The sequence below is a fragment of the Echiichthys vipera genome (assembly GCF_963691815.1).
Source record: "Echiichthys vipera genome assembly, chromosome: 10".
NCBI classification, from domain to species: Eukaryota; Metazoa; Chordata; class Actinopteri; order Perciformes; family Trachinidae; genus Echiichthys; species Echiichthys vipera.
In genome coordinates this window covers 16759607-16831695 of record NC_139835.1, presented here as the reverse complement: position 1 = coordinate 16831695, position 72089 = coordinate 16759607, and the positions used below count along the sequence as shown (strand labels likewise).

The 72089-nt window shown below is 39.6% G+C and overlaps 2 protein-coding genes across 4 annotated transcripts in view; both read right to left on the bottom strand.

Moving 5' to 3' along the window:
* Positions 1-23784: 23784 nt before the first annotated feature.
* Positions 23785-48175, bottom strand: kcnj3a (potassium inwardly rectifying channel subfamily J member 3a; the record flags this gene model as incomplete). The annotated part of the gene is made up of 3 exons (XM_083921158.1): positions 23785-24380; positions 46248-46464; positions 47498-48175. The coding sequence occupies 3 exons, from the start codon at positions 48173-48175 to the stop codon at positions 23785-23787; spliced, it is 1491 nt and encodes a 496-aa protein (XP_083777284.1).
* Positions 48176-64272: 16097 nt separating this feature from the next.
* The window catches only part of galnt13 (polypeptide N-acetylgalactosaminyltransferase 13), a gene marked incomplete at both ends in the record, with an annotated part of 36712 nt that continues 28895 nt past the window's right edge, over positions 64273-72089 (bottom strand). For 2 of the 3 annotated variants that reach the window (XM_083922030.1, XM_083922031.1), the window contains one exon: positions 69388-69573. In XM_083922030.1, the coding sequence (XP_083778156.1) occupies positions 69388-69573 (186 nt within the window). Of the gene's footprint in view, positions 64414-69387; positions 69574-72089 lie in introns of those variants that run through there. The other variant, XM_083922032.1, reaches the window with a different exon arrangement.

Sequence of the window (72089 nt, the reverse complement as noted above, 5' to 3'; positions counted from 1 at the left end):
TTCATAGTCATGAAAATAAAGAAAACTCTTTGAATGAGAAGGTGTGTCCAAACTTCTGGTCTGTACTGTATAAACCATAAGTTAATATAAGCCTAGGATGTATATATGATAGGCTAATGTAGACATCATGAATTTGATATGAATAAATGCATATTTATCAAGAGATAATAGAACAAAAAAAAGCCTGCTAAGACTGGAATGTTAAAATATTGATTAATGTGTATTGCAAAAAATAAATAAATATTGATCTGATGAAGATTGTGTGACATGGTCGGAAGCTCCACCCCCTACACCCCATTCAAATACTGTTTTCAAGCTTAAGAAGGAATTTTTATTCTCAGTTTTTAATAGGTTTTAAACATGAAGTGTCTCTTTACAGATAACAATACAATAAATAAGCAGTTATTTCATCGTTTGTGATTTGCTTCTTAACTTAACATTATCTTTTAAGTTTTACCAGTATAGCATAGCCTTTCTCTTTGGTGGTTTACCATTATGTCAATTTGTTAACCAAAGCGCCACAAAGGATCTTAAGCCTTTTCCCTTTTCTTTGCCCCTTGTGTAAGTTTTATATAGAAAAATGCAAAACAACAATACTATTGGCTGAGATTAATGTGACTAACACTTAGCTGTCGTTTCAGAACCATGGACAGCGCTTTGTTTTATGTGTATGGGGGTGAGTTTTTAGGTGTGGTACTGTCCGTGGTACTGAAACAAAGCTGGATGAGAGCAATATACAGATCGAACTACTCACCTTGTCCGGTGCCTTCTTTTCCTGTTCGGCCCTGATTCCATTCCCACCATTGTGGAAAGCCACAGGCAGAAGGCAAACAGCTCTTTTTACACTTCTCCATGCTGATTATGACAGAAAATGGTTTAATTAGTTTAAAAAATATTGTGTGCACTGCTAGTGCTAGGTTCTTATGTGAGTAATGGTTAATAAATGTATTCTCTGTAAGGTTGTCACAATAACAATTTTAGACTTTGATACAATACTGGTAGGAAAAAAACGTACTCTATACCTCTTTTGGATTTTCAATTTTTTCAATCATGTGATCAGATAAGGACATCTGCAGTGATATTCCGAAGAAAACAATGATAATTAGCCACCAAAGCTTGACATATAACACCCCAACCAGCGCAAATATGGTGCAAGATAGGCTATGCCTTTGCAGTTGTCCTAACATTTAATTCATCGAAAATAGAATTAACACAAATCGATAATTAAAATAATGTTAGCTGCAGCCGTATACAGTCTAAGCACTCAACACACTTTGACAGACATTTAAACGTATGTGTAATCTCTTTCTACAAAACGTTTTTCTAATGAACCAGGAGTCAAACCAATAATTGAAGCAGTCCTTTAAATAGGTTAGACGTTAATTCTGCAAGATATTGCATTGTCACCCCAACATAAGACAGTATTAAAGAAGGCTCATGACTGAGGCAAAACATCCAAAAGCTCCTAACTGGCCCCAAAGGACTTCAATTCCATTCAAAAAAAAGAAAAATATCACAGCATTAAAACCACTTCAATCCTATTCACATTCAGAGGTAAATCCCAAATGGCCTAGAATATAATTCTTTTTAACATTCAACATCATCCTTATGTGTTTTGTAAAAAACAAAACCGCCCTTGGGTTGAATAACACTTATGAATATTCGTATAATCGCATAGATGCCAGATCAGCCCACATCTCAATTATCCACATCCAAACCAGGCACCCACTCAATTTTGACCTCTAGTATGTAGTTATCCAAAGAAAAGGGAATAAATAAAAAAGAAAAAATAGCCAAAAATGAAATAGTTGAAGAGTGTGAATAGATAATAGTCCAAGTCCGTGAAAAAAATATTAAAAATCAATTAAATCAATTCTAATTTAGTAAAACGAGTACAATGATGTGGATTGAGAAATCTTGGAACTACACCCAAAATCATTTTGAATTGCTAAATAATTTGTCCACCTAGCAGATCCTATCCATCAGATCATTGGCGGTGGTAAGGGCTTTCCTCATAAATTTGAGTTTTATTAACTCTAAGCATAAATGTTGTCCAGGAGGGTTAGTACTGGTTCTGCAGAGACGGTTATTCCTATGATGTAATTAAGCGCATTGAGGTCCAATATTAATTTAGACATGGGCATATTGTGTAGGCCTACCTATAACATCTTGGCCAGAACTGGGAGAAGGATCACATAGAATAGCCTAATTGTATGTAATGTGGTTAAAGAGATGGTTCAGCGATACAGTAGCTTTGGTGATTTTGATTGTTTATCCCACTTTCACAGAGTAATTGTAAAGTGTGTAATTGTATGGCTTGTGTTAAAAGAGCAGCCTAGGCCTAGCGTTCCCCAACCAAAGTCCCTTTAAATTGATATCCAAAAAAGTGTAGTAGTTCATAAAGATATCTAAGTTACCTTTCAACTTTGCACAAAGGTGGTCTCAACATGTAAGTCAATAGGCTATCTCAGTCGGCCATGGCGACGGATTAAGCTAACATTCACATATACGATAACTAACGTTACCGTGAGTGCTTCTTAGGACATAAGCGTCGGTGGTCAAACAGAAGTTCTTAACCGTGACTACAGAGCAGACACTTGCCGGTGCTCACAACATTTCCAGGGCCCTCAATGACTCATCTGCCGGGGTTTTATCCAGGTGGAAACAAAAACCTTCCGAATAAAAATCTTGACCCGTTGAGCCGAGACCCTGCCATTAAACTATGACAACCGGAAGTGACACAACCTGGCTATTCTTTTAAAATTGATTATCAGGTTAACTTATTATTAGGTTAGAAAAGGTGAGCGCACATTGACATATTTTGATGAATATTTTTTATTATTAACTTAATTAATTTGTATATGCTGCTTAGCTATGCAGTATTTTTGCTAGCATTATTTGCTCACTTGTTTAATTTGTATTAATATATATTTTTGCTGATTGTCTGCTCAGACTTAATCTTAAATAACATCTAAATAAAAAACGATTATTAGGTTAATTTACATATTGCATTGGGGAAAGTAATAAAAATGCCTTTTCCTGCTCCCATCTATTTTTTCTTTATAAAACATGTTGCTTTTTTGTAGGCCTCCTTATAGCTAAACTTAGTAGCCAATATACTGTAGCCTGTATAATTAGTATGCGAGCTAAAGTTGTAGGTTATGGATTTGAGACTAACTGTAGCCTATTTGCAACTAATCCTAAATGTGCTCCCAACTGATCTTTTTTTCAGATGTAAAACACTTTGAGACTTTGTGCAGGTTTTCAAAAATAATAATACATAAATATATATGACATTTTTTGAGTTTTAATTTGCTTTTTATTTAATTATTTAATCTCCATCATCTTGGTTTGTTTGCGTGTGATCTTTGCTGCACCTCAACCTTTTCGTAACTTTGTGGTGAAATGTAAAATTTGGAGTTTACTTCTGTTTTCAGAGCTATTCAGACCTTCTTAGTCCCGCAATGTCCACTGTTCCTACTGTGTTCATTCAATAAAACTCTGACAAGCCTGTCCTTGCTCACACAATGTCCCCATTTTAAATGATAGTAGTTCCACTCATCGGAGCATCAGTGGCTGGATCCCTGGCTCCACTGGTCCACATGTTGAAATGTCCTTGGGGAAGATAGTGAAGACTGTGCCGTGTTCGTATTAATGACAATTAGATTAGGTCTGATGAGCAAAGTGACTCTTTGCATGACAACCTGTGCCATCTTTTTTTTTTTTTTATGTATGTATGTTTGGTCTGAATGGTTCTGAATACAGACTATGATTATCCTTAGAGAAACTGACTGGAAATCATGCATTTACTTTTCACATCCTGATTTGACCACATGGTGGCACAAGAGGAAAAGCCAGGGATTTGAGCTTATGGAACAGGCCAGCATGATGCAATCCCCTGAGGCTTTGGCACTAGCATCTTAATTATAAAGTAAATTAATTTGTTATGTTTTGATACTGAGAGCTAGTCACAGGGTAAACAACACACTTCTGGTCCTGACAGATTTTTTTTTTTGCCTTACTCTTACAGTAATAGCAATTTTGTCCTACAAAAATAACACATTTACATAAATACTGAAGTAAATTTCCTCTCTGAATTAAAAAAAAAAATTTGCAGCAAATGTCTGTATAGTGAATGTGGCAGTAAACATCAATAGCGTCTTATATCCCTCCCTTCTGGACATTTACAACACCTGCCTAGCCTCTACCCATCTCTCACATAGCCTCTTCAGTCGCCTGCCATCTAGGAGAAGATACCTCAGAGCCTGTTCCTCCCGACTGGGTAACAGCATCATTCATCAGGTTGTCAGGATGCTGAAGTCTCCCTGCTACCCCCAAAAAGTCTGGACAGTAACTGTAACTTACTCATCCCACACAGCCGCGCACCAGCCAAAGAACCTTGTTATTTTTCTATACAAAACTATATGCGTATGTACATGCACATGCATGCACAAGCACAGACACCCACTTTTAGCACCAGCCATTTTGCACAGATCATTACAAACTGCTGCCAATTACTCACCCTTTGAATGGTATATTACCTGCACATATTTTCATTTGCACTATAGTTTTTATAACTATTTTTGCATTATACTTGTTATCATTACAGTTTGTTGTTGGTGGTGGCGGTGGCGGTGGTGGTGGTAATCTGTTTTATTGCAGTATTTTCAAACCCTTGTTTTGTTTTTTTGTAAAACCATGGTCTGAAAGAAACAGCATTTTAAACCTCTATATATCCGGAAATATGGCAGAATTGACAATAGAGTTGACTATGACCTTCACTTATTATATCTCAGAAAAGTTCTGAGGTTCTGCACTCCTGTATGCGGAGATAATTGCAACCTTAATGTGGACAGGAAAGCACTGTCTAATACTACCAGTCAGAACTGATGGAGGCTAATAATGAACATTGACATATGGAGTGAATCCAGTAAACTACTCTACTGGTGGTTGGGAAGAGTGAGATTTGAAGAAAGACTCTGGAGGACTGCATGGGCCATCAGGCTGAGGTCACCAGGTGAGCATCTTCAACTGAAGTGGTAATTCTGCAGAGAGCACACAGACTCCCCCTGCTTATTTTCATCATTAGACTGCACTAGGCTTTTCTTGATGGAGAAAGACTACGACTAAGACTAAGATGGAGTGCTGCTGCTAGTTATGTTTCTATCATTATTTATTCCAAGAAGAAACAGAAAGGTATAATACTTTAACACAGTTCTTAAGTTTGATATTTACTTTTCCCATGCCAACTGTAGGTGTTGTACATACAATTGTTTTGATATCATTGTAAATGATGCTCCATAATATAAAATTTTTTTAAGAGTTCTTATGTTTGAACTCTGCAAAATGTTGATTATTTTCCTTCTGTGCTCTAGATGGCACTAATGTCCTTTTAATGTGGGAGTTAAACCCACGATCAAATCAGATTGTCCTTAAGTCAGCATTACTGAGACAAGCACTCAGCATATCTGGTATTAACAAGTTAAAGATGCTTTCTATTTTCATCTAAAATATATTGCATGCTGTGTACTGTGTAATAATAGTTACAGGTTTGATGTCATTAATGCAAGTTTCTGTAGTGATGAATGATCATATAATGATTCAGCTGCAGAGCAAGTGAGAAATACTGTCAATGCCATAAAGAACTCTTTGTTACAAACATGTTTGTTGTAGATTGTTGCATCTAATTAGTGTATACATATATCAATAATAAAACGGTAAAACCTCCTGTGGCGATTAAGAAACCAATATCAGTATATTTTGTTTTATTATTTTCATAATTTATTCATTTGCAAACCCCACGACAAGAGGTACCTGTAGAATTATTTTGTTGTTGTAATTTAACATCTTATATAGCCTCTTTTCTTGTGATACCTCCTGACTCTATAAAAGCTGGTTCATGTACCTGGAATTAATATCGCACAAACCCGGTGTTGTCATTTTAAATGAAGATGCATGGTGCTAACAGGCTTACATCCTGCAGCCACCTTGCTCCATGTGTTCTTGTCATACTGAATGATTACCTTGCATTCTCTTGCTTATCATACATACCATAGGTTCCCAGTTTTATGAAGAGCAACAATTGTAAACACACAGAGTGCTTGATTTTGCTCATGAATTATTTGTTATTATTTGATCACAGAGGAATATGCTTTGAAAAGACAGATTGTGGTAATCCCATTTTCTCGGAAATATCTGTGCAGGTGAATGAAAGTGTCAAGATGGCCTCATTATAAATGATTCAGGAAGCAGGAGAAGTGAAGCTTTTTTTTATACAGAGAGCCATTGGAGTATGGTGTACAACAAAGGAATATATATATATATATATTATATAAGAAGCATGGGAATATATACAAATCTCTTTGATGTCCCTAAAGATTACAACCAACCGTTCTAATATTTCAAGTTACATGTCACATTATGTAAGAACAACTGGTTACATGTAGCACTGCAATGCAATTGTGCAGATCATTTAACTTCTTCGCAAAATTATTAATCACTTTGAAACAATGACTTCAATATTGAGAATGTGCTTGGCTGTTGCGTGGGTGCTTTATAACCTAGACGTTTCTATTTCACTTGCAATTGGGGAAAAAGTGACTACCTTTTATCCAGTAAGCCAAAATGACTAAAACATGTGTTGTTAATACAGCTGTATAATTGCAGCCTGCTGCTGTTAAGTCTACTGCTGTTAAGTCTACCGTATAAAGGTTCCTACTACAAGATGGATGTCCCTTATGGGGGAAATTTATTTATCTGAATTATTCCTCCACGAATATTAGATCACTTCCAGGTGTACAGTATGAACAGTATGGGGTATTATGCAGGAGAGAGAGAGAGAGGAACACTTTTTGACAGAGCTCGTCTGACAGAAGAGCTGTATCTCATTATAGGTGACTTATTATCTCCTGTGTGTGTGTGTGTGTGTGTGTGTGTGTGTGTGTGTGTGTGTGTGTGTGTGTGTGTGTGTGTGTGTGTGTGTGTGTGTGTGTGTGTGTGTGTGTGTGTGTGTGTGTGTGTGTGTGTGTGTGTGTGTGTGTGTGTGTGTGTTTGCCTGTGCTTTAGCATGTGTGTGATATGACATTTTCCCTTTGAGCATACGTGACAAGACATTACGAAGGCATCATGTTTTATCCAAACACGCTGTGACCATCAAAGTGACAACAGGAAGAATGGGCGTCAGCATTTTACTAAATGTGACAATTCTCTGACCTTCACTGCATGTCCATAGTTGTAACTCACACATTTTCTCTAGAAAGTGGAACAATCTCTTGCTGTCTCTTACCCTGATCCTTCCTTAACTCCATCAGCTCTTGCTGTGGCTCTGAAACCTACTATAATGAAACCTTACCCCCAGTTTTCCAATTTAAATAGGTGGCGTGGGTATCCGAGCAAAATACCACATTTTCCATTGGAGTGGCTGTGAGAATGATATTAATTAGCATAATTGCAATGACCATGTGGACTGAGATTATTGTGTGGCTGCTAGTCTGTCTGTTCTATTGTAACTCCTCTTAGAGCCTGTGGATTGCTCATTGACTCACCCAGCAGTAGCGTTTCCTAGCAACGCCTCTTGAATGTACTGTACAGTACTTTCCCATCTCATGGGCGCCTTTAATAATCTGCTTTGCTGTTTCCATGTAAGCTTTGTTAAAAGATTTATGGTGCATTTTAAACTGTGTGTTTTTTTGCCACATTTCTTGTAGTGTGTGATAGTTTTACAGTGTATATTCAAAGGATAGCATGTCATTTACAGCAGGGCTTTTCCATGCATGCCTCTATATGACAAAATAATTAACATGATACACGAATGTAAGGACTCCAGTTTCAACAAAGAGAAGAAAAAAAATGCTGACCAGCGTTCAAAGCTCTAAATGAATTGCCCCAGAATGGTAGCAGTGTTCTGCTGAAGAATGGCTTTGACCTGGGCAATTTCATTAACTGTACCACGCTCCTGATAGACAGTTTTAATAAGTGAGGATAATTTCACTGGGTGACCTCGTTGTCATTATGAAGCTGGCGGCATACATCATGGTGTTACACAATATAATTTCTTTGGCCGCAGTCAGGTATATTCTGATAGAGAAATGCTACACATTTAATATAATATAACATAATAGCAGTCTATATAAATCACAAGTGCCTGTGAAAGCTGTGAACTAAGGGCAGTAGGAATTGAGCAAGGTTATCTGGAAGTGATGAATTCTGACATTACATGTATTGTTGTTGCCAGAGTCTGGCCGTGAAATTTATGGCCCATATAAAGGCTCCTCATCATGTGGCTGACAGACAGTATATATTCTCCAGGACAGGAGATCATGACTTCTGAAATTACGGCTTTTTCTGAATCGCCATGCAGGGAATCTGTCTCCATGTGGGTTGGTATGTAGACTTCAAAGCTTAGCTTTCACCATGGAATTGCAATATGTTTACCCGTGTGGTTTTTTCGTTGTTGTTTTTTTTAATCCAAACTCTAACCTTTGTCACCTTACCTTTCTCCTGGATATGTTTGGAAATCCCACCACGGTTATTCAAAATGTCCGAACACATCTCTCTGTTCACAAATATATTCTTCAGGGTTTTGCCATATCAGCTGCTACACTCTGTTACTAACTCGACATGTATAAATATTAGGGTCTACAGCTTCTCAGCATGCAACAGGAAGCCTCCCGGGAGTGCAACATGTTTCCCTGCATCATGTCCCCCTTCGTGCTCGTCCACCTCCTCACATTTGTTTTGTTTTATTCATGCCTCATATTGAACTTCCTCTCCCATCATCCAGATCTAACCTAGCCTAGACCTGTGACTGCAGTGTCCAACATCTCTCTCTCTCTCTCTCTCTCTCTCTCTCTCTCTCTCTCTCTCTCTCTCTCTCTCCCTCCCTCTTTCTTTCTCTTTCTCTCTCTTTTCTTCACCTGTTTCTTTCCAGTGCTTTCCCCTGAGGTGAAGGAGATGATGTCTCCCATCTGGCTGACTTCACAGCAGACTGACAGTCTGTTGCAGTCCTCTTGTGACTCCCTAGTGCATAGTGTTCAGCCCACCGCCAGAATCCCACTGAATTAATCCAGGCATATTTCTTGTAATGCAACCACTGACACACACACCTAAGCTTTGGAGAGAAAAATAAACAGACTTTGTTGTGAAAAAAAGGTCCTTCTTTATCCTGGTATTGGTAACACAGCATATAATTTGCTGACTGAATCAGAATGGACCATTTTATTAAGTGTCTGGGATAATAAAGGATGTTAACTGAGTGTGCAGTGCAGTTTTTCCCCTTTGAATCAGTCATCGTGCATGCTTAATCGCTCCTTAGCGTCAATGACTGTGGGGAAGAAATGTGACACTGATATTATCCCACTGAGATAAGATTCTCTCCAAATCTGTGCCCATATTTACCCCCCCCCCCCCCCCCCCCATATTTGAAACCACAGTTGTATTGGGGTTTCTGAAATTCTGTGACTAATGCCTGAGCATATGGCTTCCAGCATTAGTAAATGTTTTCCTTCAAATATTATCAAAACACATTTTGTTTTAATACATGTTATAGTGCAAGAACTGAGTGTTGTTATATTGTTGTCATGATCTGATTAAGATTATATTTTGTTTGTGTGTAGAATATTGTATACATAAACAATTTCAGGTCAATGTATTACAGTAGAGGTGTAGGATCATACTAAGCAATACAATTCTGCAGAATGTCTTAATCAAGCTATTAGGAGGCTCATTTCCTGGACCTGGACATGTCTGGTGTTAATGAGCCACCTCAGCTGTCCACTGTGGTTACTTTCAAGGCCATGTGGTTTTCTTTGGGTGAGGATAAAATCAAATGAGGAAACATGAGTCAGCAGTGAGCATTCGCAGCGAGGTGATTAAAGGTAGTAGTGAAGGCCCTTTCTGGGAGCAAAAGATTAAGACGATGCTACTCTCTCATCTTCCTCAAAGCCTGAGCCATTTGATGTGGCCCCTACAGACCTGCTCGTCCAGAGCCAGCATTTCTCGGCAGCAGATCAGAAAATGAAAATACACAAATTCAAATATGTTTTGATGAGAGTGGCTATCATTAGACGATAAATGGAAAGATTGGCTTGAAACATCACAGAGTGCATTTGAAATTCCTCCTGCTGGGGATCTGGCAACTGAGAAGATGTTATGTGTCCAGAGCCAAACATTTACTAGCCAAATATATACTATAGTTCTTGTGACACTGGTGTAACACACATTTGTATAATATACATTTACTACTCCAATAACAGTGAAAGGAGTTACTGAAGTGATTAGTCGATGCATTCATTTGTAGACAGCAAATTAATTGGCAAGAATTTCGGTATTAAATCATTTAAGTCATTAAGCAAGCAAAAGTACCAAATATTCTCTGGTTCCAGCCTCTTATATGAGAAGGATTTTCACCTTTTTTTTCCCTGTTTTAAATATTTGTATGCATATTATTTTTTTGTTATGCACTTCCAATAGTTGTATTTAATAGTTGTATTTATTAATATGGCTCAGACTGTCCTATCAACATGATTCCTATATACCCCTGGAGCATTGCCCATCTACATCTGCACATTAAGTTTGTTCTATAGAAAGTTTACAACGAACATGCAACTTTATGGCATTTCAGTGTATTCCAACTCCTTTTGAAAATGAATCGAATCCAGTTTGAATGAAACATGTAGTGACCCTGCTAAAAGTCTGTAAATGAAGTAAGTAAATAAAAAAATCCAAAGGTAAGGTCAAAGGAACAGACAGGAAGTCGGAAGAGAGAAGGAGATGGCATATAAAAAAGATTCAAGGCCGGATTAAAACTACAGTCATTGCAATAACACAATATGCCTCTTAAGCACTTGGCCAATGGGACAAGTTTTCTGTTTGATGTCATTGTTATGTGAATATCTTTGGGTTTTGAAATTGTTGAACAAAACAACGGCTTTTTTAAGATGTTTCAGCTCTGGGAAGTTCTCTGGAATTTTAAAGTCTAAACAAATAATGTAATAAGTGGAAAAGTTAGAATGTTAAGTAAAAATATTTGAATGAGCTGACAGGGAAAGCCAAAAACATCCTGATCCCACAAACTTTGTTCAAGCCTTTTGTTTGGCTCTTGATTTTGCTTGGTTTATCTTTAATAAACACAGTCCCTAGGGTGACAGGCCTTAAGGACTTAAATTTTTAATCCCTCTGTTGAAAGCCTTTTCGCTATATGGTGATAATCTGTACCTTATCAGAGGGAGGTCAGAGCCTGTCCAGAAACGAGCAGCTTCTTGAGACGGTCTGTTTGGGAAATTCTGCTCCATCTTGAATTTGTGATCATTAAATGTGTATGTGAACATGTACTTTGGGTGTACGGTACAGTAAAGTGTGTGGGTGTGTGTTCATGTGCATGTTTTATATTGAATGAGTGTATGAGCAAATGTGCCTGAAAGGCCTATTACGTATTCCACTTCCATATGTTCTTCATATTTCTCAGGGGGATAATCATATTAGAGTGAGTCACACTTGACCTCCCTTGCAGAGGATTTAAATAGATCATAAATACTGCTGCAGTGTGGTCAAATTACTGATGTGTTACAAACACATCACATGTATGTTTGATAATGTGCCATTTGGATGGCAAAGTGTTGAAATCGTAATGCCCTTTAATTTATGTAATTTATTTTAGAAGGATGATTATTCATGGTCATTGTCAGTGTTATAGGCGATGGAGCAAATGATTCAGATAAAAGGTTGTTTTGAAGGCATTCATTCAGCCAAGGTCTCCCTACTTCATTGCTTTCACTGATTTCCTGATGTAGAGATGGCCATTGTACTGTACGTAGATGATGCCATTAGCACAGATAAATTAAACATGAGCCATGAGCCGGTGCTGGAATAAAGTGGAGCAGATGGTAAGCGTATTTTGAGCTGAGCCAGAATGAATAATTCCCCCAACTGATGACACAGCAATGCCAGCAACAGCTTTGAAAGCCCCAACTTGTTGTGAGCAAAGTTTTAGTTTTGTATATTCAAGTCATCTTTTTTTAGTCTCAATGTCACAAACCTTGGAATGAAACATCCTCAGAGATTTTTGACAAATTTAAAATGAAGAAATGTGTCAAAAGTGTGAAATAATAAAAAGAAACCACTAAAAGAAATCACATCGCCCACAAGCTCGTCCTTAAATGTAATCCCTTTGGTTTGCACTTCCCTCGCTGTGATGATCTTTGGTTTACCTTTGTAAACAAGCTGTTGCTGTGTGGGACATTCTGCTTTTACAGCAGCTTAGCTTTCTAGGTTCAGAAGCTGGATGTTTGTCCTTGAGGGGACAGCTGCCCTCAGACCTACCTGTCAGTTTAAATAAGAGGTGGCAGAGCATTTTTCAGTACATTTGCTGGAAGCACTGAGGGTATGATCCATTTCAAAAAGGTAATGTGCTTTAATATAATCTCTTCTGCAAACTGAGGTTAATGTTTTCATGAAATTTTCATGTCGAGCCTTTCTTTTTTTCAACTAATGCTTTGCCGAATAACATCTTCATGGACTAAGCAAAAAGTCAGTGACATGGTCAAGCATATTATGTGTTGAGTCAGGAATCAGCTCACATGTTCAGGAAAGGCCCTTATTTCACATCAGCGGTCACTGACAAATAAGGTTGTGACGTACTGTCAAACACTGGCTGTTCAAAAATGATGCTTTAGTTCATGACACTGGCGAGCATCAAAATTAAAGGTCCCATATTGTAAAAAGGGGTATTTCCATGTCTGTTTGGATTATAAAGCAGGTTGAGGTGCTATATAAATACTGTGATAACATCAAAATACTCCACAGAGAAATGCACTCGGCCTATATTCAGAAACTGTGTCTTTAAATGAGCCGTCAAGACTTGTACGGTTGTGATGTCACAACTATTCTATATATATATATATAGAAAGGGTTTGTACAGTGCCGCTACTTCATTTCCAGGGTATAACACAGAGCTGCAGGGATGATTTATTTTTGGTAGGCTGACCTGAAAGTTTGCATCACCCTAGTTCTCTAGCCATTGAGATTTTTCCATTGGATTTGGGATTATAGCAGAAAATAAACTCTGGGGGGAACGGAAGTTCTGTTATTTGTAAGTAACAGCACTTCTGTTCCCCCCATAACGTTGTTCAGCTCAAGATCATATTTACAACATCACTTTTTGAAGTGTTAACGCAATTGCCAGGAGTAAAAAGCTAACGATAAACCAGGCCCCCAGGAAAAGCACCAGACTTTGAAGCCAATTTGACATAGTGGCCAATAAGTGAATTACACCTTCTGTGTTGGTCATGTGCTGACATTGGGAAAATGGAGCATTTCAGACAGAGGGTGAATACAGGTAGCCTACATTTAACTTTTTTTTTTAACATTAAATCATATAAAATGTTTTAGTAGAAACCCAAAGTGTACTATGAACCTAAATTACACAGTTTGTCCCCTTTAACTCAACAGCTCATTGTTCAAGCCTTATTTTTTTGGTGTAGCTCACCGTTCACTGTTTTTTTCCCGCTTTCTCAGTAATGATAGGCTTTGACATTTGAAGTAAAGACAACCACACCAAACCACCGGGGTCATTATTTCTCCGGCGTGGGAATATTTTTTGCAGTAAAGTTTTGTTTGACTGCATTATGCATTACAGTTGCTGAATGATTTATGCCGTCTGACAAGTAGCCCATAATTGAATGTAGCCTTCAAACGCAATGCTGTGAAAGCTATCACAATCACCCACGTTCGACTTCATTGCCTCCAGGAAGCATACTCCCTATTCTGCCCCAATTAAGATGGCTTCTCTGTGTTATTACTTTCACTATAACTTTCTAATAAGGGCATAAAGGGAAGAAGACGGAGGGTCACATGCAAGTTTTAGCAGAGCAGTTAGGTGATGTTTTCATACAGCCATAACTTCTCATATGAGTTGTTGTTTTTAATAGATGTGCAGGCCAGTTGTCTGGACTAAACTGAAGTGTTTGTTTCAATTATCCTGTTGAATCAGGCAAGGATTGATGTGTTTAAGTGATAGAACAGTGTTCAAGAAGCGTTAAATTAAAACTATTTGGGGAATTATCTGGGGCAAGTTTCCTTTTGATGCACCTCACACGTACAGGAACCTCACAAGTGACCTGCCACCGTTTATCTCTATCTCCATTGTCTTGCCCCTGTCACCTATTGATCTCCCCAGCCCTTCAAAAATAACAACAGGGGAAGTAAATGAATCATTTGTGCTTACGTGACCCCGACAAAAGAGTAAGACAGAGATGGAAAGAAAACAGCGCTCCATTCTGCAACATTTAGTCCAATCAGCTCCCTGAGGCTGAACACCGACAGGAGGCTCGGCTCCTGTGGTGAAGGAAAGTGGAGGCTGTAAGCATGCTCTATTTTTCTATAGCATCAAAAATGCATGTGGTGGAAGTGCATTATGAATTACACACAGGGCTACGTCTCCATATAGCTTATAAGCACACATGGCTGTTCAGTATCACAGTTACTGACTAACTGCATCTTCATCATGGAGCATCCAGTATGGATTATTAATGGTGTGAAGAGTTTATTGTTTTTTTTAGAGCTACAAAAATCTGACTTTTATTGTTTTATACATGTCTGGGTTGCTTGACAACAGAACAGATTCTATAGTGATTTAACATTGTAATCCCTTTATCTGAGATTCACATATGTTAGCATATTAAATACTAATTGCGTGAAATACCTTTATTGTTTACTGCAGCCAAAGAAATAGATAGAGATGCTTAAACATCCTTGTTGTAATTGCATTTTAGCTAACAGCCAGGTATTTGTGAACCGTGCTTAGTTTTTTGGCAGCATGTAAACACCTGACTACCTGGGGAAGAGAGTTCAACACTGTTTACAACCAAGGTAACAAATGGAACACAATGTAAAACTTGTGAAATATCCACCCCACTGCCACAGCAGGCAGTGTAATGACAGCGAAAAGACAATGATGAAGAGAGTGACCGACAGCGGGACAGAGGCTTTGCCCAGCCAAGTGAAATCACCTATAAATCTACTCTGGGTTTTACTTCGGCTGCTCAAAATACAGACAGTAGTCTTGGATCAGAAACCTCTCTCCTATAGCAAACATACGGCACAAAAAAATAATAAATCTACATTCAAATTAAATCATGTTCAGTCCCTGGCAACATGCAGATGCAATGTATTCTGGTTGCAGTTGCTAGGTAACAATTGCTTCGGGGGAAACCCTCATTATGAAGTATTTAAAACGTATCATTAATTGCCAATTTGGAGATAGAAGTATTTGAATATTTATCTTAAATACTAGTAGTGACATCAATAACAGCTTGTGTGCATTTAATTTGATTTCTTCACATGCCGTATCTTTTTCTAAAGCACAAAGCATTGCCTCTGTGAACATTAGATTTGTTTTTACATGTGGGATGTGTACAGACGGCTGAATGGGACACTGCATTGTGGATCAAAAGCCTGCATGTACTGTATGTCACGCTTGCAGAAGAACAGAGGCACACAGCTACGTGCAATCTCCTTTTCATAGCTCCACACTTATCAAACAGTTGCCTCCACAGCCAGAGCTGGGGATGCATCCGAGAATCCGCCACCCTCGTCTGAACAGGCTTATTTTTAGCAGGCATGGATTGTGAGAGAGCACTTGTTTTATTTCAGTCCTACTGGCTCTGCCTGAAGCACCACAATTATTTGGTGCCCTTCGAGTATGCAGAGTCATTTTCCTTAAGCGTACATCCACCACATGGATGAACAAAAGGTGGTAGGATTTATGAAGGTTCACTGCAGCTCACAGAAACATTCCTCATGGCCACGGATGAGCCTGGTTTTTGCTCTCCTGTTAAATGACATCAGTGAGTTAATGATGGGGTAATATGTCATAACTTCAATTTAACTATTCCACAAATAAACACACATCGTTTCTTTTTAATCATGTTTTTGTTCAAATGCACAAAGAAGCAAAAGGTACAAAATCCTTACCCCCCCCCCCCCCCCCCCCCCCCACACACACACACACACACAAAATGAAACAATCACTCATTTTTCAGTGCCAAATTCCTACGCTAATGAGCTTCAAATCATTTTCTGCTGAGGATCACATTCTCAACTGAATGCCATGTAGTGGCTTCCCATGACTGGAACAGATAGATATTGCACTGCCCTCGTTCTCAAACAAATATTTATGGCAAAGGAGGGCGACAGTTGCACTGATCTTAAAGCAAACATGAGATGGAAGGGAGCCGATAAAGCGAGCAGGCTCAGTATTCTACAGAGAGAGTGGGCTCGGTGTGATGTGTCCTCCTCAGCTCCTTTTTCCCTGTGCTTTTGGCGACTAAAGCAGAGATAGATTTTGACTCAGGTGCAAACTGAGTTGTTTTGCAGACGCCCACACCAGCCCGTTATCTTACAAACACAATACACCAGAGACAAGGCATCTGTTGTGGCAGTGTGTGTGTGTGTGTGTATGTGTGTGTGTGTGTGTGTGTGTGTGTGTGTGTGTGTGTGTGTGTGTGTGTGTGTGTGTGTGTGTGTGTGTGTGTGTGTGTTTGTGTGTTTGTGTGTGTGAGAGAGAGAGAGAGAGAGAGTGTGTGAGAATGTAAAAAAGTCTGCGTGATTATGAGAGTGATGTGGGTTTTTTTGTTTGTAGATATTGAAAACAATGGAAGCATCCCTTCCTGCAACCATAAATAAAAGAGTGATCCTCATATGAACGTCAAAAACACGACAGTGTGCTGTCTTGATGGCGGACACATTCGGCTGTGCATGGCAGCTGTTTCCATTCAGAATTACCCAACCTATTTGTATTGCCAGGATAGGAGCTAAGGGATAAAGAGGGAAAAGTGTAAATGTAAAACAAGTCATGACAGAATCCGACACACCCCTCCCCCCACAGGCGTTCTCTTTTACTCTCTCAACCATTTTAATCTCCCTGTTAATACCATCCCTTCCAGACTCAACTTTGATCACTGTCATTTCAGAAATTTACAGGATTGGAAGGAATGAGACAAATGCATTATTCATCCCACACACCAATTTGGGTCTTCTCTGCTGTCTGTAATGCACTTCTCTCATCTCCCTGTCACTTTTGTCTTTTGTTCAGTTTGCTCTGTCGGAGGATGGCACTGATCTTTGGGGAACTGTAATGGACTGCAAATTTTGAAGGAAAATATCACAAAATCAAATAATACAATTATAATTTCTAATGGCCTATTATATTGAAATGTGTTTATCTTAAAGAACAGTGGTTAGGCTACACATTACTGGTACATCTTTGATATGGCAGCTATATGTATACACAGTACACTGGGAATGTCTTCATTTAATTCCCACAAGTTGTGCCCGTATCTAGTAATGTAACTTCAATTTATGTTCAGTGTCAAAAGGCATGTTGAACAACAAACAATAATACCACCTTCATATCCATTTCATGGTGCAGATATTGTCTAACCACCATCATGATTGCCTTGAGCTGGAGTGAGCACTAAGCGACCCAGCCTGTACCTCAGTAAATCACACCCAGAGCTCATGAGTCAGGAGTCATCGCAATAAAAAATCACTACAGAGGCCTTGAAAAGTTGATTCACTCTCCAGTCAGATGGACTAAAGACAGATCTTGACAATCCAAACGATGTGGCAGTGACAAAGTCTGACTGTCAGTCCAACAAGGTTACATTTGTACTCAAACAGCAGAGCTCCCACAGAATAACTTTCAATTTGTGATAAAATGAAAGAAAGATGGGCTAACTGTGTTTCTGAAGTCTCCTACTAGCTCCAGTGAAAGAACCATTTGTAAAAGGAAAAAACAGATATTCATCCATGGGTATGGTGTAGCATGAAAACAAATCATATTTCCGCCCCTTTAGTTGGTGTTTCTACACCTCACACAGCATGTAGATACTTAATGATAATAATGGATGATCATTTTTCAAACAATGGGACCTTGGCTTCAGGCAGAGGTAGAAAAATGACAATTCTCATTTCTAGCCAGCAACTATCGATTCTTTCAGCTGAAATGTTGCCAGCAGATAGTATCAGCTGTAGCTAACTAGCTAAATAAGCTAACATTAGCTTCCTGAGTTGGTTGTAAAATTTACTTCTGCTAATCATGTGTAAAACTAAGTGAGAAACTCCATGAATGTCTTCAAGGACAGTGTTATCCTCATATTAAAATAAGTATAGCATCCCGTCAGTGGTCTGCTTTTCACCCTATCTTTGAGTGAGACAGACATGTTGTACAAGCAACATACTTACCCTAAACCAACCTGAGCTGCATGTCTCAGGCAAAAAGTCCATGGAAGTAAGAAACAGAATTGTTCTTGTTCCAGTGTTGACTACCTAAAGGTAACAAGGTACAGTAGCGCCCGCGTACACACACACACACACACACACACACACACACACACACACACACACATAGATCTTCAGGACAAAGTGGACTTATACCAATTTAACCAATTTATTTTGGCCATGTCAAGCAAACATGCTAATGTTTCAGCCTAGTGGCCTTCATCAGAGCATGAAGGAAAATTTAAATGCAATTTTGTCCTGAAGATCTGTGTGTGTGTGTGTGTGTGTGTGTGTGTGTGTGTGTGTGTGTGTGTGTGTGTGTGTGTGTGTGTGAGAGAGAGAGAGAGAGAGAGAGAGAGAGAGAGAGAGAGAGAGAGAGAGAGAGAGAGAGAGAGAGAGAGAATTCTTTTAAATTTTAATTTCCATTGGAATTTACATTTGCTGTCTTTAACAATTGTATCATGTGAAGCACTTTGTGACTTTGGCTGTAAAAGATGCAATTTCAAAAGAACGTATTATTATTATTAGTAGTTTAAATGTATGAACTTGTTTAGCACCACAAATTGAACTTACAGTACTGTATATGATACGATAGGGAAAATGTTAGATTGAACTGGCATGGCAACACAGGTACATTTAAGCTTTATCATTCATATTTCCAGTATGTTTCAGTTTTAACATTACAGGCGAAAAGCCTTTCAGGATAAGGAAAAACCAATGTGTTGAAGCCTGTAGTACCTCATTAGGGTTGCTAAGCTGATCAATAGCAATTACAGCTGACAATCACTGTTTAGGGGGAGGGGTTTAGCACACTCTCAATTAGATGGTTCAAAATAAAGAAATAAAATAAAGAAAAATACATTATGAATTGGGTTTCATGCCACGCCCTACCCATGGAAATGAGTGATTCATGATTTATATCTATCGTGTCTGAAATGTTAGACCAGGCTCCAAGAGTAACACAGCAAACCATTGATATAGTGGGAGGACATTTGTCTTTTTTTCGAAAGTCACCAACAGCTCAGTCTTATTTTGCATCGTTCTTTATGTGCAGTGAGTCACACATCAAGCCATATTGACGCTGACACATAGTGATGTGGTGCGAGAAGTGAGAGAAGTGTTCAAACAGCCAGTCAGCATTCCATATTTAATTTTTAATGTTCAGTGAAGTTTCAATTTCATTGTCTTTTTAAACCACAGAGTTGTATTTGCAAATGTCTACCTTGGAAAGCTGTTTCTCTGCAGTAAAACATCTGATTGTAGGAATCATTTGGATTCAGGTTGTGAAGGGAAATAGAAAATGCTGATATTTCAGTGCAATATTGTGTTTCATTTGTCCTGTAATCTGCAAAAACCTGATTATGTAAATTATCAAAACATCTCTCAAATAATTACATTTTTTTATGGAATACTAACAATATTTTAAACTCTGAAAAAAAACATTTTTTGCCTCCTACTACAGTCCTCCCACATCTTCCAAATTCACTCGTGTCAATAATTTTAGTATTGAAATACTATTTCTGTGGAGAGGCATTATTGGCCCTGCTAGAGAGGCCTCACATAACAAAAGACAACAACAACAAAAAAAAGTAACACCTAAAGCAAAGATCTCCTTGGTGATAAAAGGTGATTTTTTTCTGAGAGAGCAAGTGCTGCTTTAAGGTGGCCTTAAGGGATTTGCACCCGTTCTCGAAAGAGTCGGAGGATAATGCTAACTGCAGTTTTAATATTCTGATCCACCCCATGGTTTATTTAAGATATTCAGAAGAAAGGTTTTTCTCAAGATAAATTCAGAATTAACCCAAATGCCTGTGATACCTACAGTCATGGCACTGACTTTATCTCCTAAGTCCTTTAAGGTATTTCTTGAAACACAGTTATTATTTACACAACGTATTTGACAGCAACAAAGGGTGTACTGTGAAATATGAACAGCAGCAGTGATTACACAGGGTATGATCAAAACAGTGAAAGCACAAGAAAAAAAGACTTCTCGCAGTGACACTGGCTCTATGTCGATGTGGGATCCTTTATCTGGCACAGTCTCTGTCCAGATTTAGAAACAGATCACATCAATTGGCAGTCCTGCGTGTGTTGTCAATAAGGCAAGATAAACGTACAAAAATAGCACGAGCAATCCATTGTGAATGTTGTATCTTTTTTGTTTTTGGAAAATAAAAGTCTGCAGACTGTACCACTGACTCTTAAAAGATACAATTGTCTGCATCTTTGCCCCTGAGATTTTTGACAGGGGTTTTGGTCCAGTTATCTACTAGAGCACAGTATCAGTTGGCATAGATATTTTGAGTTATCATCAAAGTATATCAGTTTTATTGTTTGTCTTTTGTCTCAGCTCACTAAATGTATTCAAGCACATGTGCTTGGAGACATTTACGAATAAATAATTCTTATTATAAATAACAGTTCTTATTGAAATTATGGCATGAATCGTCCGTTCTGTAGAGGCTTCGAAGCTTTCCAAGAAAGAATTGTATACTTTAGGGACTTAAGGCAGTGACTTTAAAGGGGCGGTTACAGCATCTAGAATATAATATATTAGCTGTACTAAATATTCCAATGGGTTGCCATAATGGTGGAAATCAAATATGACGAAGAAGCATTCTAACTCTTACAATGGCTACTTGCATAGGCGTCAGACTGGGGGGACTGAGTGTGCAGGGCCCACATGTGAGGAGGCCCCACAAAGATATAAAGTAAATAGCTGTGGATGAAGGAGGGCCCCAGAGATAATGCCTGTGTACAGGATCCAGGATTTTGTGCTGTGCCCATGGGTAAAAGTGGGCCAGAATGATCCAGAACTGTATTCTGATACCTTCAATTAATGTGTAAATGAATTTCATATATCAGTGTTTCCTTCTGCAGAAGTGCACCACTGTGAACCGCAGCAATGAACTACCATGAAACACAGACACAGAAAGTATCTGTGGTTAGTTCCCGTCTGTAATAACTGTAGGACAGTTAAGTGTCTGTTACAAACAGAGTCATTAGGGAAAGGCTACCGTGCTGATAGATTCCGTGTTTTTGTGTTTTGAGCTGAGCTAGAATATTCAGTTAAAACAGAACTATGATGCTGTTTTGCCCTCATGTTCTCCGCGAAGTCTGCTAGAAGTGATGCAATGTACCCACAGTGCGTTTTAAGGAAAGTGACTGCATTGGGCAATGGGAAACCATTTTAGAAAATGGCCTTATAAATGCTGCATTGCTTGTCAGCAAACGGTAATATTGTAAGTTAGGAGAAAACATGGGCTTGTGTGCTCTCAATTTGGCAGGTAAATACCACACCAGTCGGGACTTTGTTTTAATGAAAACGCAACCCCTGGCATTTGCTGTTCTTCACCACTAATTACATATTTTCTTTTGAAATAACTGCTGTACGGTGGAGTGTGAAGGGGTTTATGTAATTTCCCAAATCTTTTTTTTTTTCTAGAACGCCCCCTTCAACGATTGATGCTAAAAGTCCCTATTTTGACATTAGGAGATTGATACCATTCTCATATCTGTACAGTAAACATAAAGCTACTACCAGCAGCTGTAAAGCTCACTGATTAGCTTCCTATATCTAAAAAGAAAGCAAAAAGAACAACCCAAATTGCCATTTTACACTTTGTTTTTTGTGTGTGACTGAAGATATAACATGTTAATAAGAGAGTTTAAGAGGTCTTCCTAAATGGACTTATGCACCTTTCGACAGTCTTTATGCAAGGTTAAGTTAAGCTGCTAGCTGTTGCTACATATTTATATCTAACTTTGGGCAAGCAAACAAATAAGTGTTTTTCCAACAGGTCAAACTATTCCTTTAAGCTGATCAGTCAAAATTGTTATGTGCGCTGTGGTTTGAATATGCTTAGCTGTGGGCAGTCACACTTATTATACGGTGGTAGATGTACGTGCACAGGTCCATGGCATCTCTTTACTGTAAGGGTAAAATCTCAGAGGGTTTTTGGTCTTCCATTATTTTGACCACCCCCTGTAATGAGTCATATTTACCAGTCCCTCCACGCACACTTTATGGCGCGATATCTGTGCAAGACACACTCACAAAACTTTACAGATGTGTAGTTGAGATCTAATTGAAGGCCAAGTTCAAAGATGGATGTGGTCCAAGCAAGTACCACTTTACGCCCCCTGGTCCAATTTGGCATTGCAGCTAGTGTGATCCCATCGCAGGATGGTCTTTAGTAATAACATTTTATTAATATGAACGGGTAAAGCATGCATTACATCTAGTCAAAGTAGCAAGATGCTAAACAGTTATGTTAGATCTTTATTCCTGAAGAGATTGGATATCATACAATGTCTTTGATGCATTTAGAGAAAACCAGATTTCATGGCATGGATTCAGTAAACAGAATGAGAATGGGGCTGTGGTAGACCCTGTGGCTATATAAAGATTATAGTCATTATAATATTATTGCTTTCATCACAGAGGAGGGAGATTATGGGCCCCTAAGACAAAGGTTATGATTTCCTTATGGGCCCTACTCTAAATCTAACCAGTAACACCTAAGTTGAAATTCTAATCGAGTGTCTTGTATGACCACACAGCACTACTGTAGGTTAAGTCGATGTGTTATATAACAAAGTTAATGCAAAGTACTGAACTACTCTCCTAAATTATGACGAAATGCCCATAACTGCTTTCTTATATATCACAGGGTAATGGTTGCTTTGTGCTTATTAAGTAAAAGTATTGACTCTTTCAACTTAAGTGTTACTTTAATAAGCAACGGAAAATTGCGTAGCATTGTGCCCATTTCAGAGAGGTCATATGATGCCTGTAATGCTTTTTCAAAACAAAATGCATCATTTGGCAACATATTCTGTATTTGATCAACTAATAAAGTCATAAAATCGCACATGGTAAAATAGTCTATATATGAAATACCAAAAATCCAGCTGTGAACAAACATGAAAATGGAAACAAGGTAATATAGTTAAGGCTAAACATCGTTGTCTATTACCTTTGTATAGCTAAGTCAATAAGAGGAGCATGCAATCAACATAACATTGCCACAATTTTACATTAAACAACAAAAGCAATCAACTCAAAACAAATGTATGTGCCTTTCGTCACCACAAATTAGAACCATGTAATGTAGGTTTTCCACGTCGTAAATTATATGGCTTTGTGCAATTTTTCACTGTCAGTAAGTTCACCAATGAAATTGTTTTTGTAAAATAATATATCAATAAATGTCATGCCGGAAATTATTGAGATTCTGTTCTACATGCGCTGTTTCTTACATGCCAGATTGTGCTAATTGTACATCATCCTAAAAAAAATATCAGAGGTCTTTCGTCATGTACACTTACATCCAGGAACAAATGTGCTCAATTCCATCACCCTACTTCATATAAGGTATTTGTGCACATATTCTACATTTCTTTTTATATAAGAATATTGTCCAATAATAAATAAGGGATAGTACAAGGACTTCAGGTAGGGAAATAAAGGAGGATGGCATAAGTTAAAATATGTTGCCTGCTCTATGTAAAGCGATCTGAATTCATCTTTCGGAGTTTGGGCGGCAGGTGTCCGTCCATCCTGCCCCCTCCTCCCCCAGCCAGTCGCTGCAGCTTGGGAGGTAAGTCCGCCACTGACTTACTCATGGGCTCTGTGCTCATCTTGGACGCCTTACCGCTCAGCTTATCATCAGAGACACCAGGAACAGAGCTGATTCGCTGCAGCTTCATGGGCAGGTCTCCGAAGCTGTAAGTCATCTCTGAGGTGGTAGAACTCATCCTTAGTAGCTTCTTGGGCAGGCCGTCCCGCCCTGTGATCTTCTGGAGTTTGGTGGGAAGCTTGGTGGTGCTGTCATTGTCCTCCAGGGTCTCCAGGCAGTCCAAAGAGCTGTTCTTGTCCCCGCTGTTGCACAGGGATGGAGCCATGAGGGGCGAAGAGAGGAGCAGAGCCTCTTCCTGCTCCTTCACGCTGTATGGAGTGGTGGGCACCTCAAATGTGGCATGGAACTGTGAGTAGTCCACCTTAAAGAAGCCTTCCTCCAAGGAGATAACTGGGTAGAAGCGGTGTCCCCACAGAACCTCGTCCTCGGTGTAAGATGTCCTCGCTTGGCAGGTCATCCCTGTCAAAAAGAAAACAAAACAAAGAAAAGACAATGGAGTGGGTGATTTGTCAGATATATGTAAATTTGAGGTCAAACTACAGTAGAAATGTTTCATGACTCCTGTCAACAACAGAGCCCTGATTTAATTATATGTTTGGCACTATTCCGTAAGAATCAACAACACAGTATTCAACAGGATTCAAGCCATTTTCACATCACAAAGCAAACAATATTGCAAACAAATGTGCCTAAGTGAATACAAATGTAATGCCAGCTGCCTAAATAAAAAGTTGAATTGCTTTTGCATTTTCCAATCATGAGGTTTTAAAAGAATAGCTACTGTAAATATTTAATCATAAAAGACACAATTCATTCTGAAATTATTGTTCATAAGGAATTGCCAATGTGCTTGTTAATAAATATAATATAAGTTATATATTAATATTTATACTATATTTATATATTTTTCTGTTTTGTTCGCATTTATGCATACAAAACAGGTTCAGTTTGTCCCAAGACATTCAACAACCCAGAACATTCTATGTACTTAAAGGTCCCATATTCTTACATGTGAGATTTTTATGTCTTTTTTTATTATAAAGCAGGTCGACATGCTATATACTACTGTGTACATATCAGAATGTTCAATCCACAGAGAAATGCAAAGCCCATATTCAGGAATTATGCATTTAAATGAGCCATCAGGACATCATGTAAAACTAGAATATATACAGGTAGAGAGAAATTGATCATTTCAGACAGAAAAAGAAGAGTGAATACAGGTATATTTAGACAGACAGTATGAGAAAAATAATGGGGTTTTTTTAACATTAAAGCATGTAAACATTTTCTAGCAGAGACCCAAAATACACCTGAAAATGAGCATGATATTACTCATGAGGACATATTATAATGAGGAAGAATACTTGTTTTAGTTAATAGAAAAAGCTGCCTCTAGTAAAAAACCCAGGTCTTCTCTACCATCACCTCTTATGCTACTTAACAGTACAGCCCATACCTTAAGCTTGGCTAGTCGCTCCAAAAGATAGACGATTAAGATAATTAAATTGCTGGAACCCACAGGAGTACCGGTTGCAGGCAAAGGCTTCAAGAGGTCTAGCTCACACTTAAATTTCTTTGGACCTTTCTGACACAAGAAACGGAATCCAATTAAATCAAAACCACAAAAAGTTACGTAAAGTATCTGTTACATAACATTGTTCAGCTGGAGAAAAGGCTGACAATTTAGTTAAATTCTGTCATTTAGACACTTAAAACGATTTATTGGTTTGTGTGTACACAAGATAGCGGAATATGATACTCTTGGGACACCAAATGTCCCCTCACAGGGGACTCTGAATTAAATCCCTGCTTAAAAACTCACCTCACGTCCTTAGAAACAAGCAAATTAAATTAGCAAAATCATGAACTTTGTATTAAAGATCAACAAAAAAAATTTGCAATGTTATTGAATGCTTATTAGTAATTGTGTATCACCACTATCCTGCAGCTGCTATAATAGCTGGCTGTGCATTGTATTATACTACACTCCTCACAGCAAAACCCCACATCCATCTTGACATAGTTCATAATCGGCTGAAAAAAACAAAACAACTTTCATTTCTGAAAGTGAGCATAGAAAATCTATTATTAGGTGTACATCTGAAACAAAACACTAAATTGGTTCTATCAGTCCAAGAAAAGCTCTTATTTTAGCATGGAAGAATGGCTAGGGGCACTTATGTTAAGACTTGTTGAAATCCATTAGGAAATCAGCAACGGCAGTAGGCTATTATCACATGTTTTAATTACCAGCTTAATATTATTCTAGCAGCGACAGTTGGGTCCAAACTAAAACGTTCACAGTGAGACCCCGCTGCTGATTGTGACGATGTCATCATCCAAACTGGAGGCATCTGTGATTCTGCCCGATTCCCAAGGTCATAAAATAATTCTCCCAAAACAGCTCTGTACACAATCGTAGATGTGCAAGAGACTGAAAACCAAGTGCGTTTGGGGTATTCAAAGTATTACTTCTGCACTATTGCTTCAGATTCCCGGAGCCTTTAGGCATATGGAAGGGTGCTGCAGTGAATAAAGCAGGCACAGCTAATGAGAACTTTAGGGCCAAAGCGATTGAGAGTTAAGTGTGAATGGAAATCTTATTGTATTGTGAGCCTTTTAAACTGCCTCCAGCCAAAACATAGTCACCATTCGATTGTCAACAGGCCTATGCTGATTCTGAAAAAGCTGTGGTGTAAAATGCTCTCTGTTTTGGTTTTATAACAGCTACTTAATCATCATCAGAAGTCAGCCAGAGCAGCTTTTATTGAATAGTACAGACGTTGCAGCAACAAAACTGGACACGAGAGCCCACCTGATTACCACAGACATATCGATATTGGCATATATGTTTTCCGATATGCGCTGATATGAAATTCAATTAAAAACAATTCTTTAGGTGATTTAGAAATGGTTTCATTGAGCTATTTATTTTATTCTTATTTATTTTTTATTTAAATGACTGATACTGAACGTGATGTTTATTCAGCTTTATATTTTGTTTGTATATATTCTTAGTTTTTTAACATACTGTATGTTTAATATACAATAATTATAAATATTCTTCAGTAAAGTCATTTGTTTATGAAAGCAGCCATCTGAGGAAGTTTGCATAGTCATATTGGTACAAAATCGGTGCACAATCCACATAGAAAAGGTCTATTTTCATTCCAGCCACCAAAAAGTCACTTTATTAGCCGCCATATTGGTTTGGTTTCATTTGTTGTCCACAATGTGGAAATTTGTCTTTTGTCTCATAAAAGCAACACGCCGGACGGCAACAACAACAGCAACACTTACACGGCAACATCCTCAGGGCAAAAAGCAGGACAGCAGTGGCAATAACAATAAAGATGCATCAGTGGGACATGGTGTTCAGTGCTCCAATGGCATTCGGGATGAAAGAATGTTTTTAAATATTACGATTTGCTCTTGGTACCTTGTATCGTCTACCAGAGGAAAGAATTTCAAACTCCCTATTGGTAATCTGTAAATGTTTCCCCTCTAAAATCAGTATCATATCAGTCTTAAAACTTCCATATCGGTTGGGGTCTACTGGACATACAGTAAATACAAGACTAGAACATTACAAGATACTTTGCTGGTGCATGATATGGAAAAAGGTTGGTAAAAGCGAAATTAAATTGTGCTTGAGGGAAAAGGTTGCTACGGTTATACACAACACCCAAATAGCTTCATCTTACATCTATTAATAATGCTCCATTGTCCCGGCAGATGGTGTAGGAGTTACAGTAAGACCTCAGTCTCTGGAAAAAACATGAACCCTGCTGGCCTTGGGCTGAATCCCTCTTCAACCTTTTTCCCCTCCTCTAGAGCCACTCAATCCAACACGTACAAAAAAAGAAGACATGTCACTGATGTGGATGGTCTAATTAACTATACCTTTCTGCAAAAACTAACAATGGCACTAGACTTAATCATGACCGTTAGTTTGCATTTAATTTCCATAAATTATTCAGAAATGTATGCCTGTGTTGTAATTATAGACACAGCTAGGTTGCATCACATATGTACAATCGTGTTGATGAAGACCAGCGGTTCTGCAACACCCACATTCATATGGCACGCAGTGTAACAGACACAGAATAAACTGTGTGCCTCGACTTTCACTCAGGCCACGACACAGTTCGAAGCATGATGGTAATTTGCACATTATGTAGAGACACATGTCCAACAGGTACCTTGAGAGTACAATAAAACAGCCAAAAATAGCACATGTATATGTATAAATGTATAAAACAATGAAACCTGATCCCCCCCCCCCCCCCCCCCCCCCCCCCCAGTTACTGAATGTCATTCCTAAAAATAGGAATCCAGTCAAATGAGAATACTCATATCAGTGTGTATTTCGTATTACTGGTAAAGGCTTATGTAACTAGAAAACACACGCCTGCCCGGGACTCAGTGTTTCTATGGAAACAAAACTGTAGGAATGTGTGCATGTGACAGCCATAAACCTCTCCACTGCTGAGTTTGGTCAGAAGTAACAGTGACAAGACAAAACAAAAGTATCTCTCTCAGATCACGACATGCTCAAAATAGATTTTCCATTTAAGGGATGGGTCAAATCATCCATACGGCTCAGGAGTCAGACAAAAATGGTTTAACTGTCTCTGAAACGTGACCTTTTACAACACAAAAGGTAAATCATATACTTTGGTGACTTCTCATCAGTGGAGGCTGGAGCTCATATTACAAATGTCATCTTTATTAAAGTACAAGAACGATTTTCTCTTCCTCTATCATCCATCACTCGTACAATAGTGTTTTATATCCGTGTCATCTTCATGGCACCGCATTTAGTATTTTAAACACACACATACGAGGGAGGAAACAACAATCCTATCATACTGTATCTCTGCTGCTGTTTGCTGCTGGGAACATTGCAGCAGAGTGAGAAAGAAACACCTCAGATGGGTCATGTGCAGTGTTGTCAAAGCCAGTCAGAGGTGTTGTTAACATCAGTCAACATACAGTATGACAAAAAAGTGACACCAAACAAGCACACAAACACAGCTTCAGATTTTTTTTCTGTACACATTTTTAAACCCTGTATATACATCTGGCAACACATTTTTTGTTTTAGATATTTTATGTTGGTGGTGTTGCCTTGGGTGACATATGTTCACTAATCACACCAGGAGTGCTGCTGTAATAATGTCCACTTCTTTAAACACTCGACCACCAGGACACTCCACACCTGGCTATATCCAGTAATATAAATGTAATTTATAATATAATAATATAACATTTGCATATTTGAACACATTACGGATATATACTGGCCTGGCTTGTAGCATCTTTTAATGTACCATGATGTTTTTCTTGCTGATTTCCACTGGCTGTAAAGCTTTATATGTGTATACAATATATGCCTGAGTTTAATCCAATTGAAAATGATTTTCAACCTATCTATCTGTCATTCAGTTTATCTGAAAAGTTTAAAATCACAAAGTCATCTATGATCTTTCAACCAAAATGCAAGAAATGTCATTTCTGCTTTCCTTTTTCTGAAATAATAAGTTTAATATTTTGGGGTTTTGTTTATCAGAGGCAAAAAGAAACCATTTGAATGTGTTACATTGTGCTCTGGACATTTTATGAGCCAAAAAAACAAATTGGTTTACAGAGGTCGTTGACATAACCATTGATTAAAATTATCTTTTGTTGCAGCGCTAGCCAGAGCCAACACACAAAAGAAATCAATCCAAAGGAAATCAACACATAAGCAGATTCATTAATTCCTCAACCCATTAACAATTAACAATACAGTTAAACTTCACTAGATCTATTCAGGGAAAGAGCAGGGCAGAAGAAACCAGGAGGGAAAAACATCATTGGAATCGATGAAGAGACAATTCCTTATTCAGCCCATTAGTAGAGAAATTTGTAAGTCTGTGGATCCATTACACTCCTAATTTCAGTAAGTGGTTATCTGTTCCCCTCTGTGTCTCGGTATAAGCCAATACCAATACATTTCAAATCCTCAATGGAGTGGCCCTTCTCAATAACGTGATGCACAATAAGAGATTCTGTACCACCTCTTTACAGAATCTCTGTCGCAGTAAACAGCAGCGTTCTGGTTATTTTACCAATGTTACGCATATTATGTTTCATGGTCAAATACAGGGTTGTGTGTTATACACCAACTTATATAACAATATCTTATATTCCTCAGCCGTTGCACAACAAAAACAATCTTTGAGCAGATAATGATTCTGCAAATGACTAAAGTACCACACTGTCTCTCATGTGAGCAGTCCTATCAACATGTGCGGGTATTTGAAGGCTCAGTTCGAATTACCATCTGCTATCAGTCTCTGTGTTAAAAAATAACAAATCAACCTAAGTGGTGGAAGAGGTGCCAAATTTTAATAGGAATAGCTACTCAGGTGAAAATGCTGCATTCAATAGTAACTTTAAACTGCACTAATCACTAATTTTACATTTAAAAAATATATGAAAATGACTATGTGAAATGTGAAATGGGTCCCCTGCTGTGACAAAACCACAGACAATCACTGTCTCTGCAGAGTGTTTTAGCATCAGCGTCATTTCCAGCAGCAACAGGAGCGAAAAAGCTCTAAAAACCTACTAAATGCTACCTGCTCAGCAACAAACAGCAGACAGTCACAGTTAGCGAACCCTAGCTGGTGAACATAGTCGAGCATTTAGCAGCTAAAGAAACAGATATTTCTCTGCAAGAGGTGCTGGAGACCTTTCGACCTTAAAGCTGGTGTTTACAACTCATTCTCCCTCTCCCAAATGCTCAAAAACATCGATTGAAGGTCCCATATTGGGACAAGTAATAATATCAGCAAGGCTTTTCTACAGCTAATTCAAGTTCATGTGTCTGTAGCCTCAAAAACAGGAATCCTCATAGGAATGCCGCTATATCACTGCATTTGGAAGAAATGAATGACAGTACTTGAAACTGCCCATGTTCGTATGGTGGGAGGCAGTGTTGACAACTCTTATACAGAGATAGATAGAGGGATAGAGAAATCTTCAGCCAAATGATCACAAAGAAGTCAAAGCCACCAGACTCTTGGTGCCTCAAAGAACACTGGAGTAAGATCATACCATACAATTCTCACAGGCTGGCTTGGATCGGTCACAAAGGAAACTCAGTGACTACTGTCGGACAAAGTTGCTAAGAGGATCTGAAAAGTTGTTAAATCTAGCGAGGGAGTCACCAAGTTGGCTACACTGATGTGTGGGGCTGGGGAAGATCTCACTCTACTTCAAATTCTGGCTTTTTTTTTTTTGCATTCTGCCTCCTGCAGCTTTAAAGCATGGGTGTGTGACGATCTAATGCACCTCCGGCAGAGCAGGTACACCGACTTGAAGGAACAGGAAAATGACTTCACTTCCACCTTGCACATAATACACATAATTAACCCCAACATCACATTAATTAAGACATTCATCTGCATCACAACAGGATTTACAGCACAGGAACAATCAAAGCCAACAGAGCAATGACTACAAATAAATTCACCTGTACCTCCACAGGATTTACAGTGCACATAAACACAATAAATCCCAACAGCACATGAACAAAATGCACTGCTCTCAACCACAAATAAGAGGTTTAGATTTAAGCCACTGTCAGTATCACACATAGCGTGTGCTGGCAGTGGCCTTCTCTTACCCGTTCTCAACTGGTAACAGCCTGCTGCTGCTCATCTGTCTGTCCCATTACTTTCCTCGTCCTCCTCTTGGTGCAGAAGGACTGTTATTGCTATCACAGCTGTAGCTAGCAGGATTGTACGTGCCACTGGCATCAAAGTGGTAACATTAGTAACAACGTTATTTTTTTAATAATAAACTGGTTATCTGTAAACATTTCACAGCATAAGCCTCAAGTTTTTTTCAGTTCTTTATTATCAGTTTCATTTGTCTTTTCACTTAACGCTGGTCTTTCTGTCTTGATTTCATTTGATTATTTCCCGCTTGACCTCTGACATTACATAGGTTGATCCCCTTGAAGGGATGACATTTCGGGGTTAATAACCCCTCATCAGATGGCCCATTCCAAACGCCAAGGCAGGGAGTATTGCATTATTATGTGTTGTTATGTATTATGTTTTTGTGATTGAAATAATGATTGTTGGCAATTTATTAGCAACCCTTAGGTGCTTGACTTTATGCTTTTATGGCTCTCCAGTTACTCAAACCCTGCACATATGCCTTGGAGAACCACGGCGCTCTGTTGACTCTCTCCTCAGTCCTGACAGAAGAGCTACTATAATGCATGAAGTTGTCAGTTTTCAGGTCAAGTTCAGGTTCAGGTGGTTGATCAATGCATATTTAACAACCATCTTCCACCTTTCAAGAAAGGTAACAGTCTTGAATTCATAAGTGGCATGAGTTTGAGGTGTGTGTGTGTGTGTGTGTGTGTGTGTGTGTGTGTGTGTGTGTGTGTGTGTGTGTGTGTGTGTGTGTGTGTGTGTGTGTGTGTGTATGTGTGTGTGTGTGTGTGTGTGTGTGTGTGTGTGTGTGTGTGTGTGTGTGTGTGTGTGTTGGAGTCTTTTTTAGCAGTAAGTATGCAGGATGGATTTGATAATGAAGCACTGACACAGTGAATAGACTGATGCACAGATTTTCAACATCGCAGTTGTGTGTGTGAGGCGGGTCTAAACCAACCCCCTGGGAAGTGCACCAGACTTTGAAGCCATTTTGACATAGTGAGCGAGCGGTTGAAATTCCTTGTCTGTCACGTGATGCCATTGGGCCCACAAATATTTTTTCCCATTGACTTACATGGTGCAGGAGATATCTGTAAATCCTTGGATACATTTTTATGAGAATTTGGTTTGGAGTCTAGAAGAGCTGCTGAATTAAATCATTTGTTTCATATTCAAGTTAGCCGGATCGCGAAACCGGAAGTAGCTTGCTCGGCCAGGGGAAGTCCCTAATGCGCCCGCTCTATGGGCCCATCAGTGCAGAAGCAGTGCCGACTTGTTCTTTGTCTCCATTTTAATGTTATGTATTTCTTTTATATCTGAAACTGTGTTCTTGTAATGCTGCCTGTTTTTGTGTGGATACTATTATATTTATATGTAGATATTTTTAATCTTAATGAGTCTTTACCCTTACTTACAAAAAGACAGGAATTAAAACAGAGCGTTTCAGACAGAAACGCATTTCAGAATGTATATTCAGACACAGTACGAGAAAAATAACATGCTTTTTGAGCATTAAAGCATGAAAAGATATTCTAGTAGGAAACCAAAAATACAACTATGCCCTGACCTGATAATAAGCATATGAGCATTTCCCCTTTAATGCCACCAACAGAGTAACAAATAGTATTCAAATGTAATTAAATATCAAATGTAAAACCTTTATTTACAGATTACTGTGTATGTACATGTAAAAAGAAAAAAAACATTTAAATGTTAAATGTCACATTGTGCCGTTCCAAATTTTCACCTTGCGCCTTAACATCTACATTAAATGTTTATCAAATTAACTAAAAGGGGAAGTAAGAATTACAATCAAATTGAGAACAAATTGCTCTCTTTTTTCTTTTTACAAAGTGCAACACCCTTGCAGTAAAAGAAAATGATACTAAACACCCCCTGGATCATCAAACAGCTTAAATGCAGCATATTAAATTAGAAAGAATATATAATGGCAATACAGTTAGAAAATAGAATATTGTCTGACATTGTAAATAATGTGACATATCAACATGGAAGAGCTGTTCTATGACATCTCCATCCATTTTATTTTATAAAACTATGTGCCTTCAGTGTAGAAATTAAGGGACGTAGGATATTTTTTGACTGGCCAATGCAAACCTTAATCCCACACCAGTGCAAAATCTCTTCAGAAGTCCCTCATCGCTGGAGTTCACCAGGCAGTTTACGGCTTTCATACGGTATGCAATATCCATGTGACAGCATGAGCGGCATTAGAATAATCCCCTGCTGAATCCACAAATTCAAGACAGATATTTTTTAAAAAGCATCTCATTAAAGGTACATTTCAGAGGGAAAATAAGATTGAAAATCAGAGAAGAATTTTTTTTTTGCATCAATGTGTGCAGGTGTGTCACATGCTGAGTTTATTCTGCTATCTCAACAGCAATCATGTTTTTAAATTAAATCTCCAGGCCCAACCCAAATAAGGAAATCAAATAGATTTTATTTTTATTTTAAGTGGAATGGACTTTGGGAATGACTAAGATGGTAGGTCTGTTTGGAGATTACAGGTGCTCTATCCGCACTGTACATTATTATGCAAGACTCCCTGCTGATTCCATTGTGGACTGAAAAAAAGGCAAAGAGGGAGGAAAATGTCAAGAATAAACTTTGAGATTTGGATGCCCAAAAGCCATCTCAGCTTGAGACTTTAAATAAATGCACTTTCCCTTGATAACACGGAGCTGGCAGCTTCTCTGGTCTAACAAAGTGAAGCAGCTCCACAGTCAGTGGAGTGACAGCAAAGATAAAATGGGTTCTTTGGGGGCTGGGATAGAAAAGCACTGTAAACTCGGAGGCAGCCTGCCAGTGTTTCTTGATAGTGGCTGAAAAAAAAACCCCAGCCTAAGTGGTATTTCACAGACTTGTCTAAAAGAAGCTCATCCAGGTTGTAGAAGGATCATATCCGTTTGGTGCCGGGCTCAGTCAAATTCTCAGCTGCAGTTCTACACTTGACGCACCGAGGAACAGAGCAAGATCAAGGCCAAGACCTGAGAGAGGAGATCTTTTTATTGCAGGTCTGTCAAACAAATCTAGATAGACTAGTGCTATAATATGACTCAACAACTGACCAAAACCTAGCAGGCGACACTCAAAATTGATGGTGAAATCGTAGGTTTATTCAAAAGACTTCTCCAGATGGACTCTCTCAATACCTGTGTATCCATTCAAGTATTTCACCTTTTGTAAAAGTATCGCATTAGAAAAGTTGAATGGAAATGTCAAAGTTCTATTAAATTACCTCAATTGTACTCGCTTGAGGTTGTTTTTGCCTTTGTTGAAAAAGAAAAAGAGTCGAAGCAATAAACAAGATTTTGAAAAAAACGCTTTTGCCAAATAAGTGCTGACATAGCAAACATTTAACTCACATGAACTATCAGCTGTTTCTGCGGTCACCTTCTTCCTGGATATTCCCATAACATGTCTTTGTCTCCGAATCAAATTACAAATCCTACCTTGACATGTATGAATAGTGAGGTGTACCACGAACCTTGATTAGTGGGTTAGCGAGGTTTGTTGAGCTAAAAGCCTGGATTAACTGTGACTGTATCTCCATGTTTACTTATGCTGCCAACCACACCTGGAGGAGGTTATCAGCTTAGATTTAGAGCTAAGACTTAGACTTTTGGGTTAGATCGGTTACCTAAAACACAGCGCAACATCCTAGCCCCTCCTTTGACAATGGCGTCACCATTTGTGGGAATTCCTGCGGACCTCGGAGCCCATATTGTATAGGGGTCTTTCCATAGAGGGTCTTTCAGAACAGATCCAACCCCTTGGCATTGCCCGAGAACATCCTTTATGAGAAATACAGGTTCTCATCAGAGGGTATTCACTATTTGATCATCCTTATTGGGCCTTACGTTGGTAATGCTACAGAAGAAGCTGTGCACTTAGTGTTGCGCAGTGTGTCCGTGTTTCACTGCGATTCTTTTGCCCTGGGTACATAATATCATGCAGTTAGTGATGCCAAAAATCTGAGCAAAAGTAATTCATTGCTCAATAGGTTTGTGATGTTTCCAAGTATTTTTGCCCACTCAAACTGTCAAGGAAGGATTGTATAGTGTTTCAGGTAAAACAAAACCTCCGCCTCCGTGACACAGTGGTAGAGTAGAGGTAGCGCGTGCGTCTTGAAATTCGTCTCCCATGCCATGTGCATTTATGTGTAAAAGTTCCAATTCTTATCTCAAATGGAAACTTATGCACTAAAGGTTATGAAATTTTGGCTAGTGTGGTTTATTACACCTTTGCATTTGTAACAGTCTACAGTTCTCTAATCCAGTTATAGGATTTCCCAAAATCATAGGTACAGTCTGTACACATGTGCCCATCAATGGCCTCATGTTACCTTTGGGGTAACATGAGGCGGACGAATACAAAGTCAACCCATAGCATCAATGTGCAGTTAAAGTATTACCTGGGCTAGATCATGTGGGAAGTGAAATTGTATGATGGTAGCCTATCAAAAACTTTGTAATGGTGCTTCATAATGGTCACCACATGTAGATGAGGGTAAACATCAGAACAATTCTGCATTTGGCATAGTTATTTTTAGACAATAAGCAGAATCTTTTCACCCACAGATTTATACAATCTGCTATTTTTTCCGGCACACCTTATTATGTGCGACTGTATTGCACTTTTCTGTTATCGTACTCTGCTTATAACGATCTTCTCCTCATGAGTGAAATATGCAGCCCTTGCTGTATCCATTTTAGGTGAGTAAAAGGATATGATACACGCCCTTTTAATGGGATTGCGCACTGAAACTATAACGGTAAACCTGGCTTGACAAATGAACTCTTGATGATCAAGGTTATCCAAAGAAAAGCCTGGGTACTCGTCATTTTTATTGGCTGGATTAGTTAGGTTTAGGCATGCGGAGTGAGATTGGCTTAATGGATCAATGTTAGGTTAAGAATATCAAAATCAACAACAAGTTACCTCACCCTCTCTTTCTCTTTCTGCCTGCCTCTCTCTTTCACTAAATCACTCAAATGCTCACACACACACACACACACACACACACACACACACACACACACACACACACACACACACACACACACACACACACACACACTGACACGGACTCACTCACCAGTGCAGTACTGTCAGCAAAGTCTCCTGACAGTCTATCACGGCTGTGGAAACAGCTCAAGTGTTATGTATGAGAAAAATGCTAGCAAAAACAAGCATGAGAATCTGGACGCTGCACACACAGAGCACGACCACACAACATCATCCAAGATCCTGTTCTCATTGTCGGTCACATGCTGCGGCCAAGGCTGTCCAGAAAATGCCTTTGCTGCATCGCTAGATAGTGAGAGGCAGCAATTAATTTGAAACAATTATCCTGTTCTTTATTTTGCAAAACAGCAAGCAGTATTCCCCTCTTCTTGTTTTAGGATCTGTGTTACAATGCATTTAGCTGCAATGTGAGTGTGGTACTAGAAAGCTAAAGAATAGAGATTATAAGGATGGTGGGTGGTGTGTATAAGCTTACCGAAGAGAGTAAAGTTCAATTCACAGGTCTGAATAATATGGTTCTTAATAGTTTGGCTTTTCACAACTGACTTGTTACTCTTTTAAATGAAATGTACCAAAGGACAAAACAAATTGTACCTATAATAGAGTTTTTAAAAAAGAAAAAAGATTTTGATACAGATACTGTTATTGTGGCCACAAGTCCTGTCTGATCATCTGTTTCTATGGTGACCACCATCAAGTGGTAAAGTGTAGCCAAATCAACAAGCATTCAGTGACCTGTTTTTCACAGTGTGACTTTTCAAAAATGGAAATAAGTCCCCTTCCTCCGTTAAATACTGTTTTCGTGTGTGATCCATTTGCGAAGGTGGCTTCCAGTTGTTCGGAGCTCTGATGTTTATTCCACGCTTACAGCACCGGCTGAGCAATGAGAACAAGTAGGAAGCTGATGGAGGGAAAAGGCAGGGGAAGTGCAGTGCTGTGGGGGAGGGGAGAGCCTGGATGCTGAGGCAATTGCTTGAGTGTGGAGGCTGTTGGAAAGGGAAGGAAGGAAAGGGAGCAGGAGCAGGGGCTGCCAAGCATCTCCAAACAAGGTGGGGTGTCAGGCAGGCTAGAGGAACATATGGCTGTAGGCCATTAACGCAGCCAGGAGAGCACATATTACCAAGTAAAGGCAATCTCAATACTGCCGTAAAGGGAGCCAGTTGAGCAAAACAGCAATTGATGGATTTCCTTTAGGCATAACAATCACCTTTGGTCATATAGGAAAAATCCCAATGGGGAGATGTCCAAACCAAATGGAGCTAGGAATGATTTTCTCCTCATTATGTATTGAGCGAAAATGATCAAAGAACCATTTTCTTCCCATAAAACAGACTGAATGAGTGTAAGCTGCGATCTCATATTGATCTTAAATCTACTTAAGTCATGAAGAGGAGTTACAGCTGAAAGAGGGGACACAAAAGAGGGATTTTCAAGCCTGAAGAGATCTCAGACTTAGGTGCTAAAGAGGTGTAGCTCACTGGAAAGGAAGCGTCCCTATTGTTTTCTCAAGTTTGTCACTCGAGCTCAAGAGCAGATTATTCCACTAAACATGAGTGACTCAAAACAGAAAGCGAAGTCCCACAGAAGGTTCTTGCTAGAGGACAAGCCTCAAGAACAACGTGTTCATGTGGCTATGTTCAGGCCACAGGATTGATCCACCTGTACTTCAGGGGCGGTCGCAGCCTAACCAATCAATGCTGCCAGTGGCCAACAAGTGCATCACAGATTATACCCGAGTGTCCATCCTCCATTTGTACAGGGCTTAATACCGAGGGCTATCGTCTGTGTTGTTAATTACCAAAAAAGTGTCCTTTTCACAACAGCACGGCACACACGTCTTCTGAGACTAGGACGACTGAGAACTAGTCAATTATTTCTAACTCTTTGCAGCATGACAAGACATGGCATTGTTGGTGAATGCAATTCTGGTGCTTTCGTCACAACAGTTCATCCCAGGTCTACCACCACACCTCCTCTGCTAGTGATTTATTACCATCCAACAGGGACTTGACAAATCCCTAAAGACACAATTACTGTGCTCCCCCTTGGGAAGTCAGCACAGTTCATCTAAAAGGGATAATGAATCCAGGATGTCATAGCCGGTTTCGCTGCAATGCACATTATGTGAAGTTCATCCCCAGTGCAATTATTGTATGTATATAGTAGACATAAGAGGTAAAGCTGACAGATGCGTTCCCAGAATACTCTTGTTTGTTTATCTAAAATTAGTAAAGTTAATTCCAGCATCATAAGATACAGCATGCAAGATAAACCAGGCTGCCCTTGTGAAGAGTGTCATGAGTTGTTCAGCAGATGCCAATAAACTAAGGGCGCCTTTATAATGTAATCAAATCCAACAGCTTCGCCACAAATCGTCTTTGAAGCATATAAATTTCAGTTAACTGTGAGATGTGTTGACTCATCTTATCGTAATATTTAGGATGCAAATACTCTTGTTTTATTAATTTTCTGAATCACAATCTAAATATAACCCTAATGTACAGTGTATACAGTGTAAAGTCTATGACAGTCGACTACAGCAACAGCATGATCGAGACTCAAATGTCAGTTAAACCGATATCTTGGTAGACTGGCTCATTAAGACATATTATGAATTGCAGGACTATTGTAACAGATTTAATTATTACATGGCTGAATACTCGGTTCTGATGGGTCAGTTACAGCATTCTTCAATCTTGTTATGCTGTTGTATGTACGCAGTTGTGATCAGAGACACTGGGGAACAATAAAATCATTTTTAAATCAGTATTTTGTCTCAGAATGTCTTTAGTATGTAGCCATGAAATACAATCATCAATACTGCGGATCAATATCGCTCCTTCAGGGCGATTCAAGGTCCTGTGTCATCCATCGCTATAATGACCAGCTCGCTCTACATTATCACTTATTTAGATTAAAATTATATTATATATATTGTGATTTTGTGTACATTCCTTTCTAATATATGCACTGCAGCCTATAAAAACTATTACACCAGCAAGCCTCTGAAATCATTTCAACTGTACTCATGATGCTTTCACTTTTACAGAAAAAAACACAATCCTGACCTATAAAAACTCAGTGGTGGAATATGTGTTCAGCTTATTTACTCAACTAAAAGTGCCTCAATATATGGAGTACAAATACTCCATAACAAGTAAAAGCAATGCATTATAGACATCCTGTACTTCACCAAGAAGATTGGTATATTTTTGCATCCAGGTTCAGAATGTATCACTTAATGTATCACTGCACCTCTTTGTGATTCTGCAAACAACACCCAAGTGTGTCATGCTGAAATATTGAAAGCAGGGAGTTGAGAAATGTGTTGTTGATGAAGTCAAATGAATCAAAAGCACGAAATACATTTTAACAAGAGAGCTGTAAGGCGTCCAACACGTGGCTTCTCGCTACACAGGTGGAGCTCAGCATGGACAGACAGTGCTCTCCTGAGTTTTCACCCTGAGCACATTAGATTTAATTGGAAACTCCTGCTCTCACCTGATCTGCAGCGTTAACTTCCCTACTGAACCCACTTTAACCTTTTGACCTGCAGGGCTGCGGCAGGATGTAGGCAACACGACACCAGGAAGAGATGATGTGCTCTCTGTGTAATGACTCAGAACGAATTATGGTCAGTTTCTCCAGGGGACGTCACCATCTTGGCTCATATCATGGGTTCACCTGCACCGGTGTTTACCTAAGCTCTGGGTCTCCGAATGTCAGGTGACCCCAGACCTCCGGGACTACAGCCTCCTTTGATCGAAACTTCAGCGCGACAGAAAGCTCTCCATTTTCATTTCAATTACTGCGGCTGATGATAAAACACAGATCAGGCCATAACATTAGCTGCTCTGCTAATCAGTGGCAATAGATGTTTCCAATTAATTATGCTGGCTGGTTTTGCTATTAGACAGAGTCTGCATCATAGCAATTATTACTCTTAATTTCATTTCTAAATATACTCTTTGTGTGTATTCGTTGCACAACAATAACTTAATTGAAGCTATGATGATAGCATTAAATAATCAAATTACTGTTAGGCCAATTAATTACTTTTTTATTGAAATAAACTGAGTGAGAGTCCCTTTATTGCTAATAGTTCATATATTTGATCATCCAGATCAATCATACACATACATTTAGATTTTAATGTCTTCTGCTTCTTTTTACTAAAACGTTAAAACCACACCGGTCTAAACACAGACTTCATTTGAAAGATACAGTTGCACAATTTCAAATATTGAGCATTAAGGTAGGCATTTCAGTATTCAAAGCTGTCCTCTCCAGTCACATACTGCATTTATGCACGCATGAATAAACATCACCAGTTGATCCAGTCTATATGCGACTAACCCCCCTGCCGCCCACACTCATTTTGAAATGAGCAGATAGCTAGGATATTCTATTTTTTATTCCATAACAGTGAATCATAGGAAAGCCTTGTAGCAGTAGGAAAAAGAGGGGGCTGACGGAAATATTTCAAAACAATCAAATTCAACGCAAGACTTTATCTTTAAGAGAAGAAAGCACTTTTCTTTAATCTTTTTGCCATCATCATAACCAAATCAAGATATAAAGTGTGACGCTGTGTTTCATGTACATATAAAATCTTGTGAATTATTTGTTAATTCAGTAAACAGAGATTGTTTGCCTGCAGTACAAATGTGCTGTGTCACCAAGAGTGTAGTAACTGAATATTGTCCGATCAAACAATCACAAACATTTGAATAAACACCAAGACGGCAGAGTTTATCATGAGGTAAACTTGCTTAAAAAAACCTTGTCAACTTTGCTAAATTAAAAAAAAAAACCTGCATTTTCACAAGCAAGTGTAATGATCCCACTGCACATATTTGCATGAAAGTCACATCACTCTGAAAAGAAAAGAGGTTTATGCTGATGATACAGTTTACACTCATGAATTATTGCTTTTCGTGGCTGATGAGTGAATTGAAAAACACTTTGCAGAGCTTGTGAAGATTCGCCACCATGTTAGACCCCCGAACACTATACGAAATTTCAGGGATAGACTAATGTGCTGACAGACTTCTTTCTGTTATGTAATGAAAATGAGTTCTCCATGAAATAAATCATCAGCTTGTTTATCTTTCTTGGTTATTATTTCTGTAATTTGAAAATTGCCTGGTCTTAAATTATATAAATACACATTCGATCGTCAGCATGCCGGAGCTGCAGCATTCAGATAGGAAGTGTTGTGGTATGACTGCATCATGTACAAATCCAACACTGAAAGTCATTAAATGAATTTAGTTGCAATGCACTGATTAGTTTCATGGATGGAGGAACCAAAACATCTGTTACTGGCAGCTACAGTTTATTTTGGGTTCTCAAGAATCAGCTCCACTAATGAACAGATTGCCTCTGGCTTGGTATTTAAGCCCTTTGCAGTGTCGAACAGCATTGCTGGTGTTAATGGGACACTTATCTAAACTTCTGATGTATGTAGTAGTTCTGAATCAGCTGATGAGTCAAAGTCGGGTCATCATCCATCTCTCTAGTGGTACTGTGAAAACGGCCCTGCAATGCTATTATAAGTATAATGCTATTATAACTTTTCTCCAGCATTGACACAACCCAGTGGAGATCTGGCATTGCAAGAGTATGTATAGCGTGGTACTGAGGTGGTCAGGTTGGATGGTGGGTGTAGAAAGCGCAGGACACCAGAGCTCGTTGGTCGAAAGTGTCACATGTGGTTATGTTTAGGCTACAAAGGCCCTTGGGCTAAATATGTTGTATCTCAAATTTATCACGATGAATGTTCAATTAACCAAAGATCAAGTACGTGCTAAAACATAACCATAACGTTAATCATGTTTTAGTACAAAAACAGATATTGTGAGTATAGAAATGAAATACAGTGTCAATACACATTTTGCAGTCGTGTTCAGCAGGAAGATATTCTGTCTTGCCAGATATGTTAACCCATAAAGCTATTTTCATCCTTTCAACCACCTACCCTCAAGAGCGTTTCCCAAAAAGGAAAGAGTTTTTTAAAGTGACTCCTGCCCTCTTAAAGGCAAACCCGTCTCAGTCCTTGATTTTCTTTTCTTTTTTTGTTGTTGAATATTGCAGTTCCCTTCCGTCTCACCTTGTGCTATAGGTTTAACTTTACTATCATCTCTTGCTTTTGTATCAAATGGGAGTGCACTCTTGAGGTTATTGCACAAAAAAGTGCCTTTTGTTAAAGTCAGCGGTCATTTCAGCACCACAGTGAAATAAACAGCTCCTCTACTGATGTTTGTTTTCATGTTACAGCACTTAAACCGCCTGAGAACTGTCCATGGTTCCGATAGCTTTCTCTTTGACCTCTCTACTTTTCCCAATACAATTGACTTAGTAACTCTTTCGACAGTTAGACAAAGTGTGTGTGTGTGTGTGTGTGTGTGTGTGTGTGTGTGTGTGTGTGTGTGTGTGTGTGTGTGTGTGTGTGTGTGTGTGTGTGTGTGTGTGTGTGTGTGTGTGTGTGTGTGTAACTAATAAGTAGTGTGCACTGGGGCCTGTCGTAACTACCTATGCAACTGAACCCCACATTTTCTTTATTTTGATAAAAGACATAGTTTGGGCAGCATTACATATCTTGCTGTTGCAAAGGAGTTGTATATAAAGACAATTTCTTGTGCACTGAGATTCAACGAAACAATATTGAGACAACAGAACAGTTTGTCCAGCAGATATCACAACTGTGCTGATGCTACTGCACTGCGGACTCTGTGAGAATTAACAAGCTTTACTCAACATTGTTCAACTGTAAAATCTAGTAGGTACTTCTTTTTGAATGCCTTGTACAGCAAACATTGTATTTGTGAATTGGTATTAGTGCTATAAGCAAACACAAAGCAATATCAGCCTGAGCTGCAATCATTACTTGTGATTCACTCTAGCGGCATTAAAGGCCTACTTTGTTATCCAAACACCTGTCATGCCTGCAATGCACAAATAATGCAGGAGTACCTCAGCTTGGTGTTATTGTGCTGAGAGTCACATCAACAAAGTAACAGGGGGAAGACACACTCACACAGAGAGCCTGACATACATATTTGCTCTGTATCCAATGACACTGTATTGACTGTATAAAGATACTTGTTGGGAAATGGTGCGGTTTGTGTTGCTTCCATTGATTGTCATTGTGTCTGACATATTCTCTCAGTGCTGTTAACTCAACCAAAGCGTGTAACTACTGGCTTCTTGTTCATGCTTTTCTTACAAACAGCTATCCAGTTTTGCAGAGAAAGCAGTCAGATGGCATGTACAGTACATTAATTGCAATGGGACGTAAAGGCAATTTATCCTCAGCAGCATCATCAACATCTTCCCGCAGCCGCATTAAGAAAACCAAACTCGATACCACAAAGCCCCAACTGGCATTACTCCAGAAGAAAATCGGCTGCTACCAGACATCCTACATGTCTCATTTGGAAGGTGCATCATACTGAGGTGGTGATCAAAAAACACCTTGGGCTCCTATTCAAAAGGAAAAAGGAATAGCTCATGCCTTTTTATACAATGTAGAGGTTTCAGAGGTTACAGCGAAATGGAACCATTCTTAGCTCCTACGTACACTGCTCCAAGATACACACTTTTTTTTTTTGCTTTTCTTGTGCATGAAGAGAACTTCAGTCAGTCCAAAATATTTTTGAGTTATCTCCTGGAACAAGAGGTGACCATGTCGAAAAAGGGTACGTTGTTGTGTCTGTTATTATCTAGTAGGAAGGTCAAAGAGATGAGTTATTGTATTGTAGCTTTAATCTGCAGTGGCCAGTATTTTAACTTCCAAACAATGTTTTTTTCCACATGTAAAAAAAAAACAACACAGATCCACGGAGTTGGGCAGCTTCTTCTCTAGTAAACACCAACCCTCATAAATATTTCATTTTATTCTTTCCCTGCTGTAACACCTGTTCTGGCAAGCTCTTCATGGGTGCAGTTACGCCTCCGTGTGCTTTTCATATTTCAGAAGAGATCCTCCTTAACACCACGCAATGCCGTCAACAAATTTCATTTCATGTTCAGCACTGCATGTTTGCCTGTTTTATTACGGAAATTGTGCTATGATTTCTATACCATAGAAATAAAGAAACCTAAGTTTAGGTGCAGTGCTGCAATCCTGAATACTCAAGGAGAGGTTGCCATGGAAACAGAGTTACATTGGCCAGAAATGAAAGCGTCTGAGGATTTAGACTTTCACTGTACATACATTTTTAACCATAGATTGTTTGGACAGCAGCCATTCCTCCAACTTCACCTAACCACAACTGCTCCTCCGTGCAGACTATTGTGTGGCATAAAAAAAAAACACGAGCGCAACAATCCCGAAACATAAAGCCGGAACCAGTTTAATTAAAAACTGAGATTGTGAATGTTATAAATGCTACAATAACACGTTTCAGTCACAGTCAATATATTACTATAAATACATGATAATTCAGTCACATCGACACACTGAATATTTCCATACCTTGAAACCGATATTACCATTACTCTCAACATGTTTATTTATTGAATTAAATAATAATTCACTGAGAGAAAGGAGAAACATTCAAACATTGAGCAGACCAAATCCCGGATTGTTCTGATACTCTATTGTAATACATCTATGTGCACCATGCCTGAGGATATGTCGAGTCTCATCAAAATGATATAACCGAGGCATAAATTCAAGAATCTGTATGTCAGAACAGCGGGGAGACTTTATTAAAACTGCACTAAATGATCAAAATTAGGAACTGAATATCTTAACTAATTGCTGTCTGCAGTGTCAGCCTCCCTGTCACATCTCCATATGCTGTTTTCTCTGAAACAGCCTATTACAACTGCTCCTCCGTTAACTCCATAACACTCTCCCCACACTATATATATATATATATATATATATATATATATATATATATATCTGTGTCAAATAAAGAATTCAAAATGACCACAGCGGAGAATTTTACTCGGGGCATTACTCATCTTGTGGAGAATGGAATTCCCTAATTCCAAAGGGACCTTAGAAAGCAAATTATTATCCCCTCTGAGAATAGCAACCATGACGTAAGTGCTGTTCGGGCACAAAGGCAGAGGAATGGAATTTGTTTCGGATGATAAAGAGAAAATGTATATAGCCAACAGTGACCTTACTGGAGAGGCTCATATGTAGCTTAAAACATGGCTTCCCCAAAGCCCAGAAGGTGTTTTAATTTACACATTAAAACTGGTTCACTTACTGCGTGCAAAAACAAAAAAATAACACCTATGATGATTAATGCTAACCACTCTATCACTATCTTCTTTTGCCATGGAAACAAAAATCAATAAAATGCAATAAAGGGGTCAATAGAGAGTCTATTTGGATGTTAGCTATTAATACCTATGATGGAGGTCAATATTATTCATGTTGCAGAAATACAGTAGATATTGCAGCATCTCAACAACATTGTAAAGACAACACAACATCTTCAGCTACTGCACATTTAGCCTGCAGCCACACCATGCAGCAAAGCAAGTTCTCATTTCTAAAAGCAGGCCTATAAAGTGCGTGTATGCGGCTACTCACCTGTAGTCTCTACTATTCCTTCTAGTATCACCACAATTTCAAACTGCTCTGTCTGCATGGACCTCTGGGAGAGGTCGTAGAAGGGGCTTTTGGTGTCAATCACATGGCAGATCGTGAGCGGTGAGACGAGGAAGAGCTGGTCTGCCCCAGTACTGAAACCAACGTCCAGCTCCAACTGATCCAGCGGAAGAAACTCGCCCTCGGGCGTCTGGCGAGACTGAGGAAGCGTATATGAAGAGACAGATACAAAGAAGTTGGGTGGGGGGGAAGAAGGAAGGGTAAGACAGACTTATCCACAGCACATCAGGATCCTTTGGGGGAAGCTGTTCACGTTTTTTGTGCAATCAGAGCAACCAATCATCATTCTATCAGAGAAATTGCTATAATCTGAAGAGACATCTGGAGAGTCATCTATACTGCAAGAAACCCCATCTCAGCATGTGATTTAGTGCACTACTGGGTCTGAAAATGTGTCGTTTTTTAAAATAACTCCATCAAATGAACTGGTTTAAATGCCTTGATACTGTTGGCCTCATCAGGCTTATACTCTCCTGCTGTGTCAGCACATAGAAATAATGACAATTTGTACGAATGAAAAAAACTCAGTTACATATTTTTTATGATGCAAATGGCTGCAGTGTATCCCTGATAAAACGTATAACCAGTTTATACTTACCTTTAACTATATGGGAGCCTACATTTAATCTCCTATAGTATCACTCGTATTCCTGTTACATTTGTTATTATAATAATTGGTGGAGCACTTAAAAAGTTTGTATAGGTTTACTATTGACTTGTGTGAAGCGAGGAGATGGACAGCGGGGAAATCCACAGATGATGTTCTTCTAATACGGGACAGTAGCACATTTACACCAAGTTGCACCACTTTAAAACAGTTATTTTTAAATAGCATATGATACATACAACATGTTCATCACAACGCCTTATTTAGGGACATGAATGTCTCTTGGAAGACTTGATGGATTATTTCCCCCTATCAATTATGCAAAATATGAAAATATGTAATTTACGAAACAGACAAAAGACCTTATGTGATCTGGTCAAAGATGGTCTATTTGTAGTTTCATCATTGTGGTCTTTGACGCTCTGTCTCTTAAAAACATCATAGCTCAGTGTTAGACTGTCTGTAGGCCTTTCAACTACAGTTTCTTAAAAAATAAAACCATGATAAACAATGGGACTAGACCTTAAATATTGGATGCCTCCTCACTAAAAGGAGCAGCACTTACTTTCAGCAATTTGCAGCGGATCTGTGCAGACACCATATGGCTGTTACGCAGGTTGCCGACCCTGAACATGAGAGTTAGTTTTCCATCACGCATAGAAATCACCGCATGTTCACTGAACATCAAAGTCTCGGCCCTTTTCTTGGGCTGAGACATCTTGATAAACATGCAGCCGATCAAAAAGGCATCGACGATCGATCCGAGGATCGACTGGAAAAGAAAGAGAATGATCCCCTCGGGACATTTGTCTGTGATGTATCTGTAACCATATCCTATAGTGGCCTCGGTCTCTATGAAGAAGAGAAAGGCTGAGGGAAAGTTATAGACGTTGGCCACACATGGAGTGTACTTTTCATTGTGGGCTCTGTTCAGGTCTCCTCTGATGTAGGCGATGAACCACCACATAGAGGCCATGAAGAGCCAAGCGACTGTGTAGGTGAGGATGAAAATAAACAGATTCCAGCGCCATTTCAGATCTACTAGTGTTGTGAATAAGTCTGAGAGGTATCTGCTGGTTTCACCACCCAGGTTCCCATGCTGGACGTTACATCGCCCGTTCTTGTCCACGAACCGCTGCCTCTTCCTCTTTTTCTCCGGGGGAGGCTGGTTGAATCCAGACCCGCTTGATGAGGTGGTCACTACCTGATAATCGTCCCCAAATTTCTTTCGAAGTGCAGACATACTACGATGACAGCAGCGAAAGAAATAACAAACGATTCAATGATGTAAAAAAACAACTCTAGGTTTGTAGTTTGCTGCAGTCGTTAATGCCCGTGCGCAATGTCTCCTCTTTGGGAAAATAAGGCGATAAAAGTGCGCTGTCTTCGCCCCGGTTAGTCTTGCACCGTCCTCTTTCGCCACGCGCTACTGTTGCTGCACTCTACAGCCATGAAATATCAATAATGTACGGGTAGTTTACAAACCCCGAAGATAGAAGCCATATGAAAAAAATGAAGCGACGCACAGGATGGGTTATCCAAGCGCGCCAGTCGCAGTCCGGGTTTTAAGGGTTTATCAGTTGCTGCGTCGTGGATTACTCATCGCCCGTGAAGGTTGGGGCTATATCGACCTGCTCAGAACTGTACTCACGGAGTAAGTTTTCATGCGAAAGTTCAAAATCCTTTAACGGGCCATGGAACACCAATGTCTCTGCGCAATTAGTCGCTGGAAACGGTTTCCGAGTTGAAACGCCTCCGTGCGCACTTGCGTCTGTGTTGGAGATGATTCGGTTTCCAGTCCTTCCTTTGTGGTCTGTATACATAGGAGATGAATTGCACCCAAGCATAGGAGTGTGAGAAATGATGAGATGGAGGAAGAAAATCACTGTCCCGCTGTCGTCATTTTTGGCTGCGCGCATCGACGCTGATTTTCCGGGCACCTTTCTCCCCTCTCTTTTTCATTAAGAAATGTCGACTGGATTCTTATCCACTAGATGCTCTTTTGGCTGGCTTAGATCCTTCTTTTCCGTCGATTTCCCTGCGCGGCTTCTGCGCAATTCCACGCTTCCAGTGATGCACTCACTGTTGCCTAGTGGTACTACAAAGACAGACACTTTGGAGGAGGAGGGAAGAGGGTTCACCTGATTTGACAGTTGTTTTTTTCTCTCTCCAAGTGATCAAATGAAATTGCAGCCAAGATGTCATGATGACTTTCAAATAATCACACTGAACGCCACATTTGCGGAGAATAAACAGGCCCCCTGGCTCTTTGCAGCATTTAATATGATTATAAAAATGTGAGCAACATACAAATACAAAAAAAACCTTTATTGTCACCATTATTTCTATGATGACACTGCAATGAAGCATCTTTTTCATAATGCTGAACAAATCAATTTCTACTTTCTCTCCAAGCAGGTCAAGTAAAAGTCCTATCTGTAGTGGCAGGGGCATACATAAAGACGTGCAGGCTGTGCAGTTATAGGGCATGTGATAGGGTAGATGGCTGAAGAGAGAGCAGGTCCTGCAACATTGTGCTGGGCGGAGAACAGACTGCCACCTCAGAAATGGGGCTGTGTACAAAGAACTCCTGTAATATGCCCTCAAAAAGGCAAACCCATCTCAGTCATGGTTTTATAAAATAGCCAGTAGCAATCTCTAACAAAATTTTGTTGTGCAGTAAAATATGGTCTGATGGTGTTTATGTAGACTTCGTGTGGCTGGCCATTTTTCAGGTCATGGTGTTGTTTTTGTTGAATATTGCAGCCCTCTTCTGTCTCCTCGTGCGCTACAGGCTTCATTTTACCATCATCTCTCGCCTTTGTATCAAGTAGGAGTGCCCTCTTGAAGTTGTGGCACCCCAAAAAATATTCCTTTTGTTAAAGTCAGCTGTGATTTCAACACGAAAGTGAAACAGACAGCCCCTCAGCTCTCTGGTACTTTTTTTTAAGTTGGATGGATATGGATCATGGATAGCATAATCCAAGGTTCTGATAGCTTTCTCTTTGACTACTAAATATATAACTAAATAATTAAGAATGTTAATACATCTTCCAACCAAGCTTATTTCTATAGATTTTCATTCCAAAAAATGTCAAACAATAAATAAAAAAGGAAAAAAAAAAACAGTTTCTGTAATACATTTATGTATTACAGCTTCTGTTTGTTAAGCCAGTAACAACTACACACCAAGGGCCAAGAGTAACGACTACATGCCATTGTGTGGAGGACATATACAAATGCATCTTGTTTACTGTTTTTTCTTGTGGGTCACCTCAGCTAACAGCCACTGATGACTCTGCGCTTCCATCCCCATGGGTGACTGCACCCACTTTCTCCTGTGAATGCCATACACAAGAGATCTTAACAGAGTAACAAGTTCTGCAGGAAAGCTGCTGACACTCATTTCAAGCTGTATTAGATCTCAGGGGGGACAAAGAGCTGCGACCAGGATGCACTGCTCAGAATTCACTCATCGTATTACCGAGATCATGGCCACTGAGGAATACGCCCACACCATAGTTACCCAGGCTCACATGAGTCTGGATGAACAACATACCACCACCTCTTTCACACACAAAGTTCGCCCCTCTCCATACCGCTATCTCCTTCATTCAATGTCGTGATGTTGTGTGTGTTCTTAATCAGCTTGTTCTTGCAATATTTATCCCTGTTAAAAGCACCACTTAATCAAGAACTCAATGATGACTGCAGCTTCGAAATTGCCTCAGTGGCAGTCAGTTTTAGCAGGAGACAAGGTGTATCATCAATGAAGCAGTTTAGGGATCAATTTTATGAATTTTCATCCCACGAGGAATACAAATTAGTGGATAATTACTTCTGAATCACCTTATTAGTCACCCACTACTGTATAGCATCACATACGATCTCTCATGCAAATATGAAACATGGTGCTTTTTTTTACACTCTGCTTTCTTGTCATGAAGCATCTGTTGATCTTTTATATGCCAAATGTCTACAGCAGCTTGTTGACTTTTATTTTTTAGCCATTTTTTGGATCCATTTCCTGAGCTCAGGGATCAATATGCTGTCGAGTCAGTCTGGTTCCAGGCGAAATCTACCTCTCTTATTATCCTGCAGTCACTGTGGTTTACCACATGATATTTCACGTCCAATCTAAGCCCAGCTTGTCCTACTGTACAAATGATAGCTTCTAAAATCAGCACTAAGGCCTGACATAACTGTTTCTAAATTACCGACTTCATGGCAGCAAAGCGCAACATTGATGCGCCTCCAAGTGTTGTCTGCAAAGCGCTGTGGTTCAGCCTTGAGGAGGACAGACAGGAAAAGATTTCCCCATCAATCTCCAGGCCGTCATTATTGCCAGGTGAACGTTAGCTACAGCTTCTGCAGGACTGTGCTTTTATAATGAGTGCTGGGGGACACAGGTCATCCAGCAAGCATTCTGGCCCTCATTAGGAGGGAGAGGCTATTCACATATTTGCAGAGCAAAAATAAGGCTATTAGTTTGGACCGGCCAACAGCAAGTCAGCCAGCACCAGCAAGAATATTTTAATTGCCGTTTTTCACAGAAATACTCATTGAAACAAAAGTTTTTTTCCACAACTCTTGTCAAGATGTCCGTCCTGCTTGTACATTTAGAAAAGGCAATTAACTTTCAGGACACACTGGACCGTGTGATGACACAATCTGTCTGTGTTATTGCTCTTGAGTTTTAAACCCCTGAAAACTTCTCAAACATTATAACGATAGCAGGTAACTCAAATGAGGCAATCTGATTGGTTCATAGGCGTGGTATAACAACCACATACAGCAGCTATAATGTCTAATTCCTATGAACAATTCAGTATCACGCATCTGGGAAAAAAATAGGCAAACAAACTAAAAAATATGGCGACCTAAAACCCGCTTCAAAATGGAAACATTTAAGGTTAACTTTGACCTCCTGGGTGGCCAGCCTGTTTCCATTCCCAAATACTGTCATTCTGTCATGGCTTTGAGGCGTTTTTTGTTGTGTCAAATGCACCAGGCTTTTAACTGTAGCCTCGTCTGTGGCAATATTAGACCCTCAGAGCAAATGCTCCAGGATTAAGCGTGACAGAGAGGTCTGGTTGTGTTGGCATAACTATGGAGAAGTGTATTGAACAGTGCACATCTCCTAAAAGAGTCAGTATTGTATGTGCTATATTTAGAACATTTTTACTTCTTCACCTTGCAGTCAGAGAGCCTTTTTGAGTTTTTGTGTGACTTTGGTGAATTTAAACCCTTTAAGCAAAAATAAATAGCCTATTCAAGCTGCTAGTTAGGCGCTGTTCCATAGCAACAACCTCTCTATGTGCAGGTAGCCAGTACAGGAACGCATATTTTATTATTACTTTAAAAAAATTGGAATGTGTGTGTAAATATGTCATATTGTCATATTGTCATATTGCCATATTGATGACCATTTTATCAAAGCAATAGCTCACATTAGGTCTTATATAGTACAATTAAAAGTTGTGAATGTACTGTATCACAGCTATGGGGCATTGTTCAGCCCGATGCAAAGCACTATTGCCTACTACGCAGACTGTCGTGAGCTATTTCTTAAATATTCATGACTGAATATTACAATCAAAGTTTGAAACAAACATCTTTAGATATTATTTATGAGTGTTATAGTCAAAATGACAGCTTATTCAGGACTGTGTGGATGTGATTACATTTGATTGACAGTGAACAAACTATCCACCAATTCCAATCAAATGTTGCTAAATTCTAATTGGTGTGCATGGCATCACCTTTTTCTAGCTAAGCCACACCCCCATCAAACCAGTGAGAAGAGCAGAGAAGGAAAAAAAAGTAAAACGGAAATCTTTAATGGTTAATCAAAAGTTGTTCTAGATTTGGAAGGAAACCATGTTACAGTGTAATATCCAAGAAGAAGGTGATTCTGGGCCATTAATTGGCACAACCATAATAATAGAATAAAAGTATAACAGACATTGAATTGTTTGACTTGTTCAAGAGAAAATGGCGATTGTTGTTATGGGGACAACACATGTCACGGTGACTTATGATGCAATTAAATCCAGCAGTGCTTTTTCTTCTCTAGCAGCAAGGCAACTGACATAGTGCACAAAAGACATCTCTCCAAGGTCTGTATTACTCACCTCAGTGAGTCCACAACTTGCCACAAGTCGGTTTATACAGAAGCTTGGAAGTTAGCCTGCTGCAATGGTCACAGTTCTTTACAACTGCAATTGTCCACATAAAAATGGCTGCCACTTTGATCCTCCTGATATGTTGATTTAAATGGGAATGTATATTCTACTCGCATTCTAGTATTTCTAGGGATACAGAAGCAAAATGCAACAGCCCCGGTTACAGAAATGGATAATTGTAACATGCAGTTTCTCTTTCTTTTCAAACCTACAGTAGGTACTTTCCTGTGTTTCAAATAATAAGATCCCATTTCCGAAGATCCGAATATAGCATGTCTCTAGAATGATCAGCCATAAGGGATTCTCTATAGAGACCGTTATTTGAACCCTTCACAGCAACACTCCCAACCCAACAGAAATGCTTTTTTTAAATTCTGCTCAACACACAGGCTTTGTCACTGACAGCTAAATACAAGAATGAGGTTATGGTCCAGGCTTGTTCTTGTCACACACCAGGAGGCAGCTGATGTCTAACACTGTGCACTAAATTGGAATATATGCAGATTAGTTCTTATCTAAGCAGCTGGATTTGGAAGAGCTGCACATTTTGCTTCTACAAAGTGAAGAAACACCATCTTCCACCGTTGACCAGGCCACTGTATATGTACGGCACTTCTTTCACCAGCGCCTGTCAAACCTCTGTTAGTCAAGGATCAGAAATACTTTGATGATCTTCTGTAACCCATTTCATAAAAATAGCCCAGGCAAAACCTGATTGGGGTGGGTGGGGATGGGATTGATTTATTAATCTAATCAGAACAATGTAAGACATGAGATGCATTTGTCCTCCTCTACAAATCAGCTCGGATAGCACTTGAGGTCATCCACCAAGTAGATCAGCCAATCACTTCAGACAATCTTCTGTAATTTTCCATCTCCCTTTATAATCTCTACAATCAGAGACAGAGCAGGGAAAACCTCAGCTTTGATGTTGGCTTTGATGGATTCGTCCTTTCATTTCCCCCCTCGCAAATATACGACTTCCTCACTTAAAGTTTCCCTGTAATCTTATTTTGCCGCTACAGTATTGATTTTTGAATTTTAAACAAACAATCTTCTTCTCGTGATAGGCATGCACTGTGATTTTCTCCCTGCAAAGATTAGGTTTTAACATGATGCTCACTGGATGCTGAAGCACTAAGGCTTCTTCTCCATGCTTGGCAAGTAATGTGAAGCCATGTGGTGGATGAGTAGAGCAGCATCTCTAAACCGATGATTCCACGGGGTACAGCAATTGGGTCAAAATATAAAGCCTCCGAGGAACATATGAGATTGTCAGCATCTTGTGGTAATCAAAGAGCATTACAGCTGGTCATGAGCGACTGAAAGAGAGGCACCAGCATTTAACCACAAACTAAACCCTCGCTGGAGGCAAAATAGCATCTGATAATAACAATAATACAGCCACACATGTTCACATCAGATGAGAAATTATTATAGACACAATCCTTAATAGGTACACTTTAAAAAAGCAAATGGAAGTATTGTTCTGGTCTGCTGGTTTTTCTTTTCCCAGACTGAAGCGAACACCTTATTAGCTGTCACCGTGGTCAAAAATAGCATCCGTGCAGGAGTGTTTTGTGGAAGAGCTCCTGGAGATTGATGATTGATTACTACACAATTACTGTTGAAAGCAGCAGGGCCCCTCCTCCTAATCACTGCTTTCGTCGCTAAAAGGAGATTATCACATAGGAGAAGCTTGTTAGAGGCACTTCCTCCCCGCAAATCAATAAAAATTACTCAGGAGATTGCAAGCATACATCAGACATTTCTTGGTTAAATCACTAGGCTGGCTCTGCGCATGTAAAAACAGGTACAGTACATTATGCTGTGTCTGTTTGTGTATGTCTGTGTGGGTGTATGATGCCTCCTGTGGCAGTCGATCTGACCCCCACTGAGATACTGGCCCCACACCATGTCTAATTAAAGCTGCTTTTCAATGCAGGCGCTGTGGAACTTCAGGTCCCCTCAACAATTAAGTGCAGGATTTCTACTCTAGTCCCAAGCGAGAAGAAAAGGCACAACCAGAGGGTTGATTATAATACCCCCCCACCCCCACCCCCACCACCACCACTACCACCACCCCCCCAGTCTGCCTCTATCTATTATTGGATACACTTAGTTGATGGAACCCCATATGTTGAGCGAGACGGAGGGAGAGGCAGGTCGCAGACACTTGGAGAAATAGGGCAGAAAATGTATAGCATCATATTTTGAGTCGAGGCACGAAAAGTGTTGAGAGTTTCTTGTCATCTTGGTCTAATGGAAACAGGTTAGAGAGACAATCACATAACCAGAAGAAAGGTTCAATTCCTGCTGTGGTGTCCTTGAAAGTTGCCCTGGACAAAAAGCATCAGTGGAATAGGTTAAAGTGAGTTTTCACATTGCCTGGATTTACTCTATAATGGATTTGTGTTTTTCCAAACAGACCTACATAACACAAAGAATACCGGCATAGACTTACGTAACACAGATTCAACTTTAATGTTAAATATTATAGCTTGTAAAGTTTCCAAAACATAATATTTTTGCTTTTGACTTGTTGTTTTCCAATCATTTATAGAAGGAAAACCCACCGATATCTTTCAACGTAGCCTATTATCTTTTATGTTCATGTACATATCTGCTGTTACCCAAAGGATACTGTTACGTCTCTCTACTAAACGACTGGCACTTACCAAACACAAATTAGTCAGCGCAAATCACAGTCATTGTCTTGCACTCGTTACAAAATGGCTGAGTGCCCGGTAGCATATCCAGACTTTTTTGACTGGGGCAAATTAACCTATTAGCATTCCAATAGGATGCTGACGGGCCCGCCGACGATTTGTCTTTTGGATACTGGGGTGGCCTCAGTCGTAAAGCTAGAGTGAAGATGTTTGTGGAATGCCCCAGGTTTCTAGTTTGGTTTCTAGTTTGTGTATTTTTTTTTTAATGCTCTCACTACAATGAAATGGCTACTTTGGGGACTTAGGGCGCACTCACACTGTCCTTCCGCACCGGGCCAAAACAGGTTTTTCGGGTAGAGCCTAGTGCGTTTGACAAGTGTGAGTGCAACCGCTCCTCGTCTAGCTGCGGCCGGTTGGCCATCCACAGCCCGTTTGAGAGAGGTGGGCTTTTGTAGAGTGCGTTTGCACATGTACGAGCACGAGCGTGCCCACGTGTACGAGCACGAGCACGAGCACGAGCACGACGCCTACGGCGGCTCTCTTGTCATTTTATGTGCGCCTGTTGACGTTGGTGTGATGCGGAGGTGGAGTGTTTACTGCAGATTTGGCCGGATGAAAATATTCAAAAACAGTTGGACAAGACGCACAAAAACTCTGAGGTCTATGGAAAGATTTGTAAACAAAGCGACGCATCGCGATGACGTCAATCAATGCATGTGACGTGTTACGGCGTGTTTACATATGGACAGGCAAGAAGCATTTGCGCAAGGCCCAGGCAGTGTGAGTACAAACGGGCTGGCCAGCGGGGGGAGAGGGAGGTGGGGACAAGTACCCTAAAGCCCGGGGCACGGTGCGGAAGGGCAGTGTGAGTGCGCCCTAATATCATTACCACACATGAATACAAATGGACTAATTGAGTCCACAAGTCTTGAGTTTTCCAGTCAAACTCAATTCATGCAATTCCAGGAATGTTTATGGACCCCAGCATGCAGACACATTCAAATACGCAATTTTATAATAGGCCAAAATAACACATTTGTACTGCATGAGAAACACTTGTGTACCCATAGAACCCATTTTTATTCAGATATCCTGAGGTCAGAGGTCAAGGGACCCCTTTGTTCATGGCAGTACTCCAGAGGGAAATATTGTGGTCTTTAACCCACTACATTTAACTGATATCTGTATACTAAAGTAACTAGTTAATTTTCACAGTGACACATGTACATTAAAATACACATGATAAGCATTCAGAATACAGTACAAAAAAGCAGTGTGCACTTGAAGCCTCTCGTCACAGAGTTGTAAGAAGTTCCACCAAAGGATGACTTCCCCTGAGTAAATGATAAATGGAATTGTACTTATATAGCGCCTTTCTAGTCACTCAAGGCGCTTTTACACTTTTTGTCACATTCATCCATTCACAAAGACATTCGTACATTGATTGCTACTAAATAATCTAATCCAATCACATTCACACCCCCATGAGCAGCATAGGGAGTAATGTGGGGTCCAGTGTCTTGGAAGAAATAAGTATTTTTTAAATTGTTGTATTGATACTTTTAGAGTTCTGAAGACTGCTCTCTCTAGTCTATGAATCAGTCATTTTGGATTCATTTTGTCAGTCATTTTTCATGCTTTTTTCATAATGAAAGATTTCTTTCACATCTTTGGTACACACAAGATTTAAAGTGGTGAAAAGAAACCATGACTCTCTTATATACCACAGGTTTCTAAAGACAACAGCAACACTAGAACATTTTTAAAACAAATAGGTTTGAAGAATAACTTTATGGCTTAACTGAATAAAATGAGGAAATTACACAGCATGTAATATGGTTCCCATATTAAAACAGGAGGTATGGTTTTAAAGGTTTAAGACACAGTCACAGTTGGACTTGCCCCGAGCTTATATGAGCCCATGCTTTATATAGCGAGAACTGTACAGTCTACATGGTTAGAAGCTCTAATGGTGTACTACCTTCCAGAGCCACAGTGAGCCACAGATACCCATAGATAAGACGTCCATTAGGGCTGTTATTTTAAAGCATCTCACCCGTTAATGGAGTCCCCTGGCCCAGCCACATACCCACTATCTTATCCTCACAGGCCCAGTTAGCCAGCCTGCATGGGTTTGGCTTCCTACAGGGGCTAGACTGTCTGAAAAACCACAGTCGGTCCTCAAGGGGCCCCTGCTGAGAGTGTGGTGAGGCGCTGATGTGTTGTCAGTTCCACAACAACAACTATTAATACCTCTGCAGTGGCTACCTTGGAAAGGTTTACACATATTTATCAAAATGCCTAAGGGAAATGAAAAGAAACAATGATGTAGTAAGAGTTGTTAACAAGGGAATACTTTTCTCTAAAAATCAGCATTTTGTGGTTTGAAAATGGTTTAACACCTTACTTAGTATTTTAAATCAGTCTGATGCTGAGGTAGAGTCGAGCGGTTGAGACATCTCTGTGTCATCACATTTCAAAATTGTTAACGCCCCCCTTATCTGAGATGGGCAGCCCTCCGTCCCCCTGACCTCTCTTGGCCACCTTCTGAGGGCGCACTCACACTGTCCATCCGTACCGTGCCCAAACAGGTTTTACAGGTAAAGTCTAGTTCGTTGGACCAGTGTGAGTGCAACCGTACGGCACGCTTGCCGGCCACTGACCGTTTAGGAGAGGTGGGCTTTTGTAAAGCACGCTTGCGCATGTACGATCACGAGCATGCGCACGTGTACGAGCACGAGCACGAGGCCTACAGCCGTGGTCGGATGAAAATATTCAAAAACAGTTCGACAAGACGCACAAAAACTCTGAGGTCTATGGAAAGATTTGTAAACAAAGCACAATGACGTCAATCAATGCGTGTGACGTGTTACGGCGTGATGACGTATAGGCAGGCAGAAGCATTCGCGCAAGGCCCAGGCAGTGTGAGTACAAAGGGGCCTGGCCCAAACTGTTTTTGAATATTTTCATCTGACCAAATCTGCAGTAAACACTCCACCTCCGCATCACACCAACGTTAACCTTTCGCCGCCATTGTTTAAAATGCATGGTCAGTCTTTTTTTTTTTTTTGCATGGTCAGTCTTTTTTTTTTTTTCTATGTCCGAACAGGCGCACATTAAATGACGTCAGAAGGCCGTGTGCTCGAGCGCGTACACGTGCAAACGTGCTTTACAAAAGCCCACCTCTCCCAAACATGGCCGGCAAGCGGGCCGCAGCTAGGCGCGGTACGGTTGCACTCACACTAGTCAAACAAACTAGACTTTACCCGTGGAACCTGTTTGGGCACGGTACGGATGGACAGTGTGAGTAGGCCCTTTGTTACATTTTTCAAAATGATGAATTGGGGGCGAAGTTGTCCTTTAACCATAAAGCCAATAATGTATGTAATATAATATATTATAACAATAATAAAATCGTTTTATAAAGTTGTACTGTTAAAATAATGAGTTGATTAAAAAAACGCCTGGTTAGCTTAGCATAGCGTAGCATTTGTAAGATGTGGTTTTCACACTTTTTAGTTTTAATAAAAACAAGATAAAACATGTTAATAAGTGATCTTTAGAGGTGCTGGTAGGCCAGTGTGTTATACCTTCCAACAGAGGCTAGCTGATTACCCAGGTTTCCAGTCTCTTTATGCCAAGCTAACTAAGCTAAGTAGTAGCAACTTGTAGCAAATAAAGCCTAGCCAACAGACATGCTAAGTGCTATAAGCTTTTCATCTAACTCTTTTTACGAAAAGGCGAACTATTATTTTACTCAGTACATCAAGAGAAATTAATTAACAAGATTAATGAATGGCGGAAGTCGTTTTTTTCAAGGAGGAATGCCAAAGATTTGCTGGTTTCATGTCCTCTAAAGTGTTGATTTGTTGTTTTTGTCTGTCTCATATTACTGTAGACTAATTGTCTTTTGGTTTGGACAAATGTCTCGAGCGGGTTGTCCACTGATCACAGGATTGGCAGCTCCTCCTGTCAACATACCCTTGGGCAAATACACTGAACCCCAAATTCCTCCCGATGGTCAGACGAGCACCCTGCTTGGTAGCTCCCTGCCATCAATGTGTTTGTGTGTGTGTGTGTCTGTGTGTGCGTGTGTGCGTGTGTGCGTGTGTGTGTGTGTGTGTGTGTGTGTGTGTGTATGTGCAGTAATGGTTGAATGAGCTGCAGTAAACATATAAAGTGCTTTGGATAAAAGCTCTATATAAATGTAGCAATTAACAAAACAATGCATTTGGAGATGTCATCCTAAGCTCTCGGAAATGGTAGGCATTTTTTTACTTTTTGGGGCATTTAATAATTAATCATTAATTGACTAGTATAGTGAGAAACTTATCTATAATGAAAGTAATCAACTGAGCATTATAATAACTACAAGTATCAAGTGGATATTCTCTGTTCTCCCTCTACTGACCCTCTACCTCAGTTTTTATGTCCCTCATTCAGGAAGAAGAATTTTGCCAGAATCACCTGAAAGGTCAAACCTTCCACACTTACATGTAGAGAATAATGAGCCATGGCATCACCTGACAACGGCAGGCGCCTTTTACGTATACTGGACAAAAGAGGAAGGCATCTATTACAATGTAGCTCTTCTTACATCCTATTGCACGTACGTGGTCCTCTAATGGTCATCAGAGAAGAGAGGCTGCAATTTACCACCTCTAAGAGCCCACACACTGAAGCCGGGTAATGAGATGTACGGGGGTCTTAAAAGCTTCAAGAACAGGGTTTATTAAACAACTGATGTATTGGTGCGATTTGCTCAAATTAATGCTCACTATGTATGTTCAGTCTTTTTTTACAAAAAGGCAAAATGTACAAAACAGGTAACATCACTTTGCAACCAATACATTGAAACAGTACATTCCTATTTTAACACCATGCACTTTAAGATTATGAAAAACAATAAATCTGTGTGCGTTATATGAAAGAGGTGACTGAATCTAAGTGTGAATGCCAAAGCAGCCACTTGGCAAGGATTAGTTATTCAAGCAGCAATGATAGTATTTCACCAGTAGTTCTCCCTTATGTAGAGCTCGCCTGAGGTAACCTTTAGGTGAACTGAGAACTGGTTACGTGGGGCCGGTGATTTCTAAAACATACCGCAATTTCAGAATCCAAGGTAAGCACTGGTTTTTATTCCCACGATTCCAAATAAAACACTGCAATACCTCATGATCTTTTTACCATTCAATGTCTTTTTGTTTCCCAGAGGAGTGTTCAAGTTTTACAGCATCTTAGAAAAATAATTTGTTCTGTATGTACAACAACAACAATGGTGATAGAAACATGTTAACAGCTTTATGTACAATAACATTTGTAGCCTGATCCTGATTAACTATGTCGTGAAAAGTACCTTTCACATTTGCATTGGTGATGATGGCTGAGTGTTGATATACTGAATGTTGACTTTACTGTAACTAAATGTTGGATCAAGCATTAATATGACTGTGACATTCATGATATATGCGACTATTTAATATCAATATGCAGTTTGTTTGTTTTTCCTCAAAACTAAAATAGATTTAACATTCTTCTTTTTCACACCAAAATAAATCAAAAATGTTCCGAAAACCAATCATAAAAACACAATACAAAAGAACTATCTAAAGGCACACGTAACTTTAACAACATTCTCAGACAGCTGTGATAACAGTGCAGTTAAAAGGGTTTGGTTTGACTATTTTTAAATGGGGATGTATGAGGTACTAATACATATCCAATGCATTACCTACAGGAGATGGCAGTCAGCATGCCTTCACTTTGTAAGCTCATCTATAAAAATCAATATCGGGTTATATTTAGAAGATTTTCACCACTTTACCTTGCCTTCTGACGGGAAGCTGAAGCCTTTATATTCATCCATGCTCTCTTCAAAGCCACCAGACTCCTTTGAAAAAGGTAGTAATTTTACCTCACATGACACAGGAGTTACTGGTCTACTGCTGCTTCAGTGAGTTTGTGTTATTCCGTGACTTTGGTGAATCCAAACTAACTCTTTACAACACCAAAGACACACAATAAAACAAACTAACGGATTGAGGCAGTAGTAGACCAGCAACTCTCGTTTTCATCAAAGGAGTCTGGTGGTTCTTCAGAGAGTATAGATAGCGGCTTCAGTTCCCTGACGGACAAGAGGATCTGACGCCAAGGTTAGGCAGTGAAAATGTTACCACTAGATGAGCCTTTTTCAGGTGGCTAAAATACGTTAGGCTGCTGTCTACATCCACAGCAGTACATTTCTTAGCGTCTGTGCCTGTCCTGCCTGCTTCTCCAAACTGGGGATGTGCAGACCGCCATCTTCTGTAGGTAATACAATGACTATGATTAAGTGCCCCATACAGTACAACCACACTTTAAAAAAAACACAAACTACCCCTTTCAAATATTTCAGAACAGTCGTTATCATTTAGGGAAACTCTTACATTCATTCAAAATCAATTGTATGTACTCACAGAAGGGTCCAGATTACTTGCTACTTCCTTTTCCGCAGCCACTTCTTTCATTTCTTCAAAAAAAAGCCTGTTATAAAAAAAACTTCTGTACACAGAAAGAGCTGCCTCACATTTTCAAACTGTAATTCCTGTTTCACTAATATGAAACATTGTGTGATTAATCTAGGAGGGTGTTATAGCTGCACTCTATTCATTAATATTTTTTTCGCAACAGAAATCCAACTTAACAACTAGAGCCCGAACAATAAATCAGCCGTTTAGATTATCACAGATATATTATCATCTGACTATATGTCAGCTGATAATGAACGAGAAACTGCATTTCAGATGCCGAAGATATGTTTGAGGTATGTTAAATGCTCAGTGTATGTTCTAATGTCTAATATCCAAATTTAAGGATTCCTAATAAAAAATATTTTTTCTGTTATTTGTTTAAAGGCAAACTGAAATAAAAATAGTTATATATACACTGGAGATCGAAATTAGAGAACAAATTATAAGAACTTGACTTTTTCTGAAATACTGCTTTTTTTTATTGTTCAGAATTTAATAAAATATCCGCTGTGGCTATACCTGTGCTGTACTAGCACATTGTTTTAAATAACCAAAGCACTTCAACAAAAAAACTTTATTTTGTGAAAAAAACAGCGAGCACAATTAGAGAACACTAACCATTGTGTCAGAAGAGAAGATTTAAACATTTTTTCTTAGGACTATTGGATTAAAAATGAATAGGAAGTGTAGAGACCCTTGCTCCATTCTTCTGCAGATCTAAACCCCATAGATAATCTCTGGAAAATCCTTGGAAACAAAGTAATGGCTTAGAAACCCACTACAGTTACGGAACTGTGGAAGAGACTGAAGAAGAATGGACCAAGATCAAACCAGAGCAGTGTGAGAAACTAGTGATGTCCTGTGGGCGCAGATGTGCTGAAGTCATTCAAAACAAGGGTCTCTACACTTCCTCCACATGCTAGTACAGCAGTGGTGTAGCCACAACAGATATTCTATCATTTTTTGAACAGTAAAAAATAGTATTTCAGAATAAATCAAGTATTAATAATTTGTTCTCTCATTCTGATCTCCAGTGTGTGTGCGTGTGTGTGTGTGTATATATAAAGTATATATATATATATATATATATATATATATATATATATATATATAGATATATATATATATATATATAGATGTTGACTCATGTACTTATTTGTTTACTTATTGGGTCCTACAGATGGCTTATATCATTTGTTTGTTAAAAGTCAAAACCAAGAAGTTTGCTCCTCAGTCAGCAGCATGTGAGGCAGGCGTTGACATTTTAAAATGGAAAAATATACACAATATTTGACTTTAAAACCAAATATCAGCGCATTATCAGTCGTTTTACCCCTCAATTATCAACATGGTTATCGGCTTCACAAAAACAGTATTGGTCGGGCTCTATCGACATCATCACTTCCTGTTCTTTGAATGTAACTCAGACACTGATATGGAGAGGGGATGAGCAGCAGTCATCACGACAACAGTCTTGTTTTCAGATTTTACAGTGGACAACAGTACACTGCATATGTACTCCTCACAAGGAAGGTCATTTACAGTGCAGACCATCACAGAGACGTGCTTTGCAACAGTTTTGTTTTAGATGCTCTTCTGTTTAATTGTTTGTCCAGCAGCTAAGTGGCAGTTGATGCACGGCTAGCAGCTGGCGGACACAGTGAGTGTTTTGATTTCAATGGTCTCGGTGCACAGACCCCATACATCGTTCTCCCTGCTCATACACCAAAGCCACTGCTCGTCATGTCGCCTGAGCGGCAGGTGCAGCTTCTCTCAAACCCGTAGCGAGCTGTAAAAGGAGACGTCTCCATAATGGAAGATAAGCCACTGCTGCCTGGATCTCTGTATTCACTAGCCAGGCTGTTACAGGAAGAGGCGTATGGTGTGCTGTGGGAAGAGCCACCTGGCGGGGGTGTGGAGAGCCAGGACTGGTTAGGATGAGGACAGAGTGGTGGGGGAGAGAGGTGAGACCAGGGATCAGACGCTCAGGGTCATGTTACGGAGCAACCACTGCTGCGCGCGGCTGCCGTTGCAGTCTCTCAGGGTGGGGACCATCTTGTCCTCCTCAGACGGCATGTCCAAACACTGGTTGCTGTTCACATGCAGCAGGGTGAGACGCTGGAGAGAGAAAAGGACAAAGTGACAGGCATTTACATATAAACATGTACACCATAACATACAAACACACAGATTCTGCATAATTTATTGTTCGTTTCGAGAGTTCTTTTGTGATTTCAATTCTTCTCCGGGGGAAATCCAATACACCTGGAAGCATAGTCCGCGATCAACAACCGCCCAGCACTACTTTAAAACAGAAACTCAATTTTTAGTCCATGTAGTATTTACCAATAGTGTTTTTTCACGGTTGCGTGCAGGTAGACAATCCGCTTGGATAGCAATTGTCTGACGAAGATTTAGCTTTTCACAAGCTTTTTGTTATTATTCATCTGCATTCATACGCAGCTATTTGTTTATAGAGACGCTGTCTCCCAACTCCAACTCCATTCTCGCGGCTCAAGTTGCACATCAGATTGTAAACAATTATCAGCCTTTGCCCCCAGAGGCTTATTTGTCGTCAGCCAGACAGATACTGTAGCATATAGGTTCCGAGAATGGTATTTCTTTAAACCAATAACAATTTTTCGCGCTAAGCCAGATAGTGGAGACATCAGAAGCAGTCTTTTTAAGCCCCCATCCCGAAAAGCCCAGTCTGTTCTGATTGGCTTGGGAGAAAAATATGGTGCACCTTTTTAAAGGTATTTCTCAAGATGGGGTGGAGATACTCAGATGAGGGGCATATTCTAATGAGCCTGTACTTGACATCAGAGCCAAACATGTTATTGAATCCCATGTTTTCTGATCCAGGCAGCCCGCAAAAACTGTCTTGTTCCACAGTTTATAGGTTAGTAGGCACTCCAGATACCCAAGTGTATTGAAAAAGTTATTTTTTCATGATATGTCCCCTTTAATTCCAGACACAGCTTGGATGACTAAGATGGACCCTCACAGACACACTTCCACATATTGATTTCCCACATTCACAAAAATACCTTTCAACCCAAGCAAATGGCCTGAGCATGTAACCTAAAGTAACTGGAGCTGGAGCAAGAAAAAACAATAGGCACAAGAGAGCAGGATGTTCTAGTCCAGAAAAAGTGAGAGTCGTGCCCCTTGTACGACATAACATGCACTGATGCTGCTCAGAGAATTGAGGCTCCTGTTGGTGGGAAGACTGTTGTCATTGGCCACTTTACAGGAAGGATTTCTCTGTCTGCAGCAGATTCTTACGGTTTTCGGTTCAACATTTTAGTTTGGAGTTGACAGGCAAACACAGAGGTGCAGGCAGGTGGCGGGACAGCAGGCTGTTCTCTTTCTCTGTTCATATAGTTACACCTAAGAAAAGTCATGCACTATTTAATTTGTTTATAACCCACTTACTCTTCAGGATACCAAGTCCTCTTAAAAGTATCTCCTGCTCTACTCTCCCCTGCCAGTCCTGTCTGTTTACTCTTCTATCACATGAACCAGAAAAGACAGAAGAAGCTCTTTTAAAATGTCCAGACTGGAAAAACACACCTGCTGTGATGAGCTGAACTCAAGTACCACAGAAATCACGGGCTATCTGCCACAAAGGCTCCAGAGATAACACCCCCCACTAACAACTGCAAGAAAAGCTTTCAATGGCCTTGATTAACCATTTATGTTCATTCCCTAAGAAGTTACACACTTCCGCAATTTCGCTCCTCACTTGAGTTGCTTTTCTCTTCCTAATGATCACATGCAGAGAGGTGGAAGGAGAAGCAGAGAGGAAAACAATGGCACAAGAGAAATTGGGGGAATTATGCTAGAAATAAAGATATAGGTGCTACTGAGACACCAGTGAGCACTGTAATGTTTGTAAATGGAGGGATTTTAAAGAAAACGTGCAACATTTATGATCACAAACTAAGAATTCACCTCAGTTTCACCAGTCTGCGCCATTTTCAGAGCACACATGAAAGAAAATACATGTGAACATCTACAAACCGTGAGCAACATTAAAACGTGAGCATTGGCATGATTTCTGTGCTGCAGTTGCAGCATAATTCTTTATCAAAACAAGACTGTGCTTTGACTGTTGACAGAGGATATTCAGACTAATGAGCACACAGAGACACTCAGGCCATATTTGATCTGGAGCTATAAAACACAAGGGCCTGACATCCTCTGCCTGGATACAAAGAAGTGCACACACACACAAACACACATACACACACACACACACACGGACACAAATAGAGACAAACACACACATACACACACACACATTTCCTGAAGTACACACTGCGGCCCACCCTAAAGGGCACATTTGTTCAAACAGAGCAAGAACAAAGAGAGCAGGTGGCGTTCAACCTTACACAACTGCCGAAAAACTAGAGAGAAGAACAATAAAGGTAGCGCTCCACTACAGATTTGTCTTGATTAATTTAAAAAAAAAAAAAACAGCAGCTAGTCTAAAAAAACAGGAACTCTATTTTACAGGATTTGCAAATCACAAGCAGTAAACAAATGCTTCTATTTAAAGGCTCATTCGTATATAGAGCTTCTTTGAACTGGAGGTAGATATAATCTATAAATCATAAGAACCTGGTTTAGGCAATAATGAGAAGAGTATTTTTTTCTTTTCATTAAAAGATCCAAACTTACTCTAGTGGCACAGATGAAAGAAAAGGAGAGTGACGGCAGAGGGTAGAAAAACCTTTCCACATTTAATAAAATACTAGAAATGTGAAAAGTCTTGTCCTTTGCTCATAATTATTTCACGCCTCCTTTGGGGCAGAGAAAACTCCCATCTCAGCCTCCCAACAAACCAGCCAGCGTCTCCGGAGCAAGTCGCTGAGTGTGTGCACAGCTGAGACCAGCTAATTAAATGAGGACGGTTTCTCACAGTAAGCTCCTGTTGAGGTGCATTATCCTCTTTGTCACCAAGCAGCACAGCGGACCTACTGAAGGGCACAAGAGTTCGTGTTTGATGTGATCTTCAGCTGACTCTGGTGATCTAGAGGACTGGGCTGTTTTTTGTGGGAAATACAAAAACAGCAGATTCCTTTTATCTCAAGGCAGAGTCAGGTAACAGTCTCATTTGCTCTAATGGTGCCCCGCTCTTGTGTACATGCTCTCTAGTGCCGGCTATACTACGAGGACCTCTGAGTGTGAACAGCGGAATCAGGCCATCTAAGAGCAGGTCACTTTACTGGCTCAAGTCTGACACACACCGTTAGCCCTGGGAGCTCCTTACCCAATTTTCTCTGCTTGCACACAAAAACTGTGGCATGCTACAGTGAAATTGCTCTTTTGCTTTCTGAGAGATCTAACAATACTGTGACTGTGAGGTGCAAACACTGCATAAAGCAGCACAACGAAATAGGCGGACTAGAAAAAGAAGGAAAACAAAAAACACAGAAATACAGAGACAAAAAACGTTACTTCAAAAAAATCAATACTCAATACAAAAATCGGATTAGATACCAACCAGTCAACAGTGACGCATAACATCACCCAGACGCTACAGCTTGTCTCTCTGAGCATATGAACACTGGTTCATCAGGTTAACAACACTGAGCTGACTGAACACAGCTAGCGCTGCTGCTGGAGGACCTTCACTACCAGTTTTAGTAAAAAATTAACAAAGCAAAAGTGCTGTTAACAGTGGAGGTATGCCTCTTATATCATCAGTCCTGCCCATCTAACATTAATACATTTAATTTAACAGGATGACACAATAACGTGTCTGAAAAGTCAACCAGCAACGAGACAGAAACAGTGGCAGTCTGCTCTACCAACTCTATTTAATCAGCAGCAATAATATGGAGCCATGTTACCAGAAACACAGAAGATAAACGGGACTGTAGCTGAATACATTAGCATGGATCAGATCCCTGTTTACACTGTGGAGAAACCTGACTAACAACAACTTATTCACCAACTGAATCCAAGGATTAACCTCCTTTATGGAATCATTTAATGTCCACAGAAATACCTGAGCTTTACAACACAATAAAACAATGAAGATAACTTGAACATATGCTTCATATTTATATTCACCCTTCAGTTATGTGTTTCTTTCTTATTTTCACTACGCCGACAACTTGTCGTATTGTTCTAATCTTTATTTTAAAAATTCTGCCTTCATTTTTTTTTGTTATTTATCTTCATTTATTGTCATTTTCTCCCTGTGGTATCGAAAATAGTGGTGAGTATGTTCCTGGCAACAGTATCGTATTTGAAATTCTAGTATCATGACAACCCGAGTTCCTTACAAAAGTGTGCAAATAAGTGGGCTGGATGGTGAAAAGCACTGATGATTGGGATTCATTGGTTTGACAATATGTACATGACACAAAGTGTACACAGCTGCTTCAGGCCAATAGTAGAGTGGCCTGAGAGGCCAGGGCCATGAAAGGCAGGTTCACAATGAAGTATCACTTCAAAAGAATTTGCAAACAATGGTTAGCCCATTTCAATCAGTCCAGGACGTAGATAATCAGCTAAAAATAAACACGTCCTCCTCATACTCCGGTCTCATTAGCCGAACGCAGGCAGTCCAGGGGCAGCCGGTGGATTTTCACATCAAAATAAAATATTTATGTGGGAAAATGAATGTCAAATGAGATCTAATTTAGCATGAAGACTGGCTAAAGGTCTTGCAGATAGCATCTTTTACACAGAACCATTTTGATGGGACATCTGTCATTGCTTGATGTGCCTCTGCCCCTGTCATCATACGTTCCCAATGAAAGGTCACCTGTAAAAAGCTACTTAATGCGCCTTTAAACAATTTGCATGCACATTCGGACTAATACCTGAACGATCAACAACATACTATCAAGCCCTGCATTCATCTGCCCCGACTGACAAAAACAAAAAGATAAAAGGGTCCTATTAAAATGGAGACAACAATCAGCTACAAAGGTGACTATTGAAGCCCAAACAGGTCAAACTAATCTACTTCTAGCAATGCTAATGACAAATTGCATCACTACCGAGCAGCTAAAATGAGCACCAGCTTCTACTCAAAGCTTAAATTGCACTAACCTGCTCACCTCCTTCATCTTAGAGAAAATAATCAGTGGGACTGAAGTAAAGGCGTCTAGCGACTTCCAGCTGTGTGTAGTTGTGGAGGATCCAGGCCTGTATGGGACTGTTGTTACAGTACTCCACTGTGGGGCCAAAGGTGCCGTCCTCCAGACGGCTGATGGTCAGACATGATTGGGTGATGATGTGGAGAAAGATGTGCTTCTGCGGTGAGCCAGGAGTGAAAGGGACAGATGGTAGTGGAGGTAAGTCTGAGAGCCATCAGTTATTGTTAAATGAATCCATCTGTTCTTCACAGACACGGTCAGTGAAAATAATCACCTTTTTTCAAAATGGAAAAGTTTCAGTTTAATAAGAGGTGATAATTTTATGTTCAGTGACAGTTAATTCAAATAGAAAAGGTGTGTTGTTTAATTAAGACTGGACTTTATTTCTGCACACTGTCAGCACTGGTTTTGTGAGAGAGATAACGTTTTGGTCATGGACCTGCATCAGGCATCAAATTCACAGTATGAAGCAGATATCAAAGCATCTGACTCAAATTTCAACTGAGACAATTACTGCATCAATAATTGATAAACCGTCCTTAAAATGAGATAAACAATATATGTGAAAATGTATACTGTATAGTATATATAGCGTATATATATTATACATTTGTGATTTTTACATATATTAGTTTTTGTTTTTTAGCAATAATTGATGTGGTAACTGAGGTTAAATTTGTCTTAGATGTTTTGATATATGCTCCCTCATTTTGATTCAATTCAATTTTATTTATAGTGCCAAATCATAACAAAAGTTATCTCAGGACACTGATCGATAGGATCTGCAGCTTTATGCCACATTCATATCAAATCAGATTTATTGTCATAAGCGACTTTCTGAGAGTAAATAGCATTCAATAGCAATAGCACGTCTGAGGAAATTCGTCATTATATCTAACATAGCATATATGAACGCCTCATATCGGCCAGAGACTGCTGTTAAGCATAACTAAACGTAATGGATATGGTGTTATTGTCAATGCACAGAACGCTTGTAAATTGTTCACATGGGAATATTTCCCATCGCTTCCATCTATCCTATATGACATGAAGGCGATATTACTGTAAAGCTGTTCCATATTTATTTATCTAAAAAGGGACTGTGTACCATGTCACCATTTGATGCACTCTACCAGATCGTAGCTTTAAGATCATTTGCATCTTTAGACTTTTGTTTGTGATATCCATGATTGAAACGTTGTCTTTTATCAGTGCTTATCAGTGTGCAGGAAACTTTTTTGTGTCATGTAATTGCATGTGCCTACACACCTGCCCAGGTGTGAATTAAATAATACTGAAAAAATAACACTGAAAAAAAAAAATTATGGCTGCTTACCTATCTTTGAGACAACCTGACACCTCTCATTTATAAAAATAATATAATACAGTGATGCATTAGTCTGTTACACAAATGCAAAATTTCACTTGTATACCAAATTAATATTATGTGAAATAAAATAATATATACATTTGTAATTTTGGGTTCCCAATTTATGTAACTATTATATCGTCGCTGTCAGGCGGAAACCTCTTGTGTCCAAAATGGTCATTTTTCAGGAAATAAACAAAACTCTGTATTTTTAAAACAAATTAACTCTGCATCCTCCAAGTTGGTATTGTGTCTTTATATATGGTCATATATTGGTAGATATCGTTATATTATAAATATTTAACAACAATCAAACTCAAATGGACTAATGAGGTTTTTTGACTAGCAAATATGGAGCTAATAACTGCGTCACATTCCATTATCAGCAATAAACAGCTTACAAAGTGTAGTGTAGCTGTAGCGGGACATGCAGGTCCCTTGCAGTTTTTTGCGGCGGTGGTTTTCATATAGTTGCGGGCAGTCAGAGGAAGACAGAGCACACTTTAGTTTAAATTTTTGCTTGTTTACATAGAGTGATAGTCTCTGACTTTATAAGACTGACCATGTCTAACTCCCTGTCTAAACAGTGAGCATGTCAGATGTTTTTGACTTGCATGTCTTGGACAGAAACACTTTAATTTCGTTGGTTAGTGGGTCCAGGCTAACCTGACTCTCGCCAGATGAATTTCGTTCCGCCTTGCTTCTGCCTTGACTCCGCCTAGCTCCACTCAACCATCTGGGATCGCTCCATAGGAAAGTGATTTCAGGTGGTCAAGCCAATCAGGACGTGACGTAGTGGAGAAGCGACTGTTGTGATTCAGAAAACAATGGCGTCACACATCGAGTAAGCAGGCATCAACATCGATGCTGCTATTTCATCCGTGTTGTCCAATCTAGCGAATATTTCTTTTTTAAAAGGAAACGAGAGAACGGCTCTGAAGGCTTTTGTTGATGGAAACAATGTTTTCGCCCTTCTCCCGACCGGGTTTAGCTTTTCCCGCGTTGCTCTCGTCAGTGTCGTTGTTTTTTCGATTTGAGTGGTTGAAGTAGCACGTCAATAAAGATGATGGACAAGAAGTTTATCATTATCCTTTTTCCTATAGAGCAATCCCAGATGTATGAGTGAAGCAGGACAGAACGAAATTCACCTGGCGAGCATCAGGTTAGGTCCGGGGCTCATGCTGTGTCACACGGCAACGTGACCTGAATTGTGTGATTTGTGTCAGTACAGTGACCTCATCATCAGAGGGCTGGTTGTTGGTCAGAACCTTACGGGATGTGAGTTTGCTACTAACTGGCTAATT